This window comes from Tachypleus tridentatus, chromosome 10 (genome assembly GCF_004210375.1).
Source record: "Tachypleus tridentatus isolate NWPU-2018 chromosome 10, ASM421037v1, whole genome shotgun sequence".
In the NCBI taxonomy this organism is placed as follows: domain Eukaryota; kingdom Metazoa; phylum Arthropoda; class Merostomata; order Xiphosura; family Limulidae; genus Tachypleus; species Tachypleus tridentatus.
Window position 1 is genome coordinate 161,505,263 of NC_134834.1, and position 60,948 is coordinate 161,566,210.

The following is a 60,948-nucleotide window of genomic DNA, read 5'->3' on the forward strand; positions in this document are numbered from 1 at the left end:
AATTTTTAATTATGTTAAAGTGCTAACTCACTTTCCAGATACAGCACGTTAATTTTGAGTTCTCATGTATTATGAAACCGAGACAAGTTTCCCCTAGCGGTGACGTACAGATATTAATGTTGTGAAAGATTATGTAGATTTATAGTAATAACTAGTCACATGAGATGCAATCTCGTGGTCTAATCAGTAGATAAAGATGGCTAAACGAGTTAGTTAAAAAGAATTATTGCTAAATATTGTTACTGACATAAGAAATGGTTCATTTTTGAAGCATTGTGTTATTCTCTGGTTCTTTCTTCTTTTGTTTGATATTTGTTGATATTCATCTAAGTGACATTTATTTTGTATTATTTATTAATATATATATACCTAGTCCTGGCCAGATACTGGCTTACTAACTGTTGTTTTGCACACAATAAAACTCGGATGCTAGTTGTTTTGGTTATCTGTTGTTATTTTACACTTCTTGAGCGGCGTTTTGATTAATTACACTTTGAATTGATTCTATGACTAAATTATTACGAGAAAGATGGGTTTCAACAGAAGATGGTAAATAATTAAACTCACAAACCCAATGAATAGGTAGGAACTAGAGCGCGTGACTGAGTCTACCAATGATAGGTAAGAACTAGAGCGCGTAACTGAGTCTACCAATGATAGGTAAGAACTAGAGCACGTGACTGGGTCTACCAATGATAGATAGGAATCGCACAACAAAATGAAAGTGCTTAAAGCTAGCTCTTTACTGTCACACCTGGACAACATAGACTTCACCTGACAGATCGATGAATGAATCAACATTTATAAAAGTAATCAATTTTTTTAAAAAAACAACAACAACATTTTACTGTTTAAACTTGTGTTGAATCTATCGTTGTTTCACGTGGCTTGACGTCATTGACGCGTAAACTGCTCTACAACCTTTAATAACGAGAAAATAGACGGTGAAACTTCCACATTCCAAATCTTATTATGTCGTGACTGACTTTAACATCTTGTATGTGTGACTGAATATTTCTGTCCTTGGTAACCCTGCAGGTTCCACGTAAGTAAACTTTTTTACTCTTTTACAGAATTACTTAAATCTTATGTTATTACATGCTTATTAACACTTAATTTTTTTTTATTTCATGCTTTTGGAATAACACTTGGCGGTAATTTAAATATCAACACTTAACAATAAGTTTTTAATTGGGTTAAAGCAAATTAAGCGATGACGTCATTCGCTAAAATAAAGGTGCATATTAAAACGTAAATATTTTTAATAAATATAAAGTTATTTTGTACTTTTGGTACAAAAGGTAACTTCGGTCATTAGGTTCATAAAACCAACATAATATGTAAACAATCAGACATGTGTCTAAGCTTCTGAGAAATGTACAGTCAAAGGGAATCTTTGTGGCTAACGTTTGTACTTGTGAAACAGAAAGCATGGAAGCTGTAAGTTTTGTATGTTTGTGCATAGCACGTGTAATTGTTTAAATGTCTGATAAAATTAACTTACTTTCCTTCCAACACTGATAGCATTAACATATTAATATTCTTAGGTTTTCTTATTTGGATAAAAATACATATCTAACTGAACTTTTGTATTATGCATTTATTCAGATTTTTTTTTACTTTATGATATTCTGTATTCTAACACGATAAGGCCCGGCATGGCCTAGCGGGTAAGGCGTGCGACTCGTAATCCGCCCTTTCAGCCGTGGGGGGTGTATAATGTGATGGTCAATCTCACTATTCGTTGATAAAAGAGTAGCCCAAGAGTTAGTGGTGGGTGGTATGACTAGCTGCCTTCCTTGTAGTCTTACACAGCTAAATTAGGAACGGCTAGCACAGATAGCCCTGGAGTAGCTATGTGCGAAATTCAAAAACAAACAACAGTATGTAGTACCTGTGCTGCCTCTGCTGGTGGAATTTTGAAATATTCCTCGTATATCATAAAACATTTACTGTATTACAGCATTTTTGGGTGAATTAGAGGTAAATATAGTATGTAAAAGGGTTTCAGCTCGGTTTTCCTAAGGATACACCTTACTAGACTACATTACAATAATATAACTGGTTTTATTATTCGAAAGTAGTTTTCACAATTAAAACATAAAACTACACAATTTGGCTAGCAGCATTTATAGATTTTTAACATTACAAACAGTTTAACTTCAGTTAATCAACTTTTACATTATTATTACTTCGAAAATGTTAAATATATTCGGCGGAAAAATTCAGCTTGTAAGGATGTGCAGCCTATCAAACTAAATAGCTTAAACGAGGAATAGCACTATTAACGTCTACAAGTTTATAAAACTGTTGTATATAATCCAGCATTTGTAATAACTCTTAGTGATAACGGTTTTCATAAGTTATAATTTTTGTATTAAAATTTATTTGTCTTAAAAAAGAACATTGTTTCTTTCAAACTTGTTACAAAATATCATAAATTTAATACGTATTAACGTTAATGTTTTGGTGTTAACAGTTTAATACGTTTTAATAAACGTATTTATATATAATATTTTAAACTTATATCCAATATGTTCACTACGTTATTTATTTATATTTTAAACTTACATCCAATGTATTCACTACGTTATTTATATACAATATTTTAAACTTACATCCAATGTATTCACCACGTTATTCATATATTATATTTTGGACTTACATCCAACAAGTTCACTAAGGCTATTTATATATAATATTTTAGCCTTACGTCCAATGTGTTCACTAAGGCTGTTTATTTATATTATTTTGGACTTTCATCCAATGAGTTCACTGATGCTTTTAAAATTATATCCTATAAGAAAAATCAGGTTTGTTTCCGAACTTTTCCAATGATAAACGTATCTTGGCTGTCAGAATTTTCAATGAGAATAACAACCTTTTTTTTTCGATGTCCTTGTTTACTATTTGGTTTAACGATAATAAGTTCATCGTAATTGTTCACATTTCTAGGAAACAGAGGTCGCTGGATGTATTCTTTAATAGCTTTTCCTTGTTTTGACGCTGGTGTGTCTCTCTGAAGATGTAGAATATAGTTATGTTTAGTGGTGCAACACTCAAAATTTGAGCAATAATTTTACTATAACATGCATAAAACCAAATAAATGTTTCTATAAAAATTATAAATTATGAAATTGGTTTCAGTTATCTCATAAATGTTTTCTGGAAACTAGAAAAACTATTTCAAACATTGTTTCACGCAGTGAATAAAGAATGATATACAGCAGACAATAGCTTAAATACTGTTTTCCATTTATATTTTACACGTTCACAAAGGATAACTAGATTGTTTATATTATTGTCTAGACAAGATGAAAGTACGGTTACAATTAAATATCAAGTGTTCCACTCAATTTATTGTTATATAACTAGACAAAATGAAAGTGCGGTTGTAATTAAATGTCAAGTGTTCTACTCAATTTATTGTTATATAACTAGACAAAATGAAAGTGCGGTTATAATTAAATGTCAAGTGTTCTACTCAATTTATTGTTATATAACTAGACAAGATGAAAGTACGTTTATAATTAAATGTTAAGTGTTCTACTCAATTTGTTGTTATATAAATTAAACATCAAAAGTTATGTGATCTGAACTTCAAACGACTGGTTATTTACCTTATGTTACAGAAAGAAACAGTTTTCAAACTGTCTTATTTTTTTGCAACTTTGGAATAAATCACGCACCTTATAGCGTTTAAAACAATCAATAATCTTAGTAAAGTCCAAAAGAAGAGAACTGGATATTTCACTAAATGTCTTTCAGACCAATGAAAGTTGGCTGACAGTCAAAAGAAGAAAAAAAACTGTTGTAAAATGTCTGAAAGCGTCATCAACAAGATATAGTTGAACCACTTGCAACAAAATGGCACAAATACACTGGTACTTGGCTAAGAAGGTCCCAATCCTCCTTTAAAGCAGGTTGCCATTATATACCGATTATGTGTAACCTGATAATATCTGAATCAGATGTTCAAAGCTCTAACATGACGTCATTTCATTGTACATACAGTTAAAAAACGAAATAAAGTGAGCAATATGAGCGGAAGTGATATATTATGGTGCCACTAGTGTATAAAATAATTCGCTTTTATTATCAGTAGTGGTAGTATGTATGTGAATGAAAAATTACGAAAGGGCATTCTGATCTTTATGTTTTCCAGATGTTATTAATGCAATGGACATCAGTAAAGGTAATGCGAACTTCTTACACAATCATATATCGTTACGATTGGCTCTGGCTTCAGTTTAATGGATGGTAATTGTCTTCCAACATGTACTAAGATTGAAGAAGAGGTGCTTCATCAATTTAACTAGCATATAGACTTATTAGACCTCAATGGTATCGAACATGTATAAGTCTATTTTGGAGAAAAAAAAATTGCATGCAATCAAACGACTCTGAACATTAAAGATTCTCTGAACGCATCTTTTTTTTAACTGTAAAAATCTGAATTTACTTGCATCAAATATTAATTATTACGTAAGATGAATAAGAACTTAATTGAATTTCGAACCAAAGTATTCCTTTCTCCTAGGTCGTTTTCATATATCGTCTCCAGGGTTGTTCGTTTGGTCACTTTTTGCTTTCTTGGAATATTAGTTTTTGTCTTCTTAACATTCTTTGCAGAGACCTTCTTCTCACATTCATGGATCAGTGGCATAGCCTCCAATATATCCAATTCATCAGTGGTTATCTTTTCATCACCAGACTGTTTGTGTTCGACACGGTTTTTCAAAACATTCCGTTCTTCCCGAGGTTTAGATTTCCAGGTGTAGAAAAAACAAAGTACGCTGCATGATCATTACAGAAAATAAATAAATAAGAATCACGTGTTTCAAGTCCATTAAAATACATATTGTAATTAAATAAGCTATGGATAATGCGTCACAGTTAAAACTTGCAGTCGTAACTTACCACAAAGCAGTAAGACACATCAAAATGAGTGCTGTTCGCCAAGCACATCTTGGAACTGTAAATTTTGAAGTCAAGTGAAGCGTTGCCTTCGAAACCACTTCAATTCGATCTTAAGACAGAGAGTCGTATTTAAAATCAGTTTACGTACTCCACCGGTCACGTAAAACAGAAAAATAAAACTTCAAATGTAAGTTAACAATAATAGTAATGTGTATAATTCTTTAAGTTCAACAATAATCTTCATTAACATATTAAAATTGTAATTAAATAAATATGAAATTTCTTACATTTATAATATATTTTCATATTAAACATTGATAACAACCTTTACAATTTGCCAACTGTATATATACATTTTTTCTTTACATTTTAAACAGATAATTAGCAAAGAAAAATGACGCCTGTTATATTATTTGAGCTCCTTACTGGTAGACAAGTAGTACAGTTATGTAATAACAACAACTATATAGTTATATAACATAAAATCAGTCAGGTTTTCCAACATATTTACATTAATAGAAATACAACAAGGAGCCTACTGACTTTCCATTCCAAACACACATGATCAGACTATATAAGAAAAATCTAGACATTTTCTTTACGATAATTGACATATAATACAACTCAGTATAACACAGTGAGTTAAATCAACTTCGATTCACTTAACTTGTAAGGATATGTAACACAAACAGTCATTCCATTGACTACTTAATAAAGTCAGTTTGTTTAATGGGTATTCACTTACTGTGTTAAGTTTTATAATTAACAGCTTCACTTATTATGGTGCATAATTATATTTTACTATCAAATCGCATCCACTGAATGGTAGTTTCTGCGTCTTTACAACACTATTAACAACAGTAATTTTTACAAATTTCTCTTTACTCTAAATTTCCCAGATAAATAACGATACCATTTTGACCACAAACACTGAACGTCGTACGTCACTCCTCATGAAGTTTTTCGTTTACTTGGTAACAATTCTTTCTAATAGTTTTATTGAGTACTCATGAGACACTGCTAACGTTTTGATAATCCAATGGTATTATAAACTTATATTAAAACATTTGTTTTGCATTTGGACAAATTACTGTACTTTATTACAAAAACGACATTATGAACACAAAATAAACATATTAAACATAGATTTAAGTTATGTTTTGGGACATATACTGTTTTAGTTAAATATCTTTACGTCTTTTTAGTAATAATGTGACGCATACAGATGTGCTATCGAGACACCGTAATATTTGTTTGTTTTTCAATGTCGCGGATAGCTGAACGAGGACTTTCAGCGCTAGCCGTTCCTAATTTTGAAATGATATACTGGAGGTAAGACAGCTATTCAATACTATTTGTCGTAAATGTTTGAGCCCATCTTTAAAAACGAGTAGTAGGATTTCCCAGTAAAAGCAAAGCTTTTTAATGCATTAAAAACCATGAAAGTTATGAAGAAGTATCGTATTATAACAATCTGCATGAACAAAAATAAACATCTTTAAAATGTTAAGGAAACAATAAAAGAAAACTTTAAAACCCTTTTGTTCCATTACTTCTGCAAAGATCTTTATTATCAGCTCCTTCTTCATCAGTAATTTCGTCTTCAGGACAAGCTACACAGGCGTCAGCAGCAAAAGACGTCATGAAAGTCCCTCCTGGACACGGCAGGCAGTGAGTTTGGGATCCGTTATCATAGTGTCCAGGAGGACATGGATCTAAAAGCGTTAAAAGTACATAGCTAAACATTTATTTACCCAGTGTTAATTTTTATTGTTCCAACAACGTCTTTAGTGTCAAAAAACGTATTTGTTTAACTAAAATTCCATATTTTTAAAAGTCTTTCATCTATTTGTGTTTAATGTGAACAGTTTAAAGTAATTGAGTGTCCTGTATACTTACAACACCTGTCAGCATCTCTTCGGTATCCCCGAGTACAGTTGAGATTCTCGGCTGGAACATACACTGGGGAAAACAACAGAGAGTTAATATTTTTTGTTAGCACGTTTTGTGTCACCGTTGGAATTTTAAGGTTTTTCACAATGAGCACGACGCACTAGTTATAATATTAAGTATGACTCACTCTGTAAAATAACAACATTAATGTTACTTTTCATAAGAAAAATAAAACGTGTTGAGCTTCAGTTTCTTAACAGTAGACTTTTGTTTCTTTATGTACTTCCTGATTAAGTTAACTAATGAAACTAATCACACAAACTTGGAAGTTTATGAAATTACACACGATATTTTTTTTATTGGTATATTTGATTCCTGTTGGCGTTTCCCTTGTAAAATTCTTATTTGTCACAGTTAAACGTTAAACTGTTGTCACTGTTTATGTTAATATCAGTATTGTAAATACAGGTTCTTTTTGGGAATATTACGTTGGTAAAATGTATCAGTATATGATTGTGTCTTGCAAACAACAAAATATCAAATAATATCCTTATAAAGCAGAAGTTGCATGAAATGCATTCCGAGAAAATTTTTCATTTGAAGTTAATACAAAAGCAAATACTTAATTTTTTTGTGGATTTATCAAGATAAATAATATTGCGATCTAACACCTTTCACTGTAAATTTAAAGTATTGTTTATTCAAAATACGTTCTCAAAAAACTTCGTAGATATAATTTGTGTCTTTACAGTTCACAAGATTTTGCTTCAACATTCACAAGTTGAGTTCATTATATCAAAATAACTTTGGAGCCACATCACTTCTCTCTACAGGTTTACCATAATCCATCTGGTCTCTGATCACATAGAAATCTATAATTACTACATCAGTGACGTGACTGGTAAGTGTGTGTGTGTACAATAACATGCATATCTATCTAATTACTCAGCGGTTAGAAGACTGAGATATTTTTTTTTTACGTACTGTCGCCTGGGACACTTCAGCGTTTTTATCCTGACATTTGTGTTCGTACAACTTGTTGCACGTCTTTTTATGAATTGTTCATAAATTGTTTTGGCGAACCAAAATTATTTTTTCGATGCTCTTAAATACAATAAATATCTTTGTTTCGAAAAATTTAAATTCTCATTTGAATATATTTTCATATTTAAGCATATAAAAATTTACATTGAAAAGGTCTGTTACAAACCTTTCCCAAAAGCAACCAATTTTCGGTTACATCACACCATTTACGAAATGTTAAGCAATGTCATAAAGTTGTTCTGATAAATTCTGTTCTATCGTGACTTTATATCAGATTGAGTCACATTATATGCCAGGTTGCATATTCAAAACTGTTTTGGCATGGCTTACTAATCCCTATAAACTATAAAGTATTATTGCTGTGAACATTAGTGGCAGACTCTGACTAATACTGCATGTTTATTTCAGGAGTACCGATAAGATTACGGGTTCGTCTTTATCCCTGCCCTGAAATAGCTCTTTTCAGGGCATCTTTAACATCAACTGATGGAATGTGATGCATCTTTCATAAGTATATTATAGCTGTCAATATCAACATCTTCAAATAATCTGCCGACCCACTTAGCACCTTGGAGTTGGGCAATATCACCCCTTACTGGAGTCCTGATTAGATGGATCAGTATATGGACGAACAAAGAGTGTAGTATTGATGGTAACATTTAAAGTAATTATATGTGGATATGTTTACCAATACTTATTCATACCACACTTCAACATCGACATTTTCTCTCATTAAAATTAAGAAAAACTGATTTCATGTTATCTCTAAAGTAATAATTCCTTGTAAGTACTTTTAACAATGTTGTAATAATCTGTTTTATGCATTTATATTTCTGAGGAACCCACTTGAAGCTAATAAATATTGCAGACATTCTACAATGGGTAATTTAAAACTTTTTATTAGATAATTCATATATAATTCGATGTTTCTAGATTATAAAGCGATTAGGAAGGAGATTTGAGATAACGGTGACACAGAGAAACCTCAGTCAGCAACACGATACTCACCCAGCCAATAACCCTAAATACAATAAGCAAAATACCTTGATACTTATTAAGAAAAGAAAGGAAATACAATACTAATGTCATTTATAAAATACATTGTGGCAACTTCCACGTATTTTACGTCGGAGAAACAGGCCAAAAACACAAAACAACTTTCATGTAACACAAAAAATAGAATCTCACGTTTTTAAATTTAACACTGCAACTCAAATATATATACTACAGGTAACATTTAAATGCGAAACAGAGAATCCAACATCACTAGACGATAAACCAAATAATTCCTTGTAATACAAGAGCAAACACACGTTAAATCAACATAAAGAAACACTTTTATATCTATATTAATAAACTTCAATAAATCTTGTTCGATGTATTATAATTTGAAGATGATACTTTTAATTTACAATATTTTATAATTTACAAAATATTCTGAGAGTACTAAGAGTAATGCAGATAGTATTAATAGGAAATTACACGAAGGTTGTTAAAAACTATCGTATGAAAATAAGACAGTTCAATTTTCATTACAATTAAATGATATAAAAGATAACGTATCGTTTTATGAACGAAATCTATAAAAACACAGTTTAATTAACGTAGATGAGAGTATTTTAAAATTCCTATCTGGTGCAGTAACAACACTTTGATCAGCAGAGACAAATCCATAAAGAAATTATTTACTCTTTAGGTGAACAAACGAATAATATGAATTATTTGACTCAACCAACTGAAAACCATGATTGGAAAAGTATTCAGATCATTGGTAAGTATCACTAATATACCAATACATATCAGAAAAAAAACAAAATGAAATATATAAAACAAGAGCTGAGTTGTTAGTTTTCAATGACAAAATTCAGAATAACTGACAGTAGTTCGCTTTCACAGTGGAAAACAGTAGATCGGAGTTAGCTCAGTTAGTACAAGCACTGAATGTGACCGCAAATAGAAAGTTAAGTTCTTGCTTTCTACTCCAAGTAAGCTATCAAATCTATTAAACAAAAGCGAAAGATCACCTCACACTTGCAGTTTGTGGTCCCTACACATAGTTATCAGATTTTCATTTATTACATGTGAACTGACACTAATACAGCTACAATTAGAGATACCTTGAAAATGTTTAGACAAGTTACATAGAAATGTACTTATTGTAGCTGTATTAATATCATAATATCAGTCCACGTGTAATACATGAAAATCTGACAACTATATATGGGGACCACAAACTGTAAGTATGAGGTAATCTTTCACTTTCGTCTAATATATTTGATAGCTAACTTGGAGTAGAAAACAAGAACTTTACTTTCTAATTAACTGTATAGAATGAAAAGCTTTTCGAATGATTAAGCACACATAGTTTTTCTTATAACAAAACCACATCAGGCTATTTACTGTGTCCACCGAGGGCAATCGAACTCCTGATCTTAGCGTTGTAAATCCATAGACTTACCGCTGTTCCATCGGGAGACTATTTCATTAAAACAATAACTCCATGAACGTAGTTATTTAATGTTAAGTGTTAACTGATTTTATCTGTTGTCAGTCCAAAACTGGTTGCTTATCAGTTCGATTATAAGACTATAATCGAAACGTTTTTTAATTAATGATTAAATGGTACAATAGATTATATTACACATTTTAAAGCTGTGAGTTTTTGTTTCTATTTTTCTCTGTAAATATGAACTCTACTTAAACTAAAGACATACTTATACGACTTGGATTTAAATCTATTCATAAAGAATATGAAAAAACAACGTATTTGCGAGTCACTTGAAAATATTGAACTGCAAGAAAAAGAGAATCAATTTAAAATAAAACACCAGTTTTAATAAATGAAGTTCAATTAAAATTCCTTTTAACCAAAGAAATTATTCAGTCACATTTATTCCAGTTTAAACATTAAATCATCGTGTAATATCATTGCTTCGCCAACTTAAACATTTTCTACCCATTCTGTACATATTTTACAACGCATAAGGAAAAAATATTTTTTGATCGCTATAAATGAGACCTACTAACGGGTTCTAGCATTAAAGTAATCATCTAAAACGAGATTTTCGCACACCACTGACTTAAAATCAGTAATGAGCATATTGAGAAAAATGAGGCAGAAATATTTGCGAGCAAATGTGGCATTAAACATAATTATTAGGATTCACTAACATCTGCACTCTCCATCAAAACTTTTTACTATTAAAGAAACATCCGTTCACGGTAAGAACGAAAATATTTAATTTGTATACGTAAAAATAAATGTAGAGCTAAGTTGTTTATGTTTGTGTGTTTTTTTCCTTTAGTAGGGCCAGCATGCTCGTCTTTTCAACCGTGGGGGCGTTATAATGTGACGGTCAATCCCACTATTCGTTGGTAGCCCAAGAATAGGCGGTGGGTGGTGATGACTAGCTGCCTTCCCTCTAGTCTTACACTGCTAAATTAGGGACGGTTAGCACAGATATCCCTCGAGGAACTTTGTGCGAATTTTAACAAACAAACTTCTTTTAGCAAAGCCACGTCGGGCTATCTGCTGAGCTCACCGAAGGAATTCGAACCTGTGATTTTAGCGTTGTAAATCCGTAGACTTACCTCTGTACTAGTGGGGGGCAGAGCTTAGCTAGCAAAAAAAGAAAGAGAATCGAACGGCGGTGGTATTAACAGTTTGAAACTACTATAGAGAAACTTTAAATAGATTGAAAGTGTAGTGATCAGTAGGATATCTTTACAGTTACAAAATTTTAACCAAATCTTTGAATTCCTAAGGTTGATTTGTCAGAGAGTATCTTGTTTACTTTTAGCTTCGTTAACTACCAAGCTCTGTAAGAGAAAAATCAGGAATTCCATAGCTTTAACCAATGAATACAAATAAATATCACAAACATATAGTAAGATTGATAAAATATTGGTTATCGAATTTTTAATGACAATTAAACTAATTTCAAATGCTTTACAAACGATAATTAATGACAGAATTAATTTTCTTTTTTTCTTCGCATGAACATTCCGCTTGGTTGTTTACAAATAAGTAACACATAATATGAAATTTTTATTGTGAAATAATTAAGTTAAAAGTGATACTATTGTCATCATAATCTTATGTATACATGGGCAATATAAATAATTTTGTAGTCAATACACGTGTAGAAACGGGCATATTTACATAATGTCTGAATAAAACAACATATGAATCAAGATTTACATGTATTTATACTAACGTTATACAAAGATGTTTAGAAGTACTTTTTCGAGATTTGCGACTGAAATATATAAATCCCTTTCAAGAATCAGCCCCCAAATATATTCCCCCCATCATGTTTTCGTTGCACACGCTCCCAAGTCACAAAAGCAAAGTTTGAAGACAATAGGCCTTTACCATTTACTTTAGGCATAAGCAATTAGGAAATAACATTTTGTCCATAGTGTAATCTTACATATACACAGGCAATTATTTTTATAATCAATACACATGGTGAGTGAAATATCAAACGAAAAGGTTATGGCTGAAAGAAATTTAAAAGCAAGATGGACGATTCAGATTTAGATGTTATTTCTGTTAAATTACTATCGTTTAATAAATAAAAATATGGTCTACAAAAAAAACTTTGAATTTACCTCTGACATCATGTTTGTAATCACCTTCACGATTTTGCATGTGTAAATTCCGCGTCTTCAAATTCCACGTCGGTTAGCACTAATTTGCCACCGTATTTTATTTGTGTTCTCTCATTATTAATAACTAGTTCATTGCGATTTGAGTACCAAATAACTATTTCTTTTCTCCCTCTTTTATAAGCTTGGTTTGAACATATTAATGTAAGAGTAGAACCACGTTCAGTTTCGTAGACGAATTTAAAACCTGAAACAAGCAGGAAACTACCGAAAATATAAAATAATTGAGTGTAATTAGCCATTGAAATCTCTCTGCACTGTACGCTTTGTAAGTCACTTTCTGTATTGTTTCTAAGTGAAATATCAGTGTTACTATGCTTACAAAGTATTCTTGTTTGAATGACGTCATGAACTCAAGTAATATCGTTTGGTGGAAAAATTTACTAACAATTATGATTGCTGATTGCAAAGTTTACTGTTTTCTGTTATTGCTTGAACTGAGATATTATAATCATGTTTATGTTATGCAGTACCAACTCAAGTAATTTAGTTTTAACAAACAATAACAACACTTTCCTGAGATTTCAACTTGAAATTTAGTTAAAGCAAATAAAATTTATACGAAGTTTTGCTTTGCAATTTCTTTTGACAATAGAAGTCTTGTCGGTATTTATGATTTCAACCACAATAAGACTGCTAACAGATGTCTCATGATTCATATAAATTATAATTGAGTAGTTATAAATGTATAAACATTGTAACCATATTTAAATTTAAAAAAAAATCAGTTAAAGAATATTCACATATATAACTTATGTGACAAATACTGCATTCCATGGTGCCATATAGGGATTAATAACTACAATTAGCTATATCAGATATTCTGTTATTAAAACTAATAAGATTTCAATAGTTTGTTTTTGTTTTTGAATTTCGCACAAAGCTAGTGCGATATTTGTGCTAGTCGTCTCTAATTTAGCAGTGTAAGATTAGAGGGAAGGCAGCTTGTCGTCACCACCCACCGCCAACCCTTGGGCTACTCTTTTACCAACAAATAGTGGATTTATATGCTGTACAGTATAAATCTGAGCATCACTTGCTGTCAGCGACAGTTCAGTTTTTTCATGTTAAGGGGGGGGGGGTATATACTTTTTACAGAGATCCTTTTATTATGCGTGAGAAAAAGAATGTGTGATGATACCGAGCCAAAGAAAACACTCTGGTACGCATAATATTCGTATTGCAAGCGAAAGTTCAAGTGTAGACAAAGATGCTGCTGAAAAATTTCCTAATGAATTTATAGAAATTATTAAAAAGTACGGTACAAAGATAACCAAATATTAATGTTGATGAAACGGGTTTATTTTGGGAAAAATATGCCTTCTAGAACTTTCCTATCAGAAAATGAAAAAAACTCAGCCACGTTACAAGCGCTAAAAGATCGTTTGACACTTGTTAGGAAGAGATGGATCTGGCGACTTTAAATTAAAATCTATGCTTGTGTATCGTGCAGAGACCTCCCGAACATTTATCAGCTGTGCAAAGAAGACTCTCCCAGTTGGTTGGCGAACAAATAAAAAAAAATGGGTCACGAAACCTTTGTTTCAAGACTGGTTAAAAAGTTATTTTTGTCCTGCAGTTGAACATTACTGCAAAAGAAAACAACCTGGACTTTAAAGCCATCCAACGGGACTTTGTGACTTTAATGAAAATGTCAAAATTCATCTTCTTCCACCCAATACATCTCTACTGCAATTAATGAATCACATTGTCATTGTGACGTTTAAAGCTTATTATTTGAAGCGAACTTTTTCTCAAGCAATAAAGACTACAACTACAGAAGCTGCACTATCTTCGACTAAATTCCGGAAAAATTACATCATCAGAAGTGCAATCGAGAGTAACATGAGAGCAATATGGAAGTACGTTCTGCCTAATTGTGCAAGCGATTCCTGCGGCTTTAAGTTCAAAATTAGGGATGTTTCTGAAGACGTCGTCAAAATTGGACACAGTCTTGGATTTGAGTCTTTGGAAGTGGCTAATATTCGAGAGTGTACTTACACACATTCTCAAGCTCTCGATAATGATACGGTCCTTAATTTATACCAAGATCGGGCACATCAGGAAGAAAAAAAGTCCAGAGTGTAACGAAGGTGCCAGTGAAGAGCGGGAAAAATAATTTCCCTTACATAAACTTCACAAAATGTTTATAGCAATGGAAACTGCTTCAGACTTAATTATGAATCATGATCCAGACATAGAGCACTGCATTAATGCCAGACGAGCGTTAAGTGCTTTTTATGTAAAGATAGTTGACATGGTTTTATAAAGTTAAAAGCAAATCATTGTTGCAATCTGTGATCGTACATGTTGATATTGATTCAATAGCTGGATAATATTTGTCATCTACAGTGCTACTTTTGTGTCTTTAAAACATCTAATAATTCTCAAATAACTATGTAATTTGGTTGAATAATATATGATTATATTTAGCAAGTGTAGTGTGTTTTCAAGTTTCTGTAAATGTCACATTTGGTTATCTAGATTAGCTGTTCAATATTAAGAAAATGAGTGGGGAAGAGCCTGATGTGGAAACAGGCCAAAGAATTTTAGCAGGTAAGTACCGAATAAGAATATAAATACTTCAGGACAAATATTGAAAAAGAAACATGTTTCTCATGTTGTAATGGTATAAGTTTTTCTTGTCGTTTTATGTATGTATTTAATAATTTTGATTTAATATCATCATTTAAACTGTTTCTAAAGAAAAATGTGCTTTTGTCTGTTCCACAAAATGTTTTGTATGTGTATAAAATATGCTTAATGTTCTTAATTTATTCTTTGAATTATTTAGCAGAGGCATTTAAAATAATAAATGTGAAACAAGATCTCTCATTTCATTTATCACTTGTTGAAATATTATACCAGTTTTAGGGAATTTCACCCCTCAATTTGCCCCTGTCGAGGCTAAATCATGAGTGGTGAAATTCTCTGAAACTGGTATAACTCAAGTGACGAATGGTAAATCAAATCTTTGAAGAGACACTGTAGTTAAATGACATTTATAATTGTTTTGAGACTGAATGTTTTTTAAAATATCTAAAAAGATTTACAGCTAACAGGAGATTGTATTCAACAAACAGTTAATTTAGAGCCAATTTTATGATTGATTGGTCACTAATTATATCACCTGGCAGATATAAAAGACTGGTTAGTGTAGGTAGTGTTTGTTTATTTATTTTAAGGATTAACATTTGAAAAGTAAGAAAAATTTGGACATAAGAAAACCAGATTTTCTGTACAATTTACTTTTTAATTTCAACAGTGAACAACATTAAAAATTACCATTTCTGTGTATTCCTTCATTGTTTTAATTATTATTATTTCTGTCAGATTCAGAGTCTGATTCGAGCACTAATGAAAGTGCTAAAGATATCAGATCAATATCAAGTGAAATTGATATTCAGATTGAGGAATCCACAGAGGTATTATTACATTGTTCAATAGTTAAAAAGAGTTTATGATTCTGTTTATTATTTATTACATGATGCATGTTTATTAGCACTTCTCCTGTTTTATCATTACAAAATAGTTACGTTGCTAACTTTTTTTACTTAAAAACATCAACAGATATTCAAATTTCTTGTATTTTAAAGTTCTAATGGTGTATGTAAAAAAATCAAATCTTACAAACAGTTTTTAATGTACAACTGTCATGTGAATTAAGTTGTTCAATAATTGAGGTATTGAATGGTGGAATAAATGTGTCTTATATACACCTTAAGTTGGCTTGATTCTTTCCAGCATTTTATATACATATATAGAACACTTGTGTAATTTTGATATGATTATATTTTGTATATTTATTAATAATACAAATATTTACTGTGCCCCTTTGTATATATAACATGTCTTGTTTTTTATCAAGGGAATTAATATGACAGGTTTAATGTACATGATATAATTTTTTTATACCAATCACTGAAATTAAATGCTTTTTTTTCAAAATCATTAACTATTCTGTAATATTTAAAGAAAATTTTCTTTCAGAATTATTTTCTTGAGGGGAAGAATTGTATTTGGTGAATTCTGTGGAGCAGAACATTCATGTGCTGAAGACACACTATGTCTATAAACATTGTCTAGTTTTATATCTAAAGATCTATATCTTATGTTTAAAATGGCCCTGTTTTAAGGGCCCCTTACTTTTTATTACAAAAGTTATCATTTAGAAATAAAACCCTTAAATTTGGAAATAATTTTTTCTTGGGTGAGGTTACTTTAGGGAAGTTTCCCATGTTCTGTGGTAAGAATACTTATTCATTTATGCAACTTGTGAGCTTTACATGTACAGAAATTACAAGCTGCCACTAGGATATTTCAGTAAATGTGTTCATATACTCTTTAGAAGCCTATTAATATTTTTTTTATAAATACAGATTCACTTTTGATAGATGAAAAAAAGATCAAGTCTATATGTATATATTGAACTATTTTTGTTATGAACAAGAAACAGAACATTTAGACAAACCAATAATACAATTCCAAATTTTTGTAATTCTAACTAGGTTTTATTTCATCTAAACAAAACATTTAGACAAACCAATAATGATTTTTGTTTAGATGAAATAAAACCTAGTTAGAATTACAAAATTTTGGAATTGTATTAACTAGAACCTTCTTTGTTTGACGATGGATACCGTCGAACTGACTTTGTGTTAGTTTACAAGCCATCATCAGAGAAAGACAGCGGTCCTCATGAAAACATTAGACAACTTTTGAGGCAAATCTGGAAGATGAAGGGTTGGAACTGGAACATGTTCATCAAGTAAATGTTTTTTTATTATATATCTGTTATTTCATGATGAATTGTTAATAGATGGTTTAGGTGTTTGTTTTACATAAGAAAATAATGTATGAAACATAAAATTGTAAGAAATTAAAATTTAACTAAACTAACATTTTGTGTTTGGTTACAAGATTTCATGTAGTTAAAGTGATAAATGCAAGTCTTCAAAGTTTTGCTTATTTGCAAAGCTGTTGTTTTGCTGTATCTTTCATTATTGTGTTTTAATGTGTCTTTCTTCAGACTTGTTTTTATTTATATTACAAAAATATTCCTGTTCTGTAGCTGTTAACTCTGAATAGTTTATTATATATTTAACAAACAACTTGTACTAAGGAAAAAAAAAAGGTATTTATTTCAAGCATTAAGTCATATGAAATGTTTAAAGCTAGTGGTATAATTATTAGTATAACATTTATTTTTATTAATTACTTGAGGTAAAAGATAGCTTTGTGCATAGATCAACAAATTATGTAACTAACTTGATACACTGGTCTATCTAATGGAATACTGTATCACAGAAATAATTACAATAATTATATGAAGAGTTGGGTAACCTGTTTTTATTAATAATTTTACTTATAATCCTAGTAATATTTTATGAGGTTTATAAGGCTTAGAAGTTGTATATACTCTGTTTGATGTGGAAATGAATTTTTACCCCAAAATGGGTTTTAACTTAATAATATTTGACAAAAGTATATTAAGGAAATTGCATATCGCTCATTCTTGCTTTTGTTCCCCTGGTGAGATAGTGATAGGTTTAGTGATAACACTAAGATCCAGGGTTGGATTCCCTATGGTGGATACAGCAGATAGCTCAATGTGGCTTTGCTCTAAAACAAACAAACATTGTACTCATAACAAAAATATGATGTAGAAACCACACTAGAAACATCTTTTACTGTGTGAACCATGATATTCCTATTTTATTTAATCAATTGCTTTATGTATTAAAATATAGAACCAGAACTGACTTTGAATAATAAAGTAATTACATGATGTGATTAGTGCATTTAACTTTTCTCCCCACGGTGTGGATTTCTGTACATGGTGAGGGGACCTCCCAGTGAAGGTTCTGTTTTTTCTGGTTACCTTCTCTGGGATCTAAACATCCACACACGTGGTGACCCATGAAGGAGAGGAGAGGATCCTGGTGTTTGAGGGGTCCAACCCTAACACATCACTTTGGCCTTGAATTCCTGTAGATGGGCAGCCTTTGGGTGGCCCCCTTGGGTCAATCGGCTGGTCCACTTGGGTTAGAGTCAACCAAATACCAGTGTTGGAAGTTCTCAATGGGTGTTTTGGACATTGTGTCTGATGCTGGTGTTTGGGTATAGTGCTCACGAAACCATGGCATTGCTGCAGTGTCCTTGCTTGACATTGTAGTGCGTTCCCTCAGAGGGCTCCATGGTAGGTGGGGTCAGTGGGAACCGAAATTTTCTTGTTTTCCTATGGATCCTCTTACTGAAAATTTAAGTAAAATAGTAAAAAAACAGTCAATAGGTAAATGACCACGTCTTGAAGACTCTGAGCAGCAATCTTCAACATGTGTAACACCTGTACCTCATTTTCTTATATTACATTCTCTTTCAGAAACACTTTAGGCAAATGTCCCCTTTTTTTTATTCAGGATGGATTAGAGGGACTCGCTGGCTCTCCAAAGTCAGTAAAGAAGCTTCGATCTGGAGACATATTGGTTGAAACATCCACATCCCAACACAGTGAACTCCTCTTGAATTCAAAGGCAATTGGGGATGTACCCATTGAGGTTACCCCTCATGCTACCTTGAATTCATTACGAGAGTTATTGTTGAGAAGGATTTGAAGAACGCCTTGAGTCAGAGATTCTCGCTGGTTTATCCACTTGCAAAGATGGAGTTACACTGCTGACAAATATCCTCGTTTTGACACTTACATCACTATGTGCACCTGTCACCATCAAGGCAGGTTATCTAAATTACAAAGTACGGCTGTACATTCCAAACCCTTTCTGATGTTTTCAATGTCAGAGGTTCGGCCACTCAAAGACGTCATGTCGTGGTTCCCTCACATGTGCATGTTGTGGTGGCAAGGACCACGAAGCCTATGAGTGTGACTCAGACCCACATTGTGTCAACTGCAATGGTTCTCACCCTTCCTACTTTTGTTCTTGCCCAAAATGGTTGGAGGAAAAAGAGATGCAGCGTTTGAAAACGACTCATAACATTAGTTATCCTGAGGCTTGGAAATTGCTGTCCGCCACTTCATCTTTGAGATATGCTGCTGCACTTCATTCCACAACTACAGTGGGAGTGCAGACAGATCTCGCTGTGCCTCCAAGAGAATTGTTTTCAAAACAAATGAAAAGCATCAGACCTTGATGCTCTCGTTGAACAGTTGCCGTCTCCCTTTCTAATCCTGGGGTACTTTAATGGACATCTCCCTCTCTGGGGAAGTGCTGTTATTGATTGGAGGGGTCGCTCTGTAGAGTGTATGCTGTCTGATCACAATCTTTCTCTTTTCACTACTGGTTCTTCCACTTATTTCCATGCACCTAGTCAGTTCTTTACTGTGATGATCTCTGAATTTGCTCCCCTTTACTATTCTCCCAAATCCACTAGACAGTGATCATTTTCCTATACTTTTGAGAGAAACTGGCCGTGGTCGATGTCACCTGACCCGCGTGCCCCAGTGGAAGCTAGATCAGACAGACTGGTCCACTTTCACTGCTCTCGCAGAACTTGATCCTGCCATCATAAGTCAGCCAATAATAGACGACTGTGTGGCAGTGGTAACTGACTGTATTATACAAGCAGGTGCTCAGTGTATTCCAAAAACATTAACACATTTTCCACGATATTCTCATCCGTGGTGGAATCCTGTCTGTCACATGGCACGAAAGGCTCAAACACGGACCCGGGATACTTTCCTTAGATATCCCACATTTTTAAACCGAATCGCTTTTCAACAGGCCCGTGCACATGCTAGGTGGATAAGACGTCAAGGACAGAAGGAATCTTGGATTAAGTTCACAAATAGCATATCTTCTACCACCAGTTCCAAGGTCATATGGAATCGGATTTGAAAGGTCATTGGGCACTACAATTCTGTCCTCTTCTCAATCTTACTCTCTGATGGCCAAGAGGTAGCTGATGTCCTGAGCATCGCCAATACTCTAGGTGAAAGCTTTTGCCGAGTATCTAGCACTTCTGCTTGTTCCTCCAACTTCATGGCCATCAAGACTCTTTCCTTCCGAACTGACTGTCTCTTCGACTATAATCGTCCCTTTACACTGGTGGAACTGAAAATACCCCTTTATCAGTCTGCCAGTACACCTGTTGAACCTGATAATGTACACTATGACATTCTGCGCTATCTCTCTCCTGCTTCTCTTGATAGAGTGGTGTTATGTTTGTGTAACACTCAAATCACTGTAAGAAACATTTTACTTTCTTGCCATCGTTACGATTCTCAATGACGGCACTATTTTAAACATGTTTTTTCCCAGGGATAATCTGTAACATTGGACAGTGTTATTGGTGATGGTAACACTGTCCACCTTGATAAAGTTTTAGTTTTTTAATGGCCATTAATCTTTTATAATCTCATTTAAGTGTTGGATATTTATTCATTACACCTTTTTAATTGTGGCTCCCTTTTAAGAGTCTCAATCTCTCTAGTTCAATTTTAAATTGGAAAATGGCCATAACATTAAATAACTCGACACCAGCACTGGAAAGGCCAACTTCAGGTGACTAACGCTGCTGTTTGAACTACCCATTAGTCATCCTGGTGACTTGTTTTTACAATTTTGCTGCATGTCTTTTAACACTTTTATTACTTTACCCTTTGGTACTGGCCATAATGACAAATAACCAGAAACCAGGACTGAAAAGACCAACTTCAGGTGACTGGTGGTGGTTCTTGTACTTACCTGTTAGTCTTCCTGACAGGCAATGATTATTACCATTATGCTAGAGAAAGTCCTTTACAACTTCTTATACTCTGCCTTCTATCTTAACATTGTAGACTAGGTGTCAACATTGGTTTTATGCTTTTTCTGTTTTTCAATGATATTTTGTTTAATCTTCATTTCCTTTTATGTATTTTACTACATTTAATTTATTTTTACCTTTTTACTGGATGTTTGATGCAGATAGCGTAGCTGCTTTGTGCCAAAAAACACTAAATCAACCAACCAACTTTTCTCCTTTTGAGACCTTTTATGGGCTGTTTCAAAATGAGTTAAAAATAAATGAAATGCAGCAGGTGGTAATTTAGTTATTCCTTATGCTGAGGATAGGTCATAAGGCTTATGTTACATTTTCAGTTATATTTAAAGTGTAACTATCTCACTTTAATATCATTGTACATGAATAAACGTGACATCAAAACATGTTTAATAATTAAAATATTAATATTACATAAGTTTTAAATTCTTAATTTTATAAGGAAATACTTTAAAAAATCCTCAAACTCCCATAGTGTGAAATTGTGTAATTTACCCTCTAGTTTTTGTCTCTTCTCTTATTTATTTTTTCTCCTAAAAGTAGATGTGGTAGAAATTATTTGTTGTAACATAGTTATTGCTCAAGCAAAGCCTTCTATACAATTAGTTTACAGAGTAATAAATGAGAAAATCAGACCCACTTACCACACCTGCCTCTCACATTCTATCTTTCACAAATTACCAGTAGTTCTTTCTGATGTCATAAACTATATTTATTTATATGCAATAAAAAGTCAAAGATTTAATCTAACAAATTATATATTACATCATTTTTTTCTACAAAGAATTGTTTATTTTCTCTCCAGTTCAAACATTATTTCTGTGTGAAATATTTTGATGCTTTAGCTGAAGTTTTATCTCAGAGGTAGAAAGCCAGAGAAATTGTGATAGTTGTAGGACATTGTTTGTTTTCCATGTTTTATTATGTTGTGTATGTAAGTGCATTAATTAAACAAATCAAAAATTTTTAATCTGTTTATACCTCTAATACAAAACACTAGGCTTAAATTTTGTTGAAAACAAAAAAATTGAAGATCTAGTGAAGTACTGTAATTTCTTGTTTTTCATATCTATTTTTTATTCATTAAAATGAAAGTAAATAAAATGTAAAAAAGTAGAAACTTGTTAAATTGAAGAAGGTTTAATTAGATAAGATACCAATAATACTACAAATGCTTCACAAGGTATGCTTGTGAGTAGTTCATGAGTTACATTATTTGATCATGTAATATATGATACACTTTGTCATGGGATTTTCAACTTTTGTGGTGGAATTATTAGTTAGACACAGTTCAAAGAGCAATAAAACAAAAATATTTCAGTAGAAATTATATTATCACAATATTTAAGCTACTTTTGATAAAATCATAGTTTCCTGTTACAATTTGCAGTCATTATGGAAAGAACATAATGGTAATTTTGATTTGTTTCATTTATTTTTATCATGGTGGTTATGAGGAGTGTCAAACTGAAAAAAATGCATGGAGAATTAGGATAGAGAAAATAGAAGATAGAATATGAAGTTTTATTGAGAAAAACTTGATATTTATTCAAGAAGTTTTGGAGATTACACAAATGAAATTTGATAATTTTCAGATGAAGGAAATTATTTTTTATTCTCATAAGCACCATGATAAAAAAAAAGGAAACAAATCAAAATTACCATATGTTCTTTCCATAATGTAAGAACTACTTTACACTTAGAGCAGTCAATATTTTGATTTCTTTCTGGTGTTTGTATGCAAAAATCTGGTAATGTTTACTGAAAGCTTGTGAAATTTCAAAGATACACAAAAACATTAAGTCACAGTATGAAAAGTAAAGGTCAGTTTGGGGTCACAAAGTTGATTTGACTGAGCTTGTGGTAAGAGTGCTAAAGTATGAAAAAAAGTTATTTATATTACTGAGAAACATATTTTTTGATTATTATCTTAAAATTTTCAAACTTTTTGAATTGTGTGAAATATGTTTTAAATCATATATTTATTTATATTTTTACTCACAATACCATTTGTATTGAGAATAGATAATAAGAAAACCTCTGTAAGGTTACATCTTATTTTTTATGTTTCAATAGAGCACAGTTGGTGTAAACTTTGTGAAAATTCATGCCCCATGGGAAGTTTTAACCCGATATGCTGAAATAATAAAGATGAAAATGCTGATGAAAGAGGTAAGATGATTTAATGATAGCTTGTTATACAGTTTACAATGAGTATTTGCTCCTTGATTTGTAAAGATATGTAAGCTTTTTATGAGACTGACGAAAATGTGATGGAAGTTTTACCAGTGTTTAGAATTGTGTTGAAAACTTGTACTGTATTAATTATAACCAAATATTTATGTAATTATTCTTTTTCAACTTTGTATATTTTACTTCAAATTGTCTTCAACTATATGCAAGTTTGAACAAAAAAATATTAAATAAATTAATTAATTTACACAAGTTAAGTATATTTATGATGTGAATAAAAAAGTATCTTCATTAATGGCTTGTTATAGTTTGTACCTCCCAAACAAAACACTGCATCACTGATATTATTAATCACAGATGAAGTTATTATACTATTACTGTATTTAGTTGTAATACATTTATTGTTTTGTATATTCATGGATTTCCCTTTTTGTCTGGTGGAATGTGTTAAGTTTGTTTCCTTTGCATGACCATAAAACACAGTATGATGTTCTTTCTTAAACGATGTTCAGCAGCTGTGTTATTAATCCACCACTGGAAGTAGTTCTTTAATTTGATTTTGTTATTACACTGAAAGGCTGCTAAGGGTGTTAAGAAGAGAACAGTTTCGATTTTCTCATTTTTGGATATAGTAAAGTAAAATGCAAATAAATTCTGAGCATTTACAGTCATTTATGAAGATGTAATTTTAAAGTAACATATCAAGGGAGCTGAAATCACTTATGTCTTAAATGTTGCATTTTGCAGAAAACAAATATTACATATTTGGATAGGTTTTTTTTGTCTACCATCACATCCATCCTAGTTGATAAATCCTTGTGTTGAAAAAATGTTTGTGTTGGCACAGAAATGTTACACAAAAAAGATGGATTTAAAATCCTGTTTTTACATACTTTTAATTTGGAATCTAAAATAAACTAATTAAGAAAAATTTACAGTTTAATGTGACATGAAAAATTTCTTCATGAAATTCCACATTGTGGTTATATTCCCATTCTTTGCTGCTCCTGAGATATCTTAATGTTTAATGTATGTGTAATGAAGAGGTCAATGGAACAGTACTAACTTATGAATTGTAAAAGATATATCACAGCTTTTATAGTTTGCTAATTTTTTTCATATACATTACAGGATCAATTACTTTTATGAAATATTAACGAGTTTTATTTGTTCCACAATTTTTTTGCACACAGTTGTCAGCTGTAAAACTTAACTACTGATCGTATAACAACTATAGCAGTGACAGTTTCAAATAATTTTCAAAATGTTTGGCAAAATTTGTGCATTTTTGTTTGGATTAAAATGATAATTATAACATTCTTGTATTATTTTGAAAATGATCATGTTGTTATAGTATTCCTTTGATATTTTGTGTGCATCAATACTGAAATAATACGCATCAGAAAGGACATAAAATGCTAAGATACATGAATTCTGATGAATCATAAGTTAGAAAAAGTGTTCTTTCTTGCTCTCTTTACATTTTAGAAATTAATCTAACTTTTGGAAGCAAAATTTAAAGGTCAGTGCCTATAAATGTCTTCCTGAGAACAAGAATGTATAAAAATAAATATATTTATATTAATATATTTGAGAAGTGTTTCAAATAATTGAAATATTGTCAGTTCTTTCTTTAGAGTTATGACAACACTTTATACAATCTTTATAATAATGAATCAACTATTACTTGCCACCTAAGTGATGTAAAACACTATAAAGCTGTGGTTTAAGATATGGATAGATTTGAGATTTAAACTCTTAATGTAGCATCTATGTTAAGTTTGTTTGTATATAATTTATTTTTGACAAGTAGAAAGCTTTTATTAATAACAGATGAATCTGTGGACATTGGCTTTTAAAAACTTAGTTTATGGTGATTATTGGTTCTGAAGTAAAGGACATAATGGGTATGTTATTGAATGGAATTCCTTTAATTCTAGCATTACTTCATCTTTTGCATGTAATTAGACATTGATTTTGTGGTATGGCTGAATGCCATATCCTTGTTTATTATCTTTAGAGTAGAAGGGTACATTTTCCTAAGCCAAATTTTTAAGTTTGCTCTGCACTTGTTTGAGATGTGGTTTTGAAGCTTATTACTGTTTTTGAATATATTCTTGGAAATTCTTTCATGGCTCTTTAAATTGTTTTCAATTGTTTTGCTCTTCTCAATATTCTTATAAACATCTTTCCTCACAGAGGACTGTGATGTATTTCTTGAGTGTATTCAGTAAATCCTTTCACAGCTGTATTGCACTGTCAAATTATTTAAACTGTGTTGTCGTTATAAACATTCCGTATTAATATTCTTCTTCATAAAGGGGTTTGACAAACATTCTGAGTCTATTCTGTAAGTATATTCATGACATTTAATATTGTCAAAGGACCATAGATTTGCCATAAACCGAATGTACACAAGTTAATCATTTTACGTACAGTGCTGTAACTCAAATTTATCACATCATACTAGAGCATTAACATGCCGGACCTTTCTTTTAAAGTGTGATTAACCATCTGTATTAGTGATAACTCTCATTCTTTTCATTCTCTAAATTGTAGCAGGCACCTATTTATATCATCTTTTACAAAGTGGAACCTGATACTTAATATTCACTTGAAAAATAAATTACAAAGGAGATAACTCATTATATTTGCACTTAAGCATTATTTTTTTGCACTGCAATGACTTTCATTCATTTTGAAGCAACTAGTGCTACATACCACTTATATTCTTTAAATATGTTTACAAATGCAGGTGTATTGTGGTGAATAAAGGAAAATTCAATCATATAAACTGTAGTCCTCTACTACAAGGAGTTTAGTTTTCTACTATGTCCTTTTCTGGGGTTACTGATGAGGGGGGAGCTGATTTCGAATAAACTGCTCTAATTTGGTGAAAAGTAATGTTTCAAATGATAAGCTTGACTTCATGTTTTTTTCTTGCTGAAACATATGGTATATATATATGATAATGAGAAAAAGAGTCAACATTATTCTAAAGACCACTGTCACTCCTTGTACCATCCCTAATTGCTATGTAGCATAATACATTCAACTGGTGGGAACTTATTCAGTGTTACATCATCACTGTTTACAAGGAAGGGATGATAGGAGGATGTCAACAGTATAATGTGGAGTTGGTGTGATAAAAACTATTGTTGTGATACAATACTTTAACAGAAGGCTACATCAAAGTCAAGACCATTATGTAATTAATTTGAATGTCTGATATAGGGTAGCTGTCCACATAGAACAGATGAAAATCAACTGAGTAATAAATATTTCTAATTAAATATACGGTTTTACATTTTTGCTTGTAATCTCTTTGTTGTTGTCAGTTGAGTATTGTTGTTTGTTAGTGATATTCTTGGCTGTAATCCCAGTAATACCTCATGATAATAATTAGCTTAGGTGATTTAGGTTAGGCTTAATTCCATGTAATAAGCTAGCAATGTAAATTCATTTTTATAATTAAAATGTAATGATAAAGCTTGTACTAATAAAAATAGATTTATAAAACAAACTCACCAGTACTGGTACCACAAAAAATCCATAAAACAATTCTTCACTTTGTGCATTGAAGATTCAATAAATTAGAAAAATAACTAAAATTTATGCAACAACTATTTCTTTATTGCAGAGCATAGTTTCAAATAAAAATACTCTGATAACAAGAACTTTACTTCACTGTGGCTGCACATGTGTGTTTGATTATATCTTTACTGATGTAATGTGTAAGTACAGGAAGTAATGAATAAAGTCAAACTATAAGAAGTAGCTGGAAAGCTAACATCATTATTATTATTATGACTAAGGACAAGATGTAGTACTAATGGTAAATGCATTTACTATAACAAAATTACTGTTAGTACTGTAATAATACACCATGTAAAGAACGTGCTTTAATTATAGATAGTAAGATATTAAAGAGAAGTAAAGCTAATCGTGGCTGCAATATATCAGTGATTCATTATTACCTTAAAATTAATTTTAGAGAAATTATATTGTTGATTGTTATGTATTGTAATTTATCTCAGATCAGTCTCCAATTTTTTATGTAACGTTCATAATGTATTACAATTTGAAACAGCTGGAAATTTTAATTTAAATGTTAATTAAATATTTATATGTATTAAATTTATGACATTTGTCAACAAGATTAATACACACAAAAGATATTTAATGTCCTTGTAGATATACTAATGCCATAACTTAATTCACTGAAGTTAAACAGGTTGTGATATTCAGTATCTATAAAGATTCCTGATCAAATTCTATCGTTTTCTGATTAATAAGCATTAATCACAATTATAGCTTCTGTGGCTTGTAGTACACTTGTAGTGATAAAAAAAATTGTTCTCCTTTTTGGTGCATTGATTTATATGGCTTAAGGAGATAATCTTGAATGTTAAACCATTTTAAAAAATGTGTAAGCATTTTTGTAAAACAAATATTGTTGATTCTTACTCTTAAGAATCTTCCAGAAAGTTAGAAAACAGCTGGGACTTGCACAATACACATCCAACAATATACACTACAAGCATCAAATTGAAAGAAATGTAGGCATCAGAACAAATGCATAACAGTAAATCTGTTGCATGATGTGTGAAAGATTTGAAAAAAAGTTTTATTATTTTGTAAAACTGTTACTCGTGTTATTGGTGGCAAAAAAAAATTATTGATTTATAACAATGTTGAAAAAATATGGTGTTCACCTCGTGATAGGGAAACATCATTTGTGAAACATTAGAGTGAGCATATGAGCTCTGTCTGTGAAATCTTGTAATGTTCTTTAACATAACTGTTATTTGTTAATATAGATTAATATGTTTTGATTTTTTTTTCTTTTCCCAAAGTGAATTCGGGTAAATATGTTTAATAGTGTTTAGAACTCTAATTATTACTTTCACAAACACAATTAATATGCAAAGATTTATTATAGTCTTTTTTACTTAAATTTATCGTGTAAGATATTGAAGTTTGAAGAAATATAAATCTGAAACTTGTGAAAATAATTCCTACAGCTATTTCCTGTATTTCTTGGGAAACATGTTGGACAAATTGTACATGTTAAGTAAAATACATAGCTTGTAAGAATTTGTCTGTTTTAAAACTGTGATAACTTTAATGGAAAATATTATCATAGAAAGATCTAACATTGAGCGTTAATTCCTGTAGTTTGTAAAATATATTGAAATTATTTATGAATGATATTTTTAAAATTTTAATTAAAATAAATGGTGTAATTATTACTATTATCAAATGTTTTTATTTGGTTTGATTTTTTGAATTTTGCACAAAGCTGCATGAGGGCTATCTGTACTAACTGTCCCTAGTTTAGTAGTGTAAGACTAGAGGAAAAGCAGCTAGTCATCACCACCGACTGCCAACTCTTGGACTACTCTTTCATGAACAGATAATGGGATTGATTATCACATTATAATGCCCCCACCACTGAAATAGTGAGCATGTTTGGTATGATGGGGATTTGAACCCACGACCCTCAGATTATGAGTCGAGTGCCTTAACAATCTGGCCATGCTGGACCGAGTGGGAGTATCAACATCATCATGGCTAGGAGGGTGGTGTACACTGATTGAAGAATGCTGTCAATGCTGTTTGTCTAGCATGCTCACATTTTTTCTCTATCAAGTTCTTTAGGGCACTTTCAACATCGTGTTCAATTATTAAGGCTTCAATCACAATTTTGGTCATTTTTAGTCTGGATTTTCACAGTTTGATAAAATAGTAAAAATGAATTTGACAGCTTTTTCTCCCAGCCGTGGGGGTGTATAATGTGACGGTCAATCCCACTTTTCGTTGGTAAAAGAGTAGCCCAAGAGTTGGCGGTGGGTGGTGATGACTAGCTGCCTTCCCTCTAGTCTTACACTGCTAAATTAGGGACGGCTAGCACAGATAGCCCTTGAGTAGCTTTGTGCGAAATTCCAAAACAAACAATTGTCTCTTAAAATAAAATGAGAATTTGTTCAAAAATGTACCTGCACCTACCATCTAAATGCGCATGCGTACAAACCAACGTGAGTATACTTTATTATTTTATTCAGCTATGTGCTGTTGTTTTAAATTAAGCACAAAGCTACAAAATGGGCCATTTGTGCTCTGCCCACCACAGGTATCGAAACCCGATTTTTAGCGTTGTAGGTCCACAGACATACCGCTGAGCCACTGGGGGTCAGCTATGAGCTAAAAACCTTTACTGTTGCTCTACATTGATTGATTTAGTGTTTTATGGCACAAAGCAGGTAGGCTATTTGTTGCTTTACAACCTAATGTTAGATATTTTAAAAAACTTTTATTTGTATATTTCTTGCTATTTTTATATACAGTAAAATTTAACAATAACTAAACTAAAGTGAAAATGTACCCAAGTTAGTGTTAATTTATTTCTGTATCTAATATAGTCGTACTTAGTAAAGGCCTGATTTGTGTTAAGCCTAAGATCAGTGGACTTGCAGACTACGGTGTCTCCAATTAGAATTATTTTCGGTTATACATGTACTAGAAATCATCCGTTTTAAGAAGTATTATTGCATTGAAGACACCAATTTGACTGTAAATGTTTAGAGGATATTTGATGTTATGTATATTTATGTTTTACAGTTATTAGTTGGCGTACATTTGATGTACCAAAATGTTGTTATATTTGAAATTTATTACTTTTCTAATTAATTTTATTTCATATTCTTAAAAGTATATTAGTTTATATTAATAAATGATTTTTAAAGTGTGAAGGCATCGGGTTATCCTGAAGATGATTGAAGAAGGTCAAAACGTTCTGTGCTATGTTAGTAAAAGTTTTAATACCCACACCAGCCGATCCTAGATACATTATTAGAAATACGCGATGTGATTCACTCAGACAAGGTCGTTATATTACAACAAGCGGTGAATCATAGTAGTAAGTAACATTTACACCCCAATATACTTTAAGGAGTTTATGTTACATAACGTGAACCGTTAATTTAAGTAACTGGTTAACATACTTTAATAAATACTGAGCTGGTTGCTAAGTTTTTGTAGACCGATAAAGTCTCTAGTAACTCAATATACCTTAAGAACCTAAACACAGACTCCTGTTTCTTGTTAAATAAATTGGCCGTTTTCAATTAGGCCTACTTTGTTCATTTTTAAATTCGCCTGCAAAATATATTCCTTTATCATGAGATTACTGAACTCATCACATAGCTTAAAGTGTATCTAAAGGTAATATAATGATAATGGATAATTATTACCTAAATCAGAATAACTTTTTTAGTATTGATCAAAATTATGAAAATATAAGACGTTTGTGGCCCTGTCTTCTATAAAAACTAAAACTATCTTGATTTAACATGTGTATGTGTGTGTGTAAATGCATACATATTAGTTTGTTTATAACACAAGAACAAGCTGAAACAAAAGCAAATTAAACAAAAAACGCTATATCAACTGAAAAGATCCAATGGTACAAGCTACAATGTGGGATTATAAAATGTACCCTGGGTTTTGGAGGTGACTCCGAAATAGGACCCACATTGCGGTGGGGATACACCGTCTACTAGCCTTAACCTCTATTCGGTAGTCTCGCATAAGAAATAAATAGTAGCAATAGATATAGAATAAGAAATAAAAATTAGAGAGCAAGATGTGGGTGCTCAAGCCCACAACTCCCCACATATATCAATCACCCTTTGCTGCATGCAAACAGTTTTGGGAAGGTTACTACTGTCCAAGTAAAGAATTAATTGAAATAAAAAGTAGAATGAGGTTGTAGCACACTGGGGGGGAGTAGGTAAGATGAAAACCTTCTTATTGTTAGCTTTCCAGCCCTCAATATGGTAGAAGGACATAATCAAATACACTATTTCTCAGTCTGTAAATGAAATCCTCTTACTTCTTCGAACACGTGATGATAATTAGGCACGCTTCAGTTCTCCTAATTGTTTATTTTATAAGTTTTTAAAAACTTGTAAAACGTGGAAGTAATTTAAATGAAAATTTCTCATGCATAGAGTACTTGTTGTAATAAGTTTATCATCAAGTTCTTTCCTTCCACCAAGGTTTTATTCCCTTTCCCTTCTCTCATTGTCAACACTTTTCTCTATAATTAAATACATCAGCATTATCTCTGTGTTGAGTGGTCCACGAATGTTCTTATCTTTTGGTTACTGATTCTTTTATTAATCTTTATAAAATTGAAAGCAAAATTCTCATGCAGAAGAACACACTAGGGAGGTGTTACACACAATGCCCTTAACAACATGAGATTTCACAGCACTTAAAGTAGTTACCAAGAGGTATCATTTCACAATAACATCAATTTTTACAAAATCTTTGGCATCGCATGCTTTCAGCATAGCTTAAGATGCCATTCAAATAGTCCTCAAATAATGTATAAAGTTACAAAACACACACGTATGGGATAAATGTACCCTAATAATTTTCGTCTTTATTTATCTGAATATAGTTACCGTGAAACAAAGTGTTTCGGTCTGTTACAATGATTCAATTGAAAATCAGTCTCTTAACTCCACAACAGGGTATGGCATGTATCACACAACCCACAACAACTAGTGATCATACGCAACATTTCTTAACGCTACAACAGTCTCTTGTACGGGATATACAACCCACACGTAGTAGTGGTCCCAAACAATGCTGCTTCAGGTTACAACAGTGTGCGGTGTGTATTACACAACCCATTCCTATTAGTAGTCACGAACAATATTTCTTAAGGTTACAACAGTATGCAGCCTCGCATGGCCAAGCATGTTAAGTCGTGCGACTCGTAATCTGAGGGTCACGGGTTCGCATCCCCGTCGCTCCAAACATGCTCGCCCTCCTAGCTGTAGGGGCGTTATAATGTGACGGTCAATCCCACTGTTTGTTGGTAAAAGAGTAGCCCAAGAGTTGGCAGTGGGTGGTGATGACTAGCTGCCATCCCTCTAGTCTTATACTACTGAATTAGGGATGGCTAGCACAAATAGCCCTGGAGTAGCTTTGTGCGAAATTAAAAAACAAACAGTATGCGGTACATGTGCTGCCTCTGCTGGTGGAATTTTGAAATATTCCTCGTATATCATAAAACATTTACTGTATTACAGCATTTTTCATGTTAAGAATAAAACAATGCTTATAATCAATTTAGTGCTGTTAGAGAAATTCAATGAGTTTTTAATTTTTAATTTTATGTTAAGAGTTTCAAAAAATATATCCTATTCCATTGACCATATATTGAAAATTGAGATTCGTTACAACTACTTACGTGTAAACGTGTCTCTTATTTGGGTGATGTCTTGGGTTCGAATACTTCCTAGTCTTTTTTTTTTGGGGGGGGGTTATAAAATACAAAACTTATAAAAACGAAAAATCTCAAAATTTTTCGTTTTAGAGTAGAGCCATTTTGAGCTGTATCTACTGTATTCAAGGGTGGAATCGAATCCCGAATTTTAGTGTTATAAGTTCGGGGACTTGCTGACTTCCCATCGGAGGACATCACAAAATGTTTAATTTCATATAATAACTTAATGTGTTTTATTTATTCAGACCAACAGTTTATTTTTTAAACAAAGAAAAAAATGTACATTAATCCTCCTAGTGGTAGCAGAATGAAATAACTTAAATAAGAATAATTAATTTGGTTTGAGATCTGTTTCACCAGAATAACAATTAATAAAAAATACAATATTATCAGGTAGTTGAGCCGTAAGTCTGACAGCTTAAAAATCTGTTTCTGTAGAGTGTAAGATAAAGATTCCTGACTGCATTTGGTTGTAGTAAGTGGTTTGAATTGTTTTGAATTTCGAGCAAAGCTACACGAGGGCTATCTGTGCTAGCCGTTCCTAATTTAGCTGTGTAAGACTACAAGGAAGGCAGCTAGTCATACCAACCACCGCTAACTCTTGGGCTACTCTTTTATCAACGAATAGTGAGATTGACCATCACATTATAAAGCCCCCACGGCTGAAAGGGCGCGCATGTTTGGTGCGACTGAGATTCAAACCTGCGATCCTCAGATTACGAGTCAAACACCTTAACCCACCTATCCATGCTGGGCCTGTGATGAGAGACACTTTTTATTTAGTTTTAATAAGAGCAGTGAGAAGAAAAGAGGAACACAAAAGGAATTTTCTTCACATGAAGTGAATTGGTCGGTTTCCTAAATATTTTGACTTGACATATATTTAGCACATTTCTGTACAAAATTATAAATGATTAATGTTAAGATCTACACTTCACAGAACCAACCACATTATTATTATATACAAAATTATAATATAAATGATTAATGTTAAGATCTACACTTCACAGAACCAACCACATTATTAAAAACATATGATGATAGTTTTCTCTCAAAAATAATGTTACTAGCTTCCTTTATAGTAATGCCATGGAATTTAGATTAACAGTTTCTTGTCATCATCTCCATGCAATCGATACAGTCGTGTAAAGTATAATTATAAAGTAAACATAAATATAAAAATAACTGTTTTTATTTGTTTTAGAGGAAAGTCACCTTGAGCTTTCCTCTATAATGATCGTGGGGAATTGAGCCCCAGATATGAGCATTCTAACAGTGGACATAAATATAGCATGTTTAGTTGTGGTTATATTACATTATACTTATTTGTATTCCAGGAAACGAAATACAGAGCCTGGTAATTAAACAGACTCCCACTCCAGAAATAATCCAGTTTTATTAAATAAACAAACATGAAACTAAAGGTACAAAATTTTCCAGCTGTTGAAAACACCATTCTTGTAGCTTCTCGACTGACTTTCGGGAAATTATCAAAACAACATTATTTTATAATTAGGATGAAATATATTAATATTTGCTACTTTTCATTTGGCCGTAAAAGTATAAAGACAGCATAGTTTTTAAAACTGAACACAAACTATACAGTGTTATAAGCAACTGACACCTGTAGGTCTTGGTAGCAGAACATTAAACAATTCAATGTGAGCGTCATTACCGATTTTCTAGTAAGAGTTAAACAAGACTTCACAATAAATTAACCCAAGAACTTTTGAAAACCGGAGTTTATTTCACAACTCAAAATGATAAGATTACTAGTCATTGTGGAAAGAACATTGAACAAGACTTTATAGACAAATGTAATTAAGCAGATAATTTTTAAAAACCAGAGTTTAATTCATAACTTAATACGGTATCTTAAGTAAAAATTGACATTTCACGCTACAAGCTTAAAAAAAAGATTGTGTAATATTCTGCTTGTGTGGTTCCCTCTATTGTTAAATAAAGCGTTTTTTTAATGGGTGAGTTTTGTTTACAGTGTATTAAGAGTTTATGCAGGTGATGGTTTTAAGGCTCTTGCTTCTGCTTGCTCAAACTCAGGTAAAAAGAAAAGTTAGGTAAAATACAATTTCCTTCATAAAGAACAATAGTACATTTTGATCATGACTCATTCAAATTAAACAATATTTTTCTCCAAGTGTCAACTCACACACTTGGTCCCCAACATTTCACAATCGATGTAGTTTGTTGTCAAAATTTTCAGGTTTTCTCAGGTAACTGAACAGAAAGTCTATTGAAGAAATGTAAGAGAAAAGTTTTTTTTTCTTCAAATGTTTTGACAAATAATCGAGTCCCCTCATCAAATATTTTTTCGATTATGACCTTTTTTAAAATAGAAGACAACAAGAATATGATGGGACAATATCAAGGTTTAACCAAATGAAGAAAATTAAACCTTGAAAAACACCTTATAATAATTTCATTGTTACGTGTAGCAATATGCCAGTACATCTTACTGAAATAATTCATTAGGTTTGAACTCATTAAACCACATTCCGAATAAACAATATTTTGATAATGCCACGGATATGTTTGAAGTATCCCTCAATAAGACCAGGTTTACAAATGTATTTAATGCATTATTGTTTCATTTAATTGCCTATTAACAATGTAATCAATAGTTTGTCAGCTATATATATTGTAACTTTGCAAATATTTACAAAATAATATAATTTAAAATAACTTGCATTTCCTTCTAATTCATTGTTTCAGTATGATATAAGTTATATAACCTATTATATACACACATTCATGTATATTGAATTTAGTAGACAACTCACATTTATTACCATAACACAGACCTTCGAATTTAAACTCATAAAAGTTTCACTTTGTAGAAAGGAAAAGAAGTTCTAGGAATTGTTCACGTGTTTTTCTATAGTTTTTTGGGTTTTTTTCAAATCGCTTTGAAATATTCTTACTTAGATCAAACCATTGTTTTGCTTACCACAGTTAATATTTATTATGATGTTTAGTGATGAAAAATTTCACCTTTTTCTTCACTGAAGACACAGAGATTTTCAGGAAAATAGTTAATATCTAAGTGTAAGAAATGAACTTTCAAACTTATATTACAATTCATCTCTTTTTATTTTTCGAGCATATAATCGTTATTTGGGTCCTTGTTCTTTCCTAAAAATGTATTCATCTCAAATCAATTTCTTAATGTGAGGCCAAACAAAATCCCTACTTTTAGTTCCACTTCAGAAAGAGCTGAAAACTTGTTTAATATTTTCGATCCAGGTATAATACTGACTCTGCCTAACCATTGCTTCTGTGTCCAGTGCTGATATGTTCTGCTGTCCCATTCACATAACAAACGTGGAAACTTTGTACAACTGGATTGTTGACCCAACAATATACAAAGGACTTTTACGTCTCCACAAAGTGGCCAATCATATTCTTTGTATTTAATCTTATTATGAATACATTCAAGGTTTTCTAACATTTCCTTTATGTGAACCAAATATGTAATAGGAGCAGATGCATATTTGTCATCCTTGTGAAGAACAACAAATTTTGGACGACTTATGGAGAAATCAATGAACAATCCCTTGGTCATAAGCCATAGCTCATAGTATTGGTATAAATTAAACAATATTGTTACAGCGAACCTCCTCAGAAAAGATATGGTATTAATGCTTTCTTATGGTATGACTGGCACAACAAAATTTTTTGACACCAAATTCAGATTAAACTGTACCAGTTGAGTAGATGCAGATACATAATGTTTTAGAGCAATGGGTTTATAGCAGATTGAAGATACATAATGTTTTAGAACAATGGGTTTGTAGCAGATTGAAGAGAAGAAATTTCCATTTTATTACGAGTGTTGTAGCCTTCCAGTGTTACATACAAACTACTTCCCTTAAAATCTCAATACCTTAAGAGAACATTAGTATGGGAATGATTACATCCAAACATCAAGGAAATGAAGATGGGGTATCAGGGAAGGTAGAACATCAGCATGATGGCTGATTAATGCTGGTCATTGAAACGATATGCTACAGATGCAATACATAAGTCTGTTCATTTTTAATTTCAAACAAAGCTCCAAGATGGCTATCTGTGCTATCCATCCCTGATCTAGCAGTGAAATACTGAAAGGAATACTGCTAGTCATCACCTCCCACTGCCAAATTTTGGGCAACTCTTTTACCAAAGTGGGATTCACCATAACATTAAAATGCCCCCACAGATGAAATGGCAACCATGCTTAGAGGGACAAGGATTGAAATCCACAACCCAAAGGTTGCAAGTTCAGCACTCTAATCACCTGGCCATGTCAAGACTCTCAGTATATCACTAATCACCTGGCCATGTCAAGACTCCCAGTATATCACTAATCACCTGGCTATGTCAAGCCTCTCAGTATATCACTAATCACCTGGCCATGTCAAGACTCTCAGTATATCATTAATCACCTGGCCATGTCAAGACTCAATATATCACTATAACACTTAGATTTGACAAAAGAATTAGGATAAATGAGAATGCATGTTTGTCTCACATCAGTGATCTTCCATTTTCTTCAATTTGTTTGTATTTTTGTTAGCAAACATAATAAAAAATGTTCATTGTGGTAAACTAAATAATAATACAGCATAAGACTATAATAGCAAATATTTATTAAAGCAGTTTCACCTTGTTACTGATATAACATTTTATCAAAACATTAAATGTTTATTTCCTTTTGTGGGTTTATTGAATACCCAATACATTATTACTGTTGGGGAAAACTGGCAAACACAATCTGTTAATTTTCTGGTTCTGGAGCGATGCTGGCTGTCATAAACAATTTCATGTAACACATTTAAACATATTTGGGGATATTTCATTTTTACTGTATTTATAATATTTTACTGCATCTCTGGTTGACATTCTCAAAGATCGTAAAGATTACACCCATCTACCAGTTCAATGAAAGGATGCTGTGTGAAAAAAATAATAAAAAACATCTGTTTAATAAAAGTAATTATTCAACATCATACACATTATGTTAAATTAGTATCTGTAAACAGTACTGTGTAATAATGTTAGGACAAAGGAATACTCTGTCATTCTTTCCATTTTATGAGTTCAAGTTTGAAATTTTTCATTCAAAATGTGTGTTGTATGTCAGGTAGAAGAAAGGTGAAAGATACTTATCACACCACACAGGGAAGCATGGGAGAGGGCAGTGTGATAGTATGGGGTGGGGTGTGTTTATGATGAGATGACAGGAAATATTTATGTTCTACTAAATACAAAGATTAATATACCTGAGGTTTCAACTTCCATTGTTCTTTTCATGGAGCCTGAAATCTTATTTTTAACTTTATGCTAACACTTTTGTACAGTACAAAAATATAAGTTTAATATTTTTAAAGAGTATGGCATTCCAAAGACATGCTGACAACTGAAGGTTAAGTAATTCCACGTATTAAACTACGACCCTCTAACAATATGATTTTATAAACAAGGTCAAATCAAGTGTTCTGTAAATTATACTCTTCTAGAAGAATATATAACAATTGACATTTAACAATCCTCTGTAAGAAGATATCTTAAAGTTTACAATTTGTACTGATAAAAATGTTATATATACTTTACCATAAAAGCATAAGAAACAGAAAATTACAAAAAGATAAAAACAGAAAACTCATTACTCATGACCAGTCCTACATGAGTCTGTCTATAACTTCAAGAATTACCAGCTTTTTGTAATATAAAAAACTATATAATAAAACTTGAAGAACACACAGCAGGTATCAAAATCACATGAACGATAAAATCGAAAATTAGAAGATACATGTAATTGTTTCTCAAACCATTAATGAAATGTATTTCTCCATTAATTATAAGAAAAATTAAACTTTTTCATCACCAGGTTCAAAATATTTGTTTTCAATTAAAAGTTAACAACACTAGAAATGATATCATCTACCTTTATAACATACATGTTTTTGTTTGTAGATTTGTTTATTTTTCTCAAACATCTAAGAAAATATTCAAAACCATGGTATGATGTTGTATATTTATCATACTGTAATTTGTATAGATTTGTATCAATGGTTTTTCTTTATCAAGATTTACATAACCTCCTGACATGACTCTTATTAGACTTTTTGTTAATGCATGACACTGCAGGTATGTCATTTCTTTCTCTTTCTGAACTTGGAAGACTTCATCATATAACATGATGAACTAATTAGTAAACTTCTAGAATAACTTCCTCCTCAAGAGTTACATGGTACATTTCATTCCTAGCACCACTAACTGACAAATGGTTTTTGATACAGTAGACCTGAAATCCCTCACAATATACTTAATTTAAAATTATTAGATATTTGACATTATGAAACTACACACTGTTATAATGGCTAATGCAAAAAATTTGTGGAAATACAACAAACAGACAAGTAACTCTTACTCGGGGAAAACAAATTGTACTTTATTAAATATATAATATAATGATTATTAATATTCTTGTAGTATGGAAGAGTTGTTTTCTATAACTAGTTTACAATGTACACTATTTTTATATATGAATAAGGACAAGGGTAAATACAAACAATGTCACAGTTTGTTGTCATTAAATATAAATAGAGAACTAGCTTTTAGATAAACCATACAAAATATTGTAAAAATCAGGTGTGTTTTTTAATGAATGCATTAAAATTCAAAGTACCTGAATATAAGATCCAACAACATTTTGAGTTTTATAATCTTAGAAATTGTACCACAGGAACATTGCTATGAAGTACAACCACTTTTACCAGTTAGAGATAAATTGAAGTGAAGGTGAATGGATGGATTTAACTATAATAAGTTTTACAAAGTAAAAATATTCACCTTAAAGTTGGTCAGTTTAACAGCAGTAAAACTTGATATTGTGTGGAATTATGGATATTACAAAATAAACAAATATGAAACTATGAGTAATTTATACCATACCTTTAAGAGTTCAGAGGCAGTGTATCTTTTAGTTACGTCCACTTCTAAACATTTGTTCAAAAAATCTTGAAACACTGGGGATAGGTTATGTTTATTTTCAATTTCTGGCTTCCCATTTGTTAGTATTAAGTTATATATCTGAAAAGTAATTCTGATTATAAAAATATATAAGTATACATAATGAAAAATTATCCCCAATACTGTTAGTTACACTAGCATTACAGAGATAGAATATACCTTACTTATAAAACACAAAAATACTATCTGCTTCACTGACTATTACAGAATCCTCATTACTTGACAACCATGACATCACCATGTACAACTTTTTGGATAATTCCTCCCTAATAATATCTAAATAGCTCCCAAAGTACATCACCATGGGTGAATTACCTGAACTGTTACTGTTTTATTATAGTGGCTTCAGAAGATTATAGTGATACTATAGCCAAAAACACTAAATGTTAACAAGTTACAAAACAATAATATGTACATTCAATAATTACATGTTTGTTACTGTAAACAATCTTGTCAAATGTTCATGGTTGTTATATTCATTATATTCAATACATCTATATGTATGAATAATGTGCAAAGCCATCTTTTTGTCCTTATTACATCTATTCCCTGTAGTTGGTGAAAGACACTGTACAAAACATACAGTTGTGTTTTATAGTACAAAAGTGTAGCTTTTAAGAATGTGGGTATTGTGAAACAATGGTAATTTTTGTGATTAACATTATTAGAGAAACATTTGTGTTGAACAAAAGCAAACCATTAATCCACCCAAGTCATTAAGACCTTGAAAATGTTCATGAAAGACTATAATTTCATTCATTGAAAGACTCTTAAGTTTACTGAAACAAACTTTAATATTGCCATTATACCAAAGTCTTTTATTTTCCATCTAAATTCAGTTCTTTTATAACTTCTAAAACATAAACAATGTAAAAAGAAGAAAATAGGAGACATTCATATTAGGAGAAAATTGAAATTCAATCTACTCTTACTCCTTGGCTGTAAGCACTGGTTACCAACACTTACCATGTCAGAATTTTCATCATAATAAGGAGGTTGACCATCAATCATTTCTATGACTGTAATGCCCAGTGACCAAATGTCAATCTCCGGTCCATACATTTTCCCTATTATTATTTCTGGAGCCATCCATTGACGAGTGCCAACCACTGACGTTCGTTTATTTTGTTTTCGGGATATTTTGGCACATAATCCAAAATCAGCTGTGTGATGGAGAAAACCAAAAATAAAGTTTTCATGTGAGAGCAAATGACAACAGAAACAAGTTGTACAGAGCTTCTAATCAGCCTTACAAAATCAACTTAAGGTGTATTAATAATTGTTACAGTTTTGTTGTCAGTTCATCAGGCTGAACTCAGCTGAGAAAAGTTCAAGATTTCTAAAACTAGTTAACCTTATCAAGCCAGGTATAATATATCATTTTTTATGAGGGCACATGACAACATTAACTTCTCATTATTTTTGTTCAATCTTTTAAATGTTAGACTTAATAACAAAATAAAATTATATTGCCATTTGTTTCAGATAAATTAATAAAAAAAATATTCAATTGGTTAACTATAATTTCAATTTATTCTGGTCCTATTGATAATATTGATTGTAAAATAGAAATATTTAAACATCCAAATATACAAATAAAACTTGTCAACATACAAATCTGCTGAGTTCCAGAACAAATAGTTTGTAATAAAATATTTATTTTAGAAATTACTAGTGTTAAAAAATGTAAAATATAATTAAATAACAAAAATCATGAGTTAACCATGGAAAATTAACAAAATATTTAAAACCAACTGGCTTAAAACTGGTTATAAAAACAAGTGTTGGTGTTGTTTTTACATTGTTCTTAGTTTCTCCATTGTGACTTAGAAATGTGTGAGAAACAGTATTTCAAATCTATCTTTTGTATCCTACAAATCAGAGCCAAACAAGCTTTTCATTCAATATTAGAACTCATCAGTTTGGTTAGATGGTGAGACACAAAAGTTTCTATGAAACACTATTTATACATGTGGTATAAAACATTAAATATTTCAATATGAGTGGTGTAAATACTGAAATATTGTACAAGTTAAAAGTTATTATAAAACAAGTTAACTGTGGATGTATTTCATTTTTCATATTCCTCTTAACTTGTCTGTTGTGGTTGAAAAATTACAGGTATGTAAGATAAAACAAAATGGTTTTCTTACATACCTGTAATTTTGAATCACAACAGACAAGTTAAGAGGAATATGAAAAATAAATAAAAAAAAACAAGAGTTGGTGTAGTTGATACATTGTTCTTAGTTTCTCATTGTGACTTAGAAATGAAAACTTTTTAAATATTAAATTTCAGATTTAAATATTAAATTTTAAAAAACAATGTTTTATTTTTTGTTTGCTATTTGTATATTACTGGCTTATAGTACTTTGAGACAAATGTTACTTTCCATTAATATATATAATTTATAATAAGGTCTTTACATAAGACTGCTTTTTGAAAAATAAACTATCAGATTAATATTAGTTTCCAACTGGCAAATAGTAACTCAAACTCTTGTTTTAATGAAAATAATGTGTTGTCAGAAGGTCAAGTAATCTATGATAAAAAGTGTTAGAAACAAGCTAAAGTACTTAGAACTACACATGTTCACAAAGTCATTATATGTCTAAAAACTGACCTAGTTTTATACTGTAGTCCTTTCCAAGTAATATGTTACTACTTTTAATGTCTCTGTGAATTACATTATTAATATGCAGAAACTCTATTCCTTTGAGAACCTAAATGAAATATGAAAATATTTTAAATATATTAAGATATCAGTATGAGTTTAGTGTGTTTGTCGTATTCAATACTTTATATGTAATGATATTTGGATACAACAATACAAACATGAAGTACAACAACAAAAAAATATTAAAGCTTGTTTATATTAATAACTACCAGAAGTACCTGGCTCTGATCATGTTATTAGGTTAATTTATTACTTGTTTTATTATCTGCTGTCAAGAGTAAAGTGTGGGATTTACAGGTTGAGACCAACAATTTTGGTAACTTTAAACCTAATTCATTTTTGAATTAAGGTGTTTTATATATTTCATTTATACTTTCAGTACATGGACTAACAACAGTATTACACTATACTTTTGTTACTAAGCAACATGACATAAAATGAGTGGTTGTAAAGCATTATTATCAAGACACATTGTTTATCCTATATATGTTTTGTATAAATGAAAGTACTCAACTATGTTCAGATTATTAGGTTGATATATTATATTGTGACAGAGGCAGACTAGCCAATGTGCCATTGTACTTTGGCCTCCTCAAATAAAGTGCAAAGGTCATATATAACTCTGTGCTGGTGGGATGGTATAGGTCCTAACCAGTAATGAAACAGCACGGCCCCTAAACAGGGCCAAGTCCACCGCTGCTACATGTCTATGTTATTGTGAGTGTTTTGAATCTATTTTAACATAAAGGTATAGCCTATATATGTTTCTTGCTAAGCAACATGACATAATAGTCATTGTCCTTTCTCAGGAAATGAATGTTTATGGAAGTAAGTATCCTATGTTTTGAAATGGAACTACAATAATTATTGAAAACATAAATTACAATCATCATATCTCTGCTATAATGAAACCTATACTAAATACAAATAATCAATATAACATACTTCTTTACAAACCACTGATATTTCATTTTCACAGAGACAAGTTTTGTTGACAATGTCAGTCAAACAGCCACCTTCCATATATTCCATTATTACCTAAACAAACAAAATTTAATATTACACATACATTTTAGTATTTACTAAAATTATACATAATAATGAGACAGTAATCATATATCAAATAAAAATAGAAAAGTTTTTAAACAATTACTCATGAGGTAGAACTAAAGTAACAACAGTTCTTAACCATTCTTTAATATTTAGATTTTATTATCTAGAAAGACGTGTGGTTCATAGAAAAAAATTACAAATTCAATTTCAAGAGTGTTAATAAAGAGAGACCACTTTTCAACATCTTTCTTAGTTTTATCTATTTCTAATTTTTATATTTTACCACAAAAGATTTTTTATATTTTGTTAAATGTACATTGCTTTATATATTAGTTACTAATGATGTTATCTTATATCCAACATTTATAAACAAAACAATTCAAATTGTATTTGATATAAGAAACTTCAAAGTTAATATTTATTGTATTTCACACAAAGTTTACAGTTTTGCAAATAATGCTACATTTAATACAATAATTTCTACAACCACACATAAACTATGTGAACCAAACATACATAGAAGATGGATAAATCAACGTAATAAATTACAGAGTGCTACCGATATATATTGTGTTGATGAGAGATAGTATACTACTAGGAACACTGGAAGGAAGTATAAGTTATTTCAAAATCATATATATGGAATCAGTTAAAAATTATTGTGTCTGAAACAAATATGGCTCCAATCTACAGTCTCTTACAAGAGATCTTTCAAGTATTATTTATAACCAGAATTTAAAAAAAATTCATACCTAGAAGAGTAATATGTAAAAAATATTCTTAAATATGAAGAATTGCTTGAAATGAACTCATTTAACTAAATAAAGACAGAACCTTAACCTACTCTCTACAAGAGGTAATATTAAAAATAAAAGAGAACTAATATGTAACACTAACAACACTTACCCAGAGCTCATCACCAACAAGATAACTATCAAAGTACTTCACTATATTAGGATGTTTCGTTTCTTGAAGTACTGATAATTCTCTGATTAGAAGTTCTTTTTTCACTTGTTGGTTTAAATTTATCTGTTTAACAGCAACTTTCACACCAGTCACTTTATCAATGGCTGTATAAATAGTTCCTGAAGCACTGAAACGGTAGAACAAAATATCATTAGTAATGTGCTAGTACATGAACATATTACACCATGCTACTAATAAAATTATTGTACCTTTTAAAATAATAATAGATTATCAGATGTTTCTAATCTTATATTTCTATAAGGTTAAAAACTGTATGCTTAGTTTATCTTACTGTAATTACAAAATTATCGACAATTTAATGTTTGTTATTATATGAACGTGATTCTAATATACTGATAAAAAATAAATGATTTAATGCATAACAATATTAATTGCACAACAGATTATTTGGATAATTAAACCTTGTATGTGATCATGTGTACTTTAAACATTGTCATAGCAATAATGTCGTTCTATACTGTTATTTTATTTTTAATAATTTGTCTACCTTCCTTTTAAATGATAATGTATAATTATTTGGTTTCAATTTTTCAAAACTTTCTGAAGTGTTAAACTATTTTTGCTGTGAATAAAATAGTTATAGTTACATTTCTCCTTTCACACAAACAACTATTTTCACTCAGTGCTGCCCTCTATATATGTTTCAAGTATAATATTATGCGAACCTTTTCAGACAGACATTTGTAATAAGTATGTCAGGATTTATGTTCATTGGTTCCACTCTAAATCCAAAATCCGATCACTGGCAACAGATATCTATCTACGTGTGGGTATAATGAGGGATCCCAATTCAAGGAATGAACCACAATTTGACGTCTTACTCTTGTTTTTGTATGATTTAATATGGAGGATTTCATGTCGTCTACACCAACACAACACGACAACCCCACTCTACACTGAATGGATTTTATTATATCATTAAAGATGTTGCCCTTACAGTACTAACACAAGCAATATAGAACTGGAGAGTATTAAAGGTCCACAGACTCCACTATGACAGAAAGAGTATTAAACCTCATAGGGAGTCAGGAGACACGAAAACACCTGAAACAGTGCAATGGGTGACCACAAAACCCTATTTTAAAAACAGAACAGACCGATTTATTTAATACAAAGGATAGCAAGAATGGGTAGATATCTCTTTCTTTTTTACCCATGTAGTCCATAAGTGGTATAGTCCAGTACGAACATATTTATAAAGAAATTCTAACTTCAGGAAAACCTTCAAATGATCTTGTTATATACCCCTTCAATACAGTATGCAATGTGTAGCCACACAAGTCAAGACGTTTAACAAGCGCAAGTTCTGAAAGTTAAAGTATACATGGTCAGACACAAAGTGCGATCCAAAGAATGGGTAATTACAATAAAATGGGAAATAAGACTCCTCAAAAACATTTGAAGAAGAATGAAATATAACTTAACAAAGTCACACAGAAATTTGAAGAGTGGATATATGTGGAAAAGGATAACCCAAACAAGAATAAATGGTGATACTATGAAAATAATGAAATATGAATGTATAAGGAGTAGCCCTAATGGCCAGTTGAAGAAATTCTTCCAGTGAATGATAAAGATATGATGTCAGAGAGAAGACAAGGTGTCAAGTTTAATGAGATTACATCCTAAACAAAAAATGAAAAGCCAAAACCCAGTTTGTGAGGGTGGAAGGAGAAATATCACGAGCAGAGGATCGTTCCAGAGTGATAAAGGGGCGAAAACGAACAACACATTTAGAAGCCATATGGACAATATTACATTGAAAATCACATACAGTAAATAAGAGTATTTCCAGAACAGACATGGGATACAGGCGAGAAATGGAAAGAAGGCACATGGGTTAAAAGTAGAAGTTGCACTATCTAGCCACTGAGGTTTGGGGAAGGAGAGACTTTTTCAGATAAAGGAGAAGATGTGTAGGATGATAAAGAGTACATGAAACATCACTGGTAAATAAATCAAACCACCAACATCCATAAGATAAGAGGAGGAGGAACTAACTCTCATAAGAAAGGTAATACAAGGAACAGGTGGAATGCGAGTTGAATGGAGGCAGAGTGAGGCAATGGAGGACCATATTAATACCACAGTCCAGAAAAGCAGCCCACATAAGAGGAAGACGAATCTGGAAGAAATTTATCAATATGAAGATCATAAGGGAGACAAACACTATAATATTGTGGAAAATGAAAGATGTGGGACAAAGCCTCCTAAAAACTAGAAATAGAAGATCTCTGATAAAAAGCTAAGTAAGAAACTCAGCAATGTGAGGAACAGTTGGACAATTAGCTGAAAACCTTTGGCTCAGAGACCAATAGCCAAAAACATTTCATTTATGTTGATAAACTTTCATGGATAAAGGATAAATGGATCATAACAGAAATGAAACTACTTATCAGGACAAGCCTGATTTGCTCACTAAGAATCAGAAAAGGAACCAAACACGACGACAGAAGACAGGAAGAGCAGGATGAAGCACCAATGAACATACAATCATATGTTTGTCCAATCCTGACTAAAGAGTTACGAAGGACCACAGAACAAAGCAGAAGTAATTTGGCATGAAAATGCATCTCGAGATCATAGAGATGAGAAGAAAAACTCAAACTATGCAACAAAAACATCTGTGGCCAAAACCTGCCCAAAGATTAGTGTGCATAACCCATGGACACACCAAAGATATGATCATAACGATTGGGATATGTGAATTAACATTCGTAACAACCAACTTGGTCATCCATAATCGGCAAGAAAACTCACCTGGGGGCGAAGAAAAAGTCCATAGTAAGACAAAGGAGATTGAGAAATATTTTGAACTTTTGAAGTAGGATAATTTTATGACTGGTTGCCAGTTTACATTTTTTGGGAGAAGGGAATATAAAAAACCTGCAATACAAACTGAGAGAAACATCAGTCACACGTCTGATGGCCTGTTATGACAGAAAAGCTTGAACCACATTTGACTGCTGTTAATTGGTAACAGAATCCTTAAATAAAAGTCCATCTGATAGAACCTGATAAACACGCTGATCCTCTAGGAAAATAACGAGATACAGAACCCCTAAAAGAAGGAACAGGTAAGGTCTGAGAAGGACTAGAACAGGAATAGGGGTTTGTCGTGGTTTACACTGCAACAAAAAATCTATCAAGAAAGAAATAGTAAAGGATTTCATACGAGATTGCAAAGTATCAGTAACATGGTTTATACATACCAATAAAGAAAGGGCGCAATGTGTAATTCTCCGAAATAAGTGTTGATAGACAAACCTGGAACAAGGCCACATCGAGACCCAGGAGATATCAATAACAAAGGAACGACTGTGCAAGGCAAGATAAAAGGATGACTAATAGCCATTGTGAAAATAATAAGGGAGAGGCTGTCCCTGAATAAACTCAACCATCAATGCATAGCCTGGAGAACACGATACATGGCAGACAAAAAGGGTAGACAAAGGTTTGAAATTGGACATGGTTTAAACGCAGCAGAAAATCACGTATTGCCACCATATTGGCATAATATTCCTCAAATGTTGGAGTTAACCAGCTTAATGGTATCCCAAAGCAAACTGATGATAGACTATGTCAAGTGAGACATGTTGGCACCCTCAACCAATTGGAAAGCAAAATATTACGCAAAAACTCTAATATCAGAGGAAAGTAGGAAGACTAAATAAGGACAAGAAGAAATACCATGGAAAACAGAAGGACAGAGATCATAGAAAATTGGAGAGAGGGATGAAACAACACAAGCCATAGAATCATGTACAAAAAGACCATACGAGGCCTAGCTGGTTCCACTGACAAGGACATAGGAAGAAGTAGCAAAATCTGGGTGCGATATTTTTCAGACTGGATATATTTGGCATGTTCTTGAGGAAGTGATTCAAGTTCAATAGAAGGTAGTTAATCCATGTAACAACCAGTACCTCGGAAAACATCCACGTATAAATCCAATGGCAGGTCACTCTCACCTGCCGCCAATGGAAAAGTTACTGTTGGTGGTGTGACACACAAAGTGGCAACATTAATTTTGAAATTAATGGTAAATAATAGATCGAACAAATTCTTTGATAGATGAATATAAACGTGTGAGAAAGAAAAAATAATAACAATAAAACAATTATGATTGGATAGTATATTAAAGATAAAGGCGTGAGATGTATAATAAAATAAATCTCTTTGGAAGTACAACTATTCGAGTTATAATTAGGTAGAACAATTTTAAACTTCTAAAACCTTGCCACAAAAGAAATGATAGTCTGATAAAACTGAATAAAGAGAGTTATATGCTTAACAAGCACATGCAGCGTTTTTATCAGTGGAGGGTTTTCCCAGGGTAATTTACATGAAAGGAGCGGCTGGAGGCATATGACATGCGTAAAAAACGTTTCTGCTTATAGTGGGCAGAACTGAAGAAGAATAGCCATTTATGTAACTGAAGGTAATGCACTATATCGGAAGTAGTCATTGAAATTAATAAAATATCTATGTATTTGTAATTTTAATAACTAAATCATAATACTAATAAATAAATTGATAGTTTGAAGGTTTGAACTAATACATTTTTCATGACTGTTAACATGTTTACAACGCTGGTAATTTTTTCTTCTACACAAGGAAAAAGTGAATTACTGTGAAAGTACGAAGTGTTATGAAGAAAGTATAAAAACATTTTAGTTCAGTGGTCACTATATGACATGTAATTAACCCTTGTTTTAATATTTAGTTTCGATCATGACGCCTGCTTTTTAATAGTATTTGGAACATAAAGAAAGAATTTGTGACGTAAAATTTACAAAATGATCAGTTTAATGTCATACATTCACTCAGTTGAAAAGTTTTTAAAATAAATCAAGGTAAACCAGCAGTTTTTTTAAAAAAATTCAATATATGGTCTTAGAAAAACAAGCTGATTAAGAGATACAGCTAAAGTAAAACAATACCTTATAATTAATTAGTGCTATGTTTTTATCTGTTACATTTATTTCTTCTGAATCCTTTCACAAAATCATAAGCGATTCTACTTTGGGATCTGACTTCTAAAAAACTCACATACAGAACCTCAACCCAAAGACTCAAGTTTTAATAAGAACACTTAGCACACTCAATTTATCATATTTTATCATAAATTTAAATACAATAAAAATCTGCTGAGATATTTATTACAATGAGACTTACCCATGGCCGATTTCTGATATTTTTCTATATTTCATATTGGGATTTCCCTGAGAAACAATACTTCTTAACTTTATCATGATTTCTTTGTCTGTCAGTTTTCCGTCCAGCCCAACAAGTGAGCAGCTTTTCAGTTCCTATTTTTTAATAAATTGTGTATACTGTTAAAGACACGTAGTTATTAATTTTGTAACAATGAAGTAATGATTCAAAGCCAATGATGTATTCACAGAGCAACTGTGAACCCAATGTTCTGATACCATAATCAAAGAGAAGCTTTTGAATTATATGATCCTAAGACTGTAAATGAAAAACAACAACAACACTAAAACCAAGACTGCCGTGGGAAAATATCAGTAAAATAACTCAAAAGTAACAATGAACACTACAGTTTGAAATATATTAATTAAACACTAGGACGCTTTGTACTGGCAATTACGGTAAGTGTTTGACTGGAACACTCCTGACGAAGCTGTAAAGCGAAACGTTGTGTGTCTATTAAAGACAAATAAGAAATCTGAAGACTCCCGTTAGCAAAGCGGCGGGATTATGCCGCTAAAAATTAAGTTTCGATACTCGTTGTGGGCTGAGCGCAGATAGCCCTTTGTATAGTTTTGTACTTAAAGACACAAAAATTTGGAGTTGTAAAGTCGTTTATTGTTAGTAAAAATTGTCTACGCACTACATAATTTGAATTATATAAAGTATTATAAAACAACAATTAATATACCACACAAATATACATACGTTTGTCAAGATTAATTATATTGTTTGTTTCGAATTTCGCGCAAAACTACTCGAGGGCTATCTGCTCTAGCTGTTTCTAATTTAGCAGTGTAAGACAAGAGGGAAGGCATCTTGTTATCACTACCCACCGCCAATTCTTGGGCTACTCTTTTACCAACGAACAGTGGGATTGACCGTCACATTTATAACGCTCATACGGCTGTAAGGGCGAGCATATTTGGCGCGACTGGGATTCGAACCCGCGACCCTCAGATTACGAATCGAACGGCTTAACCCACTTGGCCGTGCCGAGCCCCGCTGTTGGTGAAACATAATTCTAACATTTAGTTAGTGTCCAAACATCAATAAGTATTTAAACAGATAATCATTCGATGTTGTTCTAATGAAGATTTTTACTGTATTGTATAATTGGCTGAGAGATTTTCAGTAAATATAATAATTACAAGATTTGAGTTAAAATCTCACCTTTAACACCTGAAGGAGTAGCAGACATAACCCAAGACTTATGAATACTGTAAATCCGGCATAGTAGATTATAAGGTTCCTCAGGTTATGTAAATACGAACCTTCCTCTGAGCACCCTTTATGACATCTTCTATAATCAGGATAACTGACAATAGAAAGCAGATTTAAATGTGTTAAATAATCAGGTCTGTGGTTTTTGTAACATGGAGAATAAACCATTAGTCTCATATACCTACGGATAGTATAGATACACGTGATTGAAGAAATCTCTAGGACCAGCAACTACAATTACATGGATGTAAATATACAGTAATTTGTAAAAACACAAAAGATGTTTTGTTAATTATTGATTGCATAACATGTTTAAAGATACAGCTAATTCCATATATCTTTCACAGTGAAATACTTCTGAAATGACATAATCAAACTATTTATAAAAGTTAAAAAACCAATATTGTCAAGTCTCATGACTTACCCAAAATCAGGGTATTTTTTGTTCATAATTGAGATGAGATAGCTTTTTAATTTCCAGCCATGGTTATTTTCTTCGTGCGTTATTTTTTGTATATATGTGAGGAACACGATTTCAAAGACAAGTGTGCCCACAATTAGCGAAATTATAGCGCACAGGAAAAATATCATGAACTTAGTAGTCTTTGGCAAATATATTATGTAGATTGATCTACTAAGCTTTAAATAAATTAAAGCCAACACCACTAAAATACCATAAACAAAAAGAAGATACAACTTTGATAGTGGCAGTGATGTTTCCATCGACTGATAGTAAATTAAAATTGCACGACTAATGCGAAAAGAAAGGAAATCCATTTTATCTAGAACTTAGCTTATAATATCTTTTACACTCCTCTGTAGAACTGGTTTCTAAGGTTTTGCTCTTAGCAACGTGACGTGTCAACAATATCAGGTAGATAATTGTTGTTATGAGAAAATATATAATTTTTGCACTTTTTTATGTTAATATTTTGATAAAAGTCAAGAAAAACCGACCTTCATATTACAGATAAATATAAAATATATTTTAATTTAAACCAACGTTTTGCTTCTTTTGCATCTTTTTCGGCGTTAATATTCTTAATTGATTGATATTAAAATACGCGTTACATTATAAAACTACTTATGATGTTCTGTTTCTCGAGTGTGCCGTGATGTTCGTTTAACAATGTATAAAATGTTGTTGTTCTAATATTTTTCGTTATAATACACATAACGTAGCTAAACAAACGAGTCACATATATTACTTTAATAATTTATATACAATAAAGATTACCTGTTTCTTTTGACGATTCATTAATTGTGACCGGAACTAAAATAAAATCTCTTTCACCAAAATCCTAATCGTTTTGGTTTTTAAGGATTCCGAGTTGAGCGTCCGAGCTACAAATCGAGTTATTTTTCCTGCTCTAAAATAGTTTATATTATAGTTAAGTTCCGATAAGCGTGTAAAATCACAGACTTGTTAAGTAAGTTATAAGCAAAATGAAAGGTAATAAATTTTTTTCTTTAGACTAAAACGTCAATATTTCGTACATAAGTGTTTATTTCTCTTACAATAATAAGTTTTCGTTTGTCCTGAAAATGTACCTGCACCTTACTATCTAAATGTGTATACGTATACACAAACGTAAGTACACTTTATTATATATTTCAGACAGCAATATGTTAAAAAAAAATAAAATATCTAATGTCAGGTTGTAGAGTAACAGTATATGTTTATTTGTTGCTACAATTAAGTCAGTAAAATTTAACAATAAGTAAAGTAAAGTAAAAATGTTCGCAAGTGTCAATTTATTTCTTCATCGAATATAAGCGTACATAATAAAGGTCTAATTTATGTTAAGACACACAGTGTGTGTGTCTTGACCTCCGCCGAACCTCTGAGATTGACTCACCGAACCCCTGAGGTTCGATTGAACTCAGGTTAAGAATCACTGCCTTAAGGAGTTCATGTTATATTACGTGAACCGTTAATTCAATTAAGTGGTTAACATTTATACTTTAATAAATACTGAGATGGTTGCTAAGTTTACGTAGACTGATGAAGTCTCTAGTAATGCCCTATAGTTTGAGAATCTAAACAGACATGTATTTCTTGCTAATTAAATTGGTCGTTTTCAATTAGGCCTACTCTGGTCATTTTTAAATATGCCTACAAGATACATTCCTTTATCTTGAGATTACTGAACTTATCACATAGCTTGAAGTGTATCAGAGGGTAATCATAATAATATTGGATAATTATTACTAAATCAGAGTAACGTTTTTAGTATTGGCCAACAATTATGACAAGATAAGACGTTTGTAGGCCTGTCTTGTACAAAAACTAAAACTATCTTAATTTAACATGTGTATGTGTGTGTAAATACATATATATATTAGTTTATTATAACTCAAAAACAAGCCGAAACATAAACAAAAACGATGCATCAACTTGGAAAGATCCCAGGTTACAAGCTACAATGTGGAATTATAAAATGTACCCCATGTTTGGAGGTAACTCCAAAATAGGAACCACATTGCGGTGGGGATACACCGTCTACCAGTAATTAACCTCTATTCGCCAGTCTTAGATAGGAAATAAAGAGTAGCATTAGATATAGAATTAGAAATAAAAATTAGGAGAGCGAGATGTGGGTGCTCAAGCCCACAACGCCCCACATCTGTATCACCCTTTAATGCCTGCAAACAGTTGTGAGAAGGTGACCCTCCTCCCCAGTAAAGAATTAATTGAAATAAAAAATAAGGTACTACTATATGGGGGTAAGTAAGATGAAACTCACCTCTTGTTGTTAGCTTTACAGCCCATAATATGGTAGAAAGGCACAACCAAATACACTATTTCTGAGTCTGTAAATGAAATCCTTTTACTTTTTCAAACACACGACGATAATAAGTCACGCTTCAGTTCGGTATACTGGAAATTTAGGTCATTGAGGAGCTAGACAGGGTCAGATACATTTTTAACTACTTCCTTCTAATTAGGAGTCTTACTCCTCTCTTAAAAGTTGCGGGGTCTTATCTACCATTGGCTTAAAAAGTGTAGCACACATGTCGTGAGATATTAACAAGCTGATACAAACAAATATCGTGATTGTTTATTTTATAAGTTTTTAAAAACTTGTAAAACATGGAAGTAATTTAAATGTAAAATTGCTCATGAATAGATTACTTGTTGTAATAAGTTTATCATCAAGTGCTGTTGTTCCACGATTCTTTTATCTTCTTTCCCTTTTATCTTCTCTCTCTGCACCTTCTCTGTAATTAAACACATCAACATTATCTATACTTTGAGTGGTCCACGAACGTTCTTATCTTTTGTTTACACTTAAAACTCATTCTTCTATTAATGTTGATAAAACTGACAACAAAATTCACACTAGGGAGGTGTGATGCACAATGCCCTTAGCAACATCAAATTTCACAGCGCCTAAAATAGTCACCAAGAGGTATCATTTCACAATAACATCAATTTTCACAGAATCTTTGGCATCGCATGCTTTCAGCATAGCTGAAGATGTCATTCAAATAGTCCTCAAATAATGTATAAAGTTACAAAACACACACGTATGGGATAAATGTACCCCAATTACTTTCGGCTTTATTTATCTGAAAAAAGTTACTGTGAAACAAAGTATTTAGGTCTAGTACAATGATCCAATTGAAAATCAGTCTCTTAACTCCACAACAGGGTATGGCATGTATCACACAACCCGCAACAACTATTGATCATACGCAACATTTCTTAACGCTACAACAGTCTCTTGTACGGGATATACAACCCACACGAAGTAGTGGCCCCAAACAATGTTTCTTTAGGTTACAACAGTGTGTGGTGTGTATCATACAACCCATTCCTATTAGTAGTCACGAACAATATTTCTTAAGGTTACAACAGTATGCGGCCTGGCATGGCCAAGCGTGTTGAGGCGTGCGACTCGTAATCTGAGGGTCACGGGTTCGCATCCCCGTCGCGTCAAACATGCTCGACCTCCCAGCCGTGGGGGCGTTATAATGTGACGGTCAATCCCACTATTCGTTGGTAAAAGAGTAGCCCAAGAGTTGGCGGTGTGTGGTGATGACTAGCTGCCTTCCCTCTTATCTTACACTGCTAAATTAGGGACGGCTAGCACAGATAGCTCTGGAGTAGCTTTGTGCGAAATTCAAAAACAAACAACAGTATGTAGTACCTGTGCTGCCTCTGCTGGTGGAATTTTGAAATATTCCTCGTATATCATAAAACATTTACTGTGTTACTGCATTTTTCATGTTAAGAATAAAACAATGCTTATAATCAATTTAGTGCTGTTAGAGAAATTCAATGAGTTTTTAATTTATGTTAAGAGTTTCAAAAAAAATATCCTATTCCATTGACCATATATTGAAAATTAAAATTCGTTACAACTACTTACGTGTAAAAGTGTCTCTCATTTGGGTGATGTCTTGAGTTCGAATCCTCCTAGTCTTTTTTTTGGGGGGAGGGTTATAAAATACAAAACTTATAAAGACGAAAATCTGAAACTTTTTTTCGTTTTAGAGCAGAGCCACTTTGAGTTATATCTGCTATGTTTAAGTGGGGAATCGAATCCTGAATCTTAGCGTTATAAATTCGTGGACTTGTTGACTTCCCATCGGAGGACATCACAAAATGTTTAATTTCATATAACATCTTAATGTGTTTTATTTGTTTAAACAGTTTATTTTTAAACAAAGAACAAAATGTACATTAATCCTTTTAGCGGTAGCAGAGTGAAATAACTTAAATAAGAATAATTAATTTGGTTTGAGATCTGTTTTACCAGAATAACAATTAATAAAAAATACAAAAAATACAAGTATTAAAAACTAAATATTTTGCGGTATTTGAGCCGTTAGTCTGAGAGCTTAAAACTCTAAAAATCTCTTTCTGAAGAGTGAAAAATAAAGTTTCCTCACTGCATGTGGTTTGTTTTATTTTGAGTTTCGCGTAAAATTTCTCGACGGCTATCCGCATTAGTCGTCCCTAATTTAGTAGTGTAAGATTAAAGGGAAGGCAGCTAGTCATCATCACCCACCGCCAACTCTTAGCCTACCCTTTTACTAACGAATAGTAGGATTGACCGTCACATTGTAACGCCCCCACGGATAAATGGGCGATCATGTTTGGTGTGACAAGGATTCGAACCCACGACTCTTGATTACAAGTCGAGTACCTTAATCATCTGGCCGTGCTGGGCCTTCCAATTGGAATTAGTGGTAAACTAATTTTATCATTATTGTACTATCTTGTAAAGAGTTAATTAAAACATCTTAGTTATCAAGTTGTGTTAGAAAAAAGTAAAACCCAAGGCACAAATTTGATATATCTACCTTTATGAAACCTAATATTTCTCCTTATTTAAAGCAATTAAAGATATGACCTCAGTTTAAGAACATTACATAAAGTAAGATAATAAAACCTACTGGAAATATGTTTATAAAGATTTAATAATTAACACTAACAAACAAAAATAAATAAGAATAAAAATTCATAAACAAAAAACTTAGTGATGTAAAGATAAAGGAACTAAGATACATAGAATGTTTGTGAAATAATGGAATCACATGTGAGTTATAAAGGACTATATGGATATGGTAGTATTTATAATATCCACAATCACAAGTAGATCAGGAGAGTTTTTGTAATGTTACAAATGATGAATCAATCAAGAATACAAAACATTAACACAACAAACAAACATACCTTCTTATAAATTAATAAGTTAACTGTATAATATCAACAAATAAAAATAAAATAGAAGTTTATGAAATTATTTACAAAATTATCTTTTATAATCATATTATATACTTGCTGTTTTATTATTTTTATTAAGATATAGTTATTAAATTTATTTTTTGTTTGACCAATAATCAAACATTCCTATTTAATGCCTTTCATATTTCAAATGAGTTTGTTTTATGATATACCGTTTGTTTTATTACTTATTTCAGTAGGCATTTTTGTCCAATAAAAATTAAATATTTACACCACATTCGCCTCATAAATGTTACTACTATTTTGGAAGGAGAGTATTGTTTTGCCCTAGATTTTATAAGTTAGAAAAATAATAGAAAGTTGTTTGTGTGTGCGTGTGTGTAGATGTATTAATTATGAAAACTTGTGACGTTTTTCTTAAACACAAAACTTCACAATATCTTTGTTGTATCTGTGCTCTGTACAGTACATTTATAAAAGAAAATAGAAACTTTCACAGAAAAATACATACATGTAATTTCAGAAAACAGGAAAAGCAAAAATGTGTTTGATGGAGCAGTTGGCAAAAGTATTTTAAAATATAACTGTTTAAATGTACATTTTCCTTTTATCACCAATACAAGAACATTTACAAATCACCAGCTAAAGTTTTTAACATGTAATTATAAATTCAAACCCATTTTCAGTGTAATAGACTTTGTAAAAATTATACAGAAAGCAAGAAAAACTTCTAATAAGAAAGTGAAACACTAAATAAATTTCTTTGAAGATGGGTGTAGATGATTATAATAAAACAGTCTTACATCTTCTATTATTGTTCAAAGTTTATTAACATGATCATACAAGCACCAGTATTTCGCAGGAAACATCCTCACGTTGTTTATTCAGAATGTGAGAAGAAAAAAAAGACACTTTTCTATAGACCTTCATAAAGCAGAATAATTAGGCTTAAGAGCTTATAGGTCAAAAACTTGCCATTTTTTGAGTCAAATCTAATACTTAATACCCCGGTACACATCCACAGTATCCAAATGGTCTGCGGCCTTCCATCTGTAAACATACACGTGTACCTCACGAGGTGTTGAGAATACAAATGTATCCCCTTACTTTGCGTACGAAGTTTAATGTCCCAATGTTATTTTCTCTTGGTGATATTACGGTCACACAGACAAGTAGGCCTTTTATTATTATTCAAAAAATAAATAAAAAAATGGTATTCAGAAGCACATTCTCATAATGCCTGTAATTACAATGTTTCATAAAATAACAAAAACAAATATACATAAATGTATACTCATATATGTATTCAGTAATTTTCTATTATTAATGTCTCCAAAATGTTTTTTGTTTGTTTTGGAATTTCGCACAAAGCTACTCGAGAGCTATCTATGCTAGCCGTCCCTAATTTAGCAATGTAAGACTAGAGGGAAGGCTGCTAGTCATCACCACCCACCGCCAACTCTTGGGCTACTCTTTTACCAACGAATAGTGGGATTGACCGTCACATTATAACGCCCCCACGGCTGGGAGGGCGAGCATGTTTGGCGCGACGCGGGCGCGAACCCGCGACCCTCGGATTACGAGTCGCGCGCCTCACGCGCTTGGCCATGCCGGGCCGTCTCCACAATCTTTCTACTACATTTGATACCGAAATGTGACTTGAGGTAGGTTTTATGCGATATAATATTGCTTTACGGATAAAGAATCTATAATTGCTGATCTAATGAAATTTGGTTTTATGAAGAACAAGTTTAGTTGATTGTTACGTCATTTCAACAGTGAACATTCTTTATGCATATTAACAGAATTAACGCCATATAAACACAATTAAAATTGATTTTTTAGTAGCTGGAAGTCTCCCAAAGGCATACGTGGACTACTTTGTCTTAGAGGTTTTGTCCAAAAAAACCTTGAAATAGGGAATATTTTCATACACTTCAGCTTCATTACAGAGAATCGGCTGTCTCGAATACTGTAATTTTTTATTTGATGACTGGAAACTGTCGAACAATGTACAAGGTTATTTTATTTAAGGATTTTCTGTCCGAGAATAAAAACACACTGAGTACAGTTCAACTTTTTTAAAGCCTCTAGGTCAAAGATACAAGTAATTAATCAATTAAATAACTCCATTATCGTGTGTGTGTGTGTTTACTTATAGCAAAGCCACATGGGGCTATCTGTTGAGTCCACCGAGAGGAATCGAACCCCTGATTTTAGCGTTGTAAATCTGTAGACTTACCACTGTCCACCCGGGGGACCCATTATCGTCCACAAGCAGGGCCCGGCACAGCCAGGTGGTTAAGGCACTCGAAACGTAATCCGAGGATCACGGGTTCGAATCCCGTTACACTAAACATGCCATCCCTTTCTGTTGTGGGGGCGTTGTAATGTTCGGTTAATCCCACTATTCGTTGGTAAAAGAGTAGCCCAAGAGTTGGCAGGGGGTGGTAATGACTAGATGCCTCCCCTCTGGTCTTACACTACTAAATTAGGTCTGGCTAGCGCAGATAGCCCTCGCGTAGCTTTGCAGGAAATTCAAACCAAACCAGTCATTTCCTTGGCAAACAGAAAAAAAAACAATTTTGCAATTTTACTGCATTCCAAACACAATTATTATTTTTCAAGATGATAATTTATTATCCCGCTTTGTGGAAGTTTGGTTTGTTTTTAATTTCACACAAAGCTACACGGGGGCTAACTGAGTTAGCCGTCCCTAATTTAGTAGTGTAAGAGTAGAGGAAAGGCAGCTAGTCATCACCACCAACTCTTGGGCTGTTCTTTTACCAACAAATAGTGGGATTTACCATTACATTATAACGCCCACACAGCTGAAAGGGTGAGCATGTTTGGTACGACTCTCGGATTACGAGTGGAGTGCCTTAACCACCTGGTCATGCCGGGCAGAAATTATCATCTGACGAAGTCATTAGTGATTTAATAACGATATAAAGAACATCCACATTATCTAATATTGTTTTTTATACAGTTTTTGATTCTGTATCAGTAACCACAAATAGTGTATATAATAAATAATGTTATTTGTGTTTCTGTATTGCTGTCTGTCATCAATCATGAGCACATCTTATGTCAGTATCATCGATTTACTTTACAACTGCCACCCGCTACTACAGCGATAAGTCAACGAATTTACAACGCTAAAATCAGAGGTTCTATCTAGCGCGGTGGGCTCAGCAGATAGCCCGATGTGGCTTTGCTGTGAGAAAAACATACATATTTTACAACTAGCAGCATCTCTTCGACGCTCAGTGTGATTTAAAAGATGAAAGTGAAAAACTGAAGTTGATTATTAGCAAATAAACATTAATTTTATAGATAAATTATAAAGAGAAATAACGAATTATTATTTTTCATTTTCGACATCTTGCCTTTTATGACTGTCTTCTTTCGCTCTTTAACTTTCCTTATCTTACAGATTTTGTATTTTTAATACATATTCGGGCCAAGCGCGTAAGGCGTGCGACTCGTAATCCGAGGGTCGCGGGTTTAGGGACGGCTTGCACAGATAGCCCTCGAGTAGCTTTGTGCGAAATTCCAAAAACAAACAATATATAATGTATTTTTAATTTAAGTTTTTATTATTTTCATGATAATGTTTTTTCTTTAAATAAAAATGTTCTGAACTTTATGAATGTCGTTATAATTGCTTTCTCGCATTAAATTTACTGAATTAATATAAACTGTATATGAATTAAAAATAGGGCCTGGCATGGCCTAGCGCGTTAAGGTGTGCGCTTCGTAATCTGAGGGTCGCGGGTTCGCGCCAAAACATGCTCGCCCTCCCAGCCGTGGGGACGTTATAATGTGACGGTCAATCCCACTATTCGTTGGTAAAAGAGTAGCCCAAGAGTTGGCGGTGGGTGGTAATGACTAGCTGCCTTGCCTCTAGTCTAACGCTGCTAAATTAGGGACGGCTAGCACAGATAGCCCTCGAGTAGTTTTGTGCGAAATTTCAAAACAAACAAACAATGAATTAAAATTATATTTTTATTTTATTATTAACAGAAACACTAGGTATTACAAAATTTTAATAATAAATTTATAATATTTTTGCCCCCTTCGGGATTGCATCAAGTATTCCAACAAATTAATACAACTCCTAACTTGTTTGTTTGTTTTTGAATTTCGCGCAAAGCTACTTGAGGGCTATCTGCGCTAGTCGTCCGTAATTTTGCAGTGTAAGACTAGAGGGAAGGCAGCTAGTCATCACCACCCTCCGCCAACTCTTGGGCTACTCTTTT

The 60,948-nt window shown here is 32.1% G+C and overlaps 3 protein-coding genes across 5 annotated transcripts; 1 reads left to right on the forward strand and 2 right to left on the reverse strand.

Moving 5' to 3' along the window:
* Window positions 1–6,380: 6,380 nt before the first annotated feature.
* LOC143228555 (signal peptide, CUB and EGF-like domain-containing protein 2) lies at window positions 6,381–12,511 on the reverse strand. The gene is made up of 3 exons (XM_076459797.1): window positions 12,472–12,511; window positions 6,820–6,882; window positions 6,381–6,635 (listed from the first exon to the last, which is right to left on the reverse strand). The coding sequence occupies exons 1-3, from the start codon at window positions 12,509–12,511 to the stop codon at window positions 6,451–6,453; spliced, it is 288 nt and encodes a 95-aa protein (XP_076315912.1). The 3' UTR covers window positions 6,381–6,450.
* Window positions 12,512–13,858: 1,347 nt separating this feature from the next.
* On the forward strand, window positions 13,859–34,273 carry LOC143230794 (anoctamin-5-like). Of its 3 annotated transcripts, none has more exons than XM_076464935.1 (4): window positions 13,859–15,084; window positions 15,862–15,953; window positions 23,383–23,478; window positions 34,138–34,273. In XM_076464935.1, exons 1-4 carry the CDS (start codon window positions 15,036–15,038, stop codon window positions 34,159–34,161), a joined length of 261 nt encoding a protein of 86 aa, XP_076321050.1. In that variant the 5' UTR covers window positions 13,859–15,035; the 3' UTR covers window positions 34,162–34,273. The 3 variants fall into 3 exon arrangements, with proteins under 3 accessions (XP_076321050.1, XP_076321051.1, XP_076321049.1); XM_076464936.1 differs by lacking the exon at window positions 34,138–34,273 and adding an exon at window positions 27,974–28,650; XM_076464934.1 differs by lacking the exon at window positions 34,138–34,273 and adding an exon at window positions 26,734–27,584.
* On the reverse strand, window positions 34,178–51,156 carry LOC143228556 (serine/threonine-protein kinase PAK 3-like). The gene is made up of 8 exons (XM_076459798.1): window positions 50,938–51,156; window positions 49,729–49,862; window positions 44,470–44,656; window positions 43,456–43,548; window positions 42,457–42,556; window positions 40,799–40,995; window positions 39,755–39,892; window positions 34,178–37,749 (listed from the first exon to the last, which is right to left on the reverse strand). Exons 1-8 carry the CDS (start codon window positions 51,154–51,156, stop codon window positions 37,702–37,704), a joined length of 1,116 nt encoding a protein of 371 aa, XP_076315913.1. The 3' UTR covers window positions 34,178–37,701.
* Window positions 51,157–60,948: the final 9,792 nt, after the last annotated feature.

Excerpts from the sequence above, each read along its gene's own strand:
- LOC143228555 (XM_076459797.1), bottom strand. The coding sequence starts at position 12,511 with ATGCAAAATCGTGAAGGTGATTACAAACATGATGTCAGAG. Across the intron at positions 6,883-12,471 it reads TTACAAACATGATGTCAGAG|TGTATGTTCCAGCCGAGAAT; the intron begins GTAAATTCAAAG and ends TGTTTTCCCCAG. Across the intron at positions 6,636-6,819 it reads AAGAGATGCTGACAGGTGTT|ATCCATGTCCTCCTGGACAC; the intron begins GTAAGTATACAG and ends TAACGCTTTTAG.
- LOC143230794 (XM_076464934.1), top strand. The coding sequence starts at position 15,036 with ATGAGTGGGGAAGAGCCTGATGTGGAAACAGGCCAAAGAATTTTAGCA. Across the intron at positions 15,085-15,861 it reads AGGCCAAAGAATTTTAGCAG|ATTCAGAGTCTGATTCGAGC; the intron begins GTAAGTACCGAA and ends TATTTCTGTCAG. Across the intron at positions 15,954-23,382 it reads AGATTGAGGAATCCACAGAG|AGCACAGTTGGTGTAAACTT; the intron begins GTATTATTACAT and ends ATGTTTCAATAG.
- LOC143228556 (XM_076459798.1), bottom strand. The coding sequence starts at position 51,156 with ATGGTTTATTCTCCATGTTACAAAAACCACAGACCTGATTATTTAACA. Across the intron at positions 43,549-44,469 it reads TTGTTGGTGATGAGCTCTGG|GTAATAATGGAATATATGGA; the intron begins GTAAGTGTTGTT and ends TTGTTTGTTTAG. Across the intron at positions 39,893-40,798 it reads ATGATGAAAATTCTGACATG|ATATATAACTTAATACTAAC; the intron begins GTAAGTGTTGGT and ends ATTACTTTTCAG.